Here is a 72,089-nt window from a genome sequence, read left to right as displayed (position 1 = left end):
CCCTCACCTGGGACGTAGAGAAGACCGTCCGGGAGGCCCTGACCCGTGACCCGGACCCCGGAAACGGACCAAAGGACAGACTATACATCCCACCAGAGGCTAGGGCTGCAGTCTTGGACTTCTGTCACGGTTCTAAACTCTCCTGTCACCCTGGGGTGCGAAGGACCGTGACAGTCGTCCGGCAACGCTTCTGGTGGGCATCCCTGGAGGCCGACGTCCGGGACTACGTCCAGGCCTGTACCACCTGCGCCAGGGGCAAGGCCGACCACAGAAAGACCTCAGGGCAGCTACAGCCACTGCCCGTGCCTCATCGCCCCTGGTCCCACATCGGCCTGGACTTTGTCACGGGTCTCCCGCCGTCCCAGGGACACACCGTCGTCTTCACGATAGTGGACCGTTTCTCCAAGGTGGCCCACTTCGTGGCCCTCCCGAAGCTCCCAACGGCCCAGGAGACAGCGGACCTCCTGGTCCACCACGTCGTCCGTCTGCATGGCATACCATCAGACATCGTCTCCGATCGCGGTCCCCAGTTCTGGAGGAGCTTCTGCCGGGAACTGGGGGCCACGGTCAGCCTCTCGTCTGGGTACCACCCCCAGACCAACGGGCAGGCAGAGCGAGCGAATCAGGAACTGGAGCAGACACTTCGCTGTGTGACAGCCGCGCACCCGACGGCCTGGAGTACCCACCTGGCCTGGATCGAGTACGCCCACAACAGCCAAGTGTCATCAGCCACCGGCCTCTCCCCGTTTGAGGTGTGCTTGGGGTATCAGCCCCCCTTGTTTCCGGTGGTTGAGGGAGAGGTCGGTGTGCCCTCGGTCCAGGCCCACCTACGGAAGTGCCGTCGGGTGTGGCGTGCCGCCCGCTCTGCTTTGTTGAAGGCCCGGACGAGGGCGAAGAAACATGCAGACCGGCGGTGGGCCCCGGCCCCCAAGTATCGTCCTGGGCAGGAGGTCTGGTTGTCCACCAAGGACATTCCTCTGCAGGTAGACTCGCCGAAACTTCAAGAACGGTACATCAGACCTTACAAGATCCTCAAGGTCATCAACCCCGCCGCAGTGAGGCTCCAGCTTCCGGCCTCACTGCGGATCCATCCAGTTTTTCATGTTTCCCGGATCAAGCCCCTTCACACCTCACCCCTCTGCACCCCGGGCCCGGCGCCGCCTCCTGCCCGGATCATCGACGGGGAACCGGCTTGGACTGTACGCCGGCTCCTTGATGTCCGTCGGATGGGCCGGGGTTTTCAATATCTGGTGGACTGGGAGGGGTACGGTCCCGAGGAGCGCTCCTGGGAGAAGAAGGGCTTCATCCTGGACCCGGCCCTCCTGGCCGACTTCTACCGTCGCCATCCGGACAAGCCCGGCCGTGCGCCAGGAGGCGCCCGTTGAGGGGGGGGGCCTGTTGTGTGGGCCGCTGAAGAGGAGGCGCCTTTAGACTGAGGTAACGTTCTCTGCATTTATATTCTGACTAACTAGCTAAAAGACTTGTTAAACCTTTTCAGGACAGCTGATTACTGTAAGCTAAATTGCTTGGATAAGTACTCACCTGCCTGCCATATTGTGACTAGAGGTGGAGGCGGCTTCTCCCCTCTCCGTTACTGGGTGCTGTCGCATCCACACCTGTGTTGTTGCTCTCTCCCGCCAGCAGTACCGGATCCGACGAGCGGAGGCAGTGGCCACCTGGGAATTCGGGACTTGGCGGTTCCAGTATTTCCAGGGTTCGGTGGCAGAGGAGATCTGGGTGGTTTCGGTTCGACTGAGACGGACGTCTCCTACCTTCGAGCCTGCCCACACGACACCAGCGGATTCGACCCCAAATTGTGATTGTTGTATTCATTGTGCTCGTTTCACAATAGTAAACCTTGTTATTCACCTTCCTCCATTGTCCGTTCATTGCGCCCCCTGTTGTGGGTCCGTGTTCCTACACTTTCACAACAGCCTAACTCTGTTTGTCTTAAATGGTACAAACCGGTTAAATCCAGTTCAACATGGACATACCAAAACAAAGGAAAGTGAGAGTAAGAATGAAAACTAAAAATATAATCCCAAGTAACTACCTTAACTCACTGAGTGCCAGCCATTTTCAAAGTTCAGAACATCCCAGTGCCAGGATTTTTTCAGCATTTGAGTGTTTTTTCAAGACCCATAGAAAATTGAGTTCTATGTCCATGTCAACAACAAACATACCAAAAGAAACTTCAGACTTTCCTTTATCATCAGAAAAAAAACTGTTTGTTTGTACCTCTTTCCATTCTTTAGTAATTGTCTGCAGAACATGGGTGGGTATCACTAAAAATGCTGATTTCTGACAAAAAACAGAAAATTTGCTTTTTGTGACAAGCAACATTTCAAGCAGAAAATGTTTTTTATTATAACTGTTTTTGCTTCAGTGACATCTCAAACATTATGAAAAGTGATCCTATTGTATAATGCACCAAAAATCATCCGATGAGTCAGGGTCAGGCTCGCTGAAATCCGAACCGTCAGGGGAGGGACTCCGTCTGTCTCTTCTCTCGGCGGCGCGTCTTTTCACTCTGGCTTGCGCGTAGTTGTCGGTGATTTGAGTGCTAGTGGGCGGCGCACTGCCCAAACCTCTGGACATACTCTGCTTCTGATCTGTGTGCACAAGTGTGAATTTTTTCACACCTGTCGATTGCGTCATTTGCTTGTAAGCAGCCTTTGTGTGAGGTGTGTGTCGTGCGCTCGGCGTTTTTTCATTCCAAGGAAAAAGACGGAACAACTGGACCAGTGTGACTGCATCGAATTTTGCCAGAAACTGGGCGACAGCCAGGTGGAAACCATTCGGATTAGGAGCGGTACAACCGGTTTGAAGACGTCCACACAACAGTGGAGAGCGAGCCGCGCTCCGGTCGGCCGTCAACATGCTGAAGTGACCAGATCATTTCCAAAGTGAACGCTGTGGTGATGTGGGACCATCGTGTGACTATCCGAGAAACTGCGGAAGAGGTGGACAACATCACTTTTTCGGCACATTCCACTGTGAAAGAAGATTTGGCCATGAAAAGGAGTGGCGGCGAAATTCTTTCCTGAAGCTTCTGACGGTGGAGCAAAAGCGCCTTTGTGTTGAAGCCTCATAGGACATGTTCTGACATGCCCAGCTCTTCCACAATTTCTCAGATAGTCACACGACTGAAAAGCCACCGAAAGCCGTCTAAATAATCCGAATGATTTCCACCTGGCTGTCGCCCAGTTTCTGGCAAAATTGTTCCATCTTTTTCCTTGGAATGAAAAAAACGCAGAGATCATGACACACCTCACACAAAGGCTGCTTACAAGCAAATGACGCAATCGACAGGCATGAAAAAATTCACGCATGCACGAAGGTTCATGGTTGGCTCATGCAAGCACATGTGATTCAAATCCATCAGGTTTTTGAAAAAAATAAAAAGGTCCGATACTTTTCTAACAGACCGTAGACTTAATTTCTTCTCTGAGACAAGGTTAGATGATCACATATCCACACTCACACTGCTACCACCAATGGGTTCCCTTGTGATTACAACTCTAAATTTTTTACACAAGCTAGATCAGCTGATTACCCCCCCCCCCCCCAATAAAAAAAAACATAATTGGCTCGATGACGCGTCTTTGGCGCTGAGCGTTACTATCAGAAAATACGTGTTTAAGAGCCAATGGCATCGAGTGAGTTAATAACAAAACAAGTTGTTGTCTATTAGGCTGCTCCTATTTTTTTTGTGTGTGTGTGTGTGTTCGAGATCACCACAGCGGATACAGCCACATCCGCACTGGTAGTTGGCACAAGTTTTACACTGGATGGCCTTCCTGATACAACACCAGTTTTACCTGGAGAAACACACAGCGCTGGTGTCTCCCATCCAAGTACTAACCAGGTCCTGCAAGGCTTAGCTTCTGAGATCTGACGGGATCAGGCTCACACAGAGCAGATCAGCTGCTAATGCCAAAACAATTACAGAAAACAAATAAATAAAACCATAATTGAACACACAAATATATCTAACAGGAGTTAGATGACTGATGAGAAAAGCTGCTGAGTAACAACACAAAGATTCTCACTACATAGGAATCAGCTCTAACAAAATTTAACATTCAACATGGAGGCAACTCAGGAGTCTTTGGAACAAAAAATAGAATGCTAAAAACATTTTTCATCCAGGGAACTCAGAAGTCTTTGGAGAAGAACATCTTATTAATCGCAGTTCACAAAAAAGACCCTTTTAACACAGGCTGCCCGGATGAATAATCAGAGTGCAAAATGATGTGTGTTCACAGTCTTCAAATCAAAGCATGAATATTCAAAGGAAGTGAATCCCAAAAGAGCATGATGAGTCATCAGGCTTGGGGCGGCTGAACATCCAGAGTCCAGGCCGCACTTTTTCTCTGTACACGAAACACACTTTTCAACACAGCGTTCCCAAAAATTAGCAAAATTGACAGATAAAGGTGTGATGGACAAACATACTGGATGTTATTTGATGCAGTTTGAGCACCAGAAAGTATCAGATGGACACAGATATAAAAGGGAACAGTGGATTTTTTCAGGAAAACTTCATCTTGTAATGTGCAACGCACGGCCTTTTATATTGCAAAAATAATCAAGATGGGTGGGTAAACAGGTAATAAGCAACATACTGGATGCTATTTGATGCAGTTTGAGCAACAGAAAATGTCAGATGGACACAGATACAAAAGGGAACAGTGGATTTTGGGAGGAAGCTCTGTCACTGCCTGATTATTTCCAGCATTTGCAGTGGTACGGCAACTCCACTTGGACAAACAACACTGGACTTGAGTTTGTCATTACTCAACCTAAGGCACTCTTGCAAATCTTTATCTGCTGTAATATATGTATAGTAAACATTTTAATTTCTTAAGGATGTTTTTCAATTCATTTTAACAATCTTTATTGTTCGTCTGTATGTCAAGTGCCACCCATGTCAATTATTACTGTTTGATGTGATTCACATTTCCTGGTTGTGTTCATTTTGGTTCACAAAGGATCCTCTCCCTGTATGTAAATTAAAAAAGATTGATATTTGGGAGACAATACAAAAGCTTAATTCTCACTGAAGACAAATGCAGAAATATTTTTATATAAAAATATAAAACCTATTAACTTTGCAAAAATGCTATATTACAAACATATTGAGCCATGACTCATTGCTGTACTACAAAGTGTATTTTAACATTTTTAATCACCTCATTTAAAAAGTGTATGGCCTTTCAAATTTCATAAAACTGACCAAATTTAGTTTCTGCTGAACTCCAAAGTTTCTTATGTTGGTTTACTTTCAAAATGACAGCTATTTTTAATGAAGAGATTATGTTTTTCTGGGGGAAATTCCATAACTAATATTTCATTTTCCTTTCAACGCTGTCTGCAGGAGGACATCCATATGCGTGTGCATGAAGTTTTGAAATTGATGGAAATTACCTTTGACCTCACGTGATGTGCACACACACACACCACATGCACACTAATCCACAAGATAATTGTAAATCACTTCAGAGGTGTTACCTGTCATGCTGTAAGAGGGCGTGGCTCAGTGTTGCCAGATGTATGATAATTATCGTATTTGTACGATAGTTTTGCCCTTTGTACGATGTACAATCAATAATTGGAAAAAATCCATTATGTACGATAATTTCAGTTGGTTGCCCAAACACGCATCTCTCTCTGACACCCAAGAATCATTTTGCAGGCGTTGCACTCAGGCGGCATCAAAGACACACCACACACAGGGCTGCTGCTGGCTTTGGGCGACCCGGGACAAAGTCATTTGAAAGCCCGCCCCCTCTTCATACAAAGTAATGAGTTCCCATCCAATCTCTGCCGTGACAGGAAGATTCCCCAACCAACAACATCTTTTTTTTTTTTCGAAACTTTATTTCAACAAATGCAATAACAAACAAACAAAACACAAGAGCAAAGAGATATACAAGAAAAATATAAATAAAAAAAGTTCAAGTTCCTTATGGAGGTGTCAACATTTTTTCTGTGTTCAACAAAATCTGCACAAGTGGCCATGGCATCGGATGACGACAGTGACCTCGAGGTTGAATTTGACTCTTTCTAGTCTGGTAATTAACACGTTTGTGTCCCTTCACAGAAAAAAAAAATCTTTCTAGTCTGGTAGTGCATTTGCTTGTGCATTTGCGTTCTTTTTGTGCCATAGTTTCCCCATTACTATAATTACTGTTTAAAAATGTGACATAAAATTCTTTGTAAATTAAAAAAACACTAAAATAGCTACGTTGTATGCGTTTTGTTTGTGTATGATAATTTCTCCCAAAATACGATAATTTTGAGGTTTTGGTACAATAGTTTCATATTTCATATCTGGCAACACTGGGCTCAGAGAGTGTGGGGACACAAATGCTGACTCACACACAGACATGTAGGATCATTCAAAAAGGCTTCATCTGATAAACTGGCAGAGGTTCGGTACACGGGGTACCAAACCAAAGCTGGCATTACTGTACCATGTGGCAATTTTCACTTTCCAAATCAGAGGGAGTTTTTTCCTATGAATTTGAAAGAATGGCAATTTTGGAGTGCTCATGGAATGAATCAGTGTGCTTTACACAAATATATTCAGCAATAAAGTCATGCTTCAACAAAAGTGGTCTACATTATTGGTGTTTAATTTAATTTAATTTAATTTTATATGTTTACAGGTTGTCCCTACATAACTTGTCGCAGTTTGACCTCAAAGTTTTAAATCTTTTTTCACTCTATGGATGAACATGTTAGATATATTTCTGTGTCTAATTATGGTTTTCTTTATTTGTTTTCTGTATTTCTTTTGGCATTAAGGTAGTTATTATATGTAGGGTTATATTTTGGTTTCATTCTTATTCTCACTTTCCTTTGTTCTTCTTTGGTATGTGCATGTAGAACTGGATTTAACCACTTTGTACCACTTAGGATAAAGAGAGTTAGGTTACAATTATAAATCATATGTCTCCCGTTATTGCGTGGGCCTGGGGCAGGGGGATGGACCTCCCTTGAATGCCCACGGGGGTCAATAATTTCAATTTCAATTTATTTTCATTTATATAGCGCCAAATCACAACAGAGTTGCCTCAAAGCGCTTCACACAGGTAAGGTCTAACCTTACCAACCCCCAGAGCAACAGTAATAAGGATAAGAGAAGGATTTTGCGAAATAAGGTCCGCCTTTGTTACGCATAAGTAATCCTGTATAAAAACTGTTTGTATCCATTGTCCGGGGTTCTGTAAGAGCGGATCTTGTCTGTAAGAGAAGTTCTTGCAGGGCCCCGGCCTGATTATTTTTGCTGTGACTTTGATTAAATTTACAAGTGCGGAAAAGTTTGAGTTTGTGCTTTGTAAGGGGCAGTATTACAGAAAGAACTGGGGGAAAAATAACAAACACAACAGTGAAATTGTGACAAAAACAGAACATAATCATGCCCGGAAAGCACTGTATCCCTGGATGTTGCAACCAGTCCAGACTCAGTGGGTTTATCATGTGATATGGCCATTGTAAGATGGCAAAACAAAAACACAAAATTTTACAGAACCTGCAGTGACTGTAATGTTGCAGCGACATAACATAATCAGTATATACTTCCATTGCCAGATTTTACTCCTCCAGCACAGGTGGATTATGCATTTGTGACCATGATGGATGTGCACACAGCGGGTGAAAGGGACTTCACCAGCTGTCTACGCTGCACTGTTTTAATGCTGGGTACCAGGGGTGAGTTTCATGTGCATTTATGTTATCATGGGCTGAGGAAACATTTCCACATCATACCTGTTACAGACTTAGGAGATAAATGTATGTGTACTACAGCTACTACTATATGTGTATTACAGCGAGTACCACATGTTATTAGATATCATTTCCTTCGCCCTCCCTGGCCGGGGTCCAGTGGAGGTGGACATACGTGGCACAACATGCCGGCAGGCTTTGCTGTAACCAGTTGATCTCAGAGCTCAATCAGCTGTGCTCAGATCGTTTTAGATGCTGTTTATGCCGCCTTCAGAATATGTAAATTGCGGTCGGTGTCCCACCTCAACAGTGCCTGGAGTGTTTTGAAGATGTGCAACACACTCAGGACAGCCAGCCGACTGGGACCAAGTGTGCGGACTTTTGCAGACTGCTGTCAGAATGTTTTGGAACTGAAACCTGACAAATTTTGGATCTGGGTCTATTCGTCATTCTGACGCGATTCAGCGTCATTCTGGCTATGTGTAATGGGGGTATTAGTTTAGTTATTTGAAGAAACACAATCTAGAAGAATATGTTTAGTATAATAAGACTGGAAGGACATTTGCTCTCTGAAGGACTTTTTTAGACTAATCTCTTAATTTTGCTCTCTGAGTGACACCCAGATGATGCATTTCACTTAAATATACACATGCCCCATGTGTTTCTCAATTGCCCTCAAAAGTATTGGAGCACTTGGTATTTCACACATTTTGTTTATTGTTGGGAAAGTGTAGTGACACGGACCCACAACAGGGGGCGTAAATGAACGGACAATAGATGAGCCAAAAATACAACACTTTACTGTTGTGAAATGTGCACAACGAGAATACAGACAAACATAGAATTTGGATCACAATCAAAATATACAAGATGATGTGTGGGTAGGCTTGAGGATAGGAGACGTCTGTCCCGAGTAGAACCAGATCCCACACGATTTCCACTGCCACCGAACCCGAAGGATACTGGAGCCGCCAAGTCCTGAGTCCCCAGGTGGTCACCGTCTCCGACTGTCGGATCTGGTACTGCTGGCAGGAAGCAGAAGAACAGATGTAATGAGTGTGTGAAAACACACCCAGTAAACAGTCAGCAAGTTCTTCTTTCCAGGTGGGAACAACACCTCCACCTTTAACACAGAAACAACAAACGTGCAGCGTCTGACTACTTATCTGGTTTGGTGTGAAGAAAGAAGAACGTCGTCTCCTTCACGATCCACAACCCCAGCCTCCAGCTGTGGATAGGTATCAGGTACGCCTGCAAAGTATTCAGAATAATTGTTTGGCACCAAAAAGAGGTAGACGATATCTCGGCGACGAGGTGGAGATGTTGTCCGGCTTTTGTGTGTGTGGGTGATGACCTGGTGATTGGTGACAGCTGTCATAGTTGATGAGTGACAGCTGTCACCCCGGCTGTTCCTGTGAGGCGGCAGCGCCCTCTCGTGCCTGAAGCCCGCACTTCAGGCAGGGCGCCCTTTGGTAGTGGACCAGCAGTACCTCCTCTTCAGCGGCCCACACAACATTTATGCCATTTCAAAAAAAAAAAAATTCTAAAATTCTTTCTTAAACTCAAGCAAATACAGCTTGATATAAATTAATTGAAAATATAAAACACAGCTTCCTGATTAAGTGGTATAGGAGATGATTTTCTTATAAAGGAGACCTGAATCTTCAGTTACAATTTGCCAGAAAGTACATCTGAGATGCAAGCCTATATTTGATGCTTTGGCAGTGGTGGGCACAGATAACCAAAATGTTAGCTTTGATAACTGGTAATCAAAGACAAAAACATATTCAGTGACTTGGAAATGTTCATGTATCTATCCTCTGACTTATCTGAAGAAAACTGGCAATAAAAGTGTTTATTATTTACAGGTATTGTTGTATGGCTGGGGGGGCCTGGCTGCCTTTTGTTTCTGTCTTCTGTCCTGTCTTTTGTTTTTCCTTCCAGGTGGTACGCATTTAGGACTGAGTGGCTGTGTGGCTGAGTTTTCAGGACCTCACCCTGATTACCTGAGGCTGATCATGTGCAGCTCGTCAGGACTCACAGCTGTGGTGCATCTACACGGATTGGAGCATGGTGGCATTTAAGTCTGGAGTACACAGTGTGTATTTGCCAGAGACTCGACCTTGTGACCAGACGGGTGAGATCGTCGTCTCGAGAGCCATCTCATCATCAGTGGATGCAGAGACTGTACCAGGTTTGACACCATGGTCTGTGAAAGAGGAGGGGGTGAGGTCTCACGCTCGTCAGCACACTTCCTGAGGTACGTTAGGTTTTGTGACTAACATTTGTACAGTCAGTATATGTGGTGTCCCTCACACCTTATTGTATTGAGCTGTTATGTTAGTCGTTTAATCAGCTTCCACTGCAGTTTGAGTATGTGAACAGGGTGTTCCATGCCTGCAGGGTGGGAAGCTGATTAGTAATTAAGCCAGGAAGTGTTTGCTGTTTATGTACACCTTTGAGTGGTCTCTCTGTGTGTGGAGTGTGGACTCACATGATGGTTTCTTCTTTCACAGACTCGGTTTGTCGAGGCCACCTGGGGGGTGTCGGCGGGGTCCTTGGGTCCGAACTGTTTCTGGCTCCGGACCGTTTGTGCAGCTGGGAGCGCACCGTATCACCACCTCGCCAGTCTGCGCACTCATTTGTTTGTACTTAGCACATCACTGTTATGTTTATTAAATTTTGTTATCTTTTGTACCGTGCTCTGCTTATTTCATACTGGGTCCTTCAAACGCTGGTCGGTTCTCCGGGCTGCGTCCGAAACATAACAGGTATTATACCAAAGTGTAGCATTACTTAATGAAACCCATCATCTTGGCTTTTATATTTTTATTTAATTTCTATGAAGTTTTAGAGATTTGTTTTCAGTTTGAGTTTAAGGAAGATAATTTTAGAAATATTTATTTTTTATATTGTATGTAAAAAATGTGTATTTCTTGTGTTTGAAATGGCATACACAAATTAAAATGTGTGACATAGTGTCATGAGCTGGGTAGGCGTGGCACAGAAGGAGGTTGAACACAAATGCAGACTCAAAATACTGAGGTATACATTAAAGGCTTTATGTCAGAAATCAGGCTGGGGTTCAGTACACAAAAAAGGCAGTCTGAGAAGCAGCGGTACAGGCAGGGGTCAGGCAGAGGTGTAGTCAACAACGAGCACAGTTCCAAAATACCAGGGGACACAATACATGGGCTGAGGCAGCAGCAAGGTCAAAAAACAAAGCACGGTCAAAAATGGCAAGGCAAATACAGAACAAAAAAACAAAGGCTGGAACATGGACAAGAAATCACAATGAACTAGCAGGCACATGTGTCAGGGAAGGTTCTGGAAGTGGTGTGGTCAGATGAGACAGAGGTGAGACAGGAGTCAAGAGAGTGCAGGAAGACAGAGCAGACAGAATTACAATGAAGGTGAGAGAAGCTGATGCAAGATAGTGCAGGGCGACAAATGCAAAGTGAACAAGACCTGACAAGATGGTGAACCTAACCACAGTGATCAAAATAAAGCACCAACACAAAAGATGAACAAGACCCAATAAACAAGAAATAAAATAAAGAAAACCTGACATGAAGGAACAAAGAATTAAACCATGAAATAAATGTAAGAACTGAAAAGAGCTAAAGAAAATAAAGACTAAGACCAAACCAGAATGGAACTATGTGGAACAATAAACAGATAATTCAACATAAGACAAAAGAAAAGCAAACAGGAAATAAAACTAATGAATATACAAAAGTAGGAATGAAACTAAACACATGACTAAAGTAAGATAAACAGCAAATAACTGAAACAGAAAATAAAACCACTGACAAAAGTATTATGTAGCACCTATGAGGGGTAATTACAGGGTAATAACCAGCAAAAGTGCTAATCAATATCCTATGGACCAGAAACAATCAACTAAATTCGTCTACTGGAGTAAAAGGGATTACCGAACGTAGGAAGGGTGTTGAAAGACCACAGACCAAGGAATAAGTTTAAATTGCCAGCTTATTATTTACAAATTAGACAAAAGACAATGGACAACAATAAACATTAATTTCACAATACATTAACTCCTGTTTTAGGTAGCTAAGATCCAACACTTTTTAATTAAACCTTTGGTTTGATTTAATATTGGTTGTAAGTCTAGATTTAGTTCAAGTTTAGTTTCAGGTTGCAACCTTTTTGTTAGTTTTAGTTCACTTTAGTTCTATTTTCAGTTGAGTTTTAAGATTTATTTTGAGTTAACTCTGTTTAGTTTAAATTCAGTGAAGTTCACCTTTAAGTTCAAATATTCAAGTTACCCTTTTTAAAATCTACTCCTTGTTTAACACCATTCAAAGAAAAGTAATTGCATTGTAAAAATGATCTCTTTACAATATATTTGTTAATAGTCAAAATAAAAGTGATTCAGCAAAAGACTGAACAATCTGCATACCACAGTATCAAAATAAATATAAAGTCTTGTTTTTCTTCCCAAAATGAATATAAAGTCTTTTTTTTCTTCTTCCCAGTTTTCAATAGTCCTTTACTTTCTTTGAATTAGCAGTTCAGTGTCCACGGCAGCTTTGCAGAAGTTTGGGTAAATCCTACCAGTTCAGAAGGAATATATGTACAGTCCAGCAGAGGGCGATAACTCTCAGACGGATGCACAGATCAGACGGTCAAAGGGCGGCTCGCCATCTTGTTTCAACCTTGTGCTCAAAGATGACTTAAGTTGGCTATTTCTCCAACCCAACTCTGAATGGCCTACCATACACAACATACATAATCAGGTAGCTCTAAAATAAAGAAAAGTATACTCTTTGTCTCAACTTGTGCCCATCAAAATTGCTACGTCACATAGAGTAGACAAGCGGCAACAAGTCCACACATTGAGCTCGCACACACACTGGGTTTAGTTTAGCTTCAATGCTTCACATTTTACCACAAAATATACCACAAAAGAACATAAATTCAGTACATTAGCTTCATATTTCCCTAAAGTATAACCACATTGTACAGATCTCCATTAAAATAAAATACAATTCTTCTTTTCACTCACCAAGTCCCATTTCTCCAATGTACAGTTCGTCTCCCACACAGGACAGGTTGAAAAAACAAAAATCACTCTTCTCTGTACCGTTTTTCTTAACAAAAATATCTTTTAACATCTTTAGACTTCTATTTTCCTTCCCTCTTTCTCTCCTCTCCTGCAGCCCGCGTTTGCTATGTGCATATCTCCCTCGTCTAGCAGGGAAGACTCTAGAACAATCCGATTGGTTGCTACAAGTTACACGGGTCACGCAGCAACGTGCTTTTCAAAATAAAAGCCTAAAGACATTTTAAACCAAAATAACCATATTGACATAGTTATTATCTTTTTTATCCAATGTATTTATTGATGTTTTATTAACATGCTTTTACTTGAAATTTGACATTGCTAACCTGGGTTACAATTACACACAGGAGATACATAATCAGAACCAAAGTATGATGAGACTAGTTTAATAACTAAAATAAAATGGCCAGATAAAAACAATAGGGGACAAAACATGACTGGGCCAGCCTGGAACCGAAACCCGACAAACAGCAAGTCTTCCAATAATTTTGGAGGCACTGTATCCAAAAAAATCACTGTAATTGTCCCTGTTTTGGAGGAAAACAAAAAACAGCTAGAACATGTTGCATCACATTGCACCTCTGCTGTGGAGAAAACAGAAGAACCACACACCATAAAAAACATGGCATTTTATTGAATCCTTCTTATCGAGCGGACAATACAAGTATGAACCATCTGTTCCTCTGTAGATGACCCATGTCATAGATGTACAGTCATGACATGACATGAATGAAGCAGTGCGCTCTTATGTCCACATCTGCTGGCCCGCATGTCCTGTGGACAGCGCGACGCAGGACAGACACGTCATGTGGAACACAGCTCACATGGGTGATGTGACAATCAGTTCACCCCCTGCATGTTATGATCTGATGATCCATTTCACCTGGGACAGCGTGTCAATGTGCACGGTGTGCACTCACTCACTGTAGCCGGTCACAACAGTGATAAATGTTATTATGTATGTCCATGTGAGAACAGCAAGCAGACACACACACATCACAGTAGACAGTCGTAAGGCCACGTCTGTCAAAACATGGCATGTGTTCCCCAGCCTTAACATCCAGAAACAGAGATCTCAACAGCTGCTGCTGTTGGCGGCCATGCCCCCTGTCCGTCCAGCACACACACACACACCAACGTGTCACTTTCTGTTTCTTTGTTATGTGATTATTTTTTAGTTTTGTTATGTAATTGTGTATGTAGGTAGTGTAGTAATTATTAATATCCCTCTCCTGGCTGTGGTCTCTGGTTTTTAATGTGACATTGTGTGCACTGAGGCGTCATTTGTAGCTGTCAGTCATCTGGTCATCACCTGGGAGGCGGCTCGCCGTGCTGTGTGTGCTCAGACGAGGCTGTCCGGCCCACATGTGATCATGTCTGTACATATGTATATACGAGGTCTGTTAGAAAAGTATCCGACCTTATTATTTTTTTCAAAAACCATATGGATTTGAATCACGTGTGATTGCATCAGACAAGCTTGAACCCTCGTGCGCATGTGTGAGTTTTTCCACGCCTGTCGTTTGCGTCATTCGCCTGTGAGCAGGCTTTGAGTGAGGAGTGGTCCAGCCCCCTCGGTGGATTTTCATTGTCAGGAAATGGCGGAATGATTTGGGCTTTTTTTCCATCAGAATTTTTTCAGAAACTGTTAGAGACTGGCAGCTGGAAATCATTAGAAAAATTTATCTGGCTTTCGGTGAAAATGTTACGGGCTTGGTAGAGAATAAGGAGTGTTACTGTCGCTTTAAGGACGGCCCCCAGCGGCTGTGGGGCGCGCCGCGCTCCGAAGTCGCCATCGACAGGCTGAACGACCATTTCATTTCTAAACGGATGGCTGTCTGGATCCGTGATCATCGTGTGCCATTTCTCTGGTTATCACAAGAGCTGGACATCAACCATTTTCCGGCAGATTTGACTTTTAACAAGAGATTTTGTCATGGAAATCCGAGCGGAGGCTTCGCGCATCACGATGGATTCCTACTGGAGCGAGACAAAACCACCTCCGTTTTGGTCTCACAGGACGGCTTTGAGATGGCGTTTAGACAGCTGTCGGTGGTTTTTCCATCGAGTGATTATCCGAGAAATTGTGGATGTGCCTGGACATGCCAGAACATGTCCCGTGAGGCTTCATCACAGCGTTGCTGTGCGCCATGCGGCACCACCGCAACGCGCGAAGCCTTCGCTCCTCTTTCCATGACAAAAACTCCTGTAACAGTGGAATGTGCCATTCATTTCCAAACTAGACGCTGTGTTTTATCCGGGACGTCGTCTGACTAGCACAGGAATTGTGAAAAGACGTGGACATCAGCACTTTTTCGGCACATTGAGATATATGTGCGTAGGAATTCCGCGCGTCGTGGCGGTGCCGCATGGTGCACAGCAACGCCGTGATGAAGCCTCACGGGACATGTTCTGGCATGTCCAGGCACATCCACAATTTCTCGGATAATCACTCGATGGACAAACCACCAACAGCTGTCTGAACGCCATCTCAAAGCCGTCCTGTGAGACCAAAATGGAGGTGGTTTTGTCTCGCTCCAGTAGTGAATCCATCGTGACGCGCGCAGCCTCCGCTCGGCTTTCCATGACAAAATCTCTTGTTAAAAGTGAAATCTGCTGGAAAATGGTTGATGTCCAGCTCTTGTGATAACCAGAGAAATGGCACACGATGGTCACGGATCCAGACAGCCATCCATTTAGAAATGAAAAGGTCATTCAGCCTGTCGATGGTGGCTTCGGAGCACGGCGCGCCCCACAGCCACTGGGGGCCGTCCTTAAAGCGACAGTAACACTCCTTATTCTCTACCAAGCCCGTAACATTTTCACCGAAAGCCAGATAAATTTTTCTAATGGTTTCCAGCTGCCAGTCTCTAACAGTTTCTGAAAAAAATCTGATGGAAAAAAAGCCCAAATCATTCCGCCATTTCCTGACAATGAAAATCCGCCGAGGGGGTGGACCACTCCTCACTCAAAGCCTGCTCACAGGTGAATGACGCAACCGACAGGCGTGGAAAAACTCAAGCATGCGCACGAGGGTTCAAGCTTGTCTGACGCAATCACACGTGATTCAAATCCATATGGTTTTTGAAAAAAATAATAAGGTCAGATACTTTTCTAATAGACCTCGTACATATCAGCATGTTATGCAAGTGTGCCCCCCCGCACGCCACATGTGTTGGGGGGAGCGGGAGAGGGGCCGCGACACACATGCAAGCCACGTGTGTTGCTTTTTGCAATGCCACACTTGTGGGGGCATTTACACAAATTTCACATCCAGCTCTAAAGTGATCGTCTGCTCACTGTTTTCATGCTAACAGCGTGAACAGCACCACATTTTCTAAGTGTTGGATGTTCAAGTGTGTCACCTGGAATATGGCCGACACCTGCCGCGAGAGGGCTCGAATACGCTCTCCCAGGGCACACCGTCTTTTGGCCGCTGATGTGTGCAAATAGTTGTAGCGACAGGTGTATGAGGAGTTGGAGGCAGCTTCCATTTTTCACAAATGGCATGCAATTCCTCCTTCGTGTGCTAGTCGGCTTCAATCTTATGTGTGAAGGGGCCCTTAAGATGCACTCTTTACTGTCAAGAAGCTGAAAAGTTTAAACATTAATTTAGATCTACAGGGGTCTATGTGTCCTGACATTTTTCAGGAAGGCACTTCAGGAAGTGGGGACTGAATAATATTGTGTAATTGTAAGTGATGCTAGGAGTAACAAGACTGGCTTATTTTTTCCACAAGGTCAGTTGAGAATGAAAAGACAGGGGGACAAGATGACTTCTTTGTAAAGAGAAGCAAATCAGGCGCAGATCAGGCAAAGACAGAACTCAGCTCTTGCATCAACATCCTGGGAATAGTCAGGCACAAACCAGCCTGATAGGAGGAATGCCAGCGTATGTGGTGGGGCTTAATGTGTCTGGATTGTGGGGGAACCTAATAGAACTTTGTCCTGTGGAATAGGGGTGTTACTGTATGTAGTGGCATCTTACTTTGCTGAACACGTTCAGAGTTGTGTGAAGATGCACGAGAGTGGAGTGACATCATTTGTTTGTGAAGTTCTCGGGAGGATCGGATGATGTTAGTCCATGAAGCGAGGACAAACTGCTCATTTAAAGCTGCTCATCCAGGTCCAAAGCATCACAGCAGCAGAGATCCACTCGACTGGAAGACAGGCACTGATCATCATCTTCATTATGTTCTTTTAGAATTATTTAACTGTACATCTGATTAAATCAACAACAGAGCAATGTGTCAGCTAAATGCATTCCATCTGATCAAAACCTCAACATTTTATCTTGCAATGTTAAAAAAGAAAAACAGCTTCTTTTTTGAGAACTTTCTTGACGTGGAAGGTTCTGCCAAAAATGAAAAATCTATCATCAATTAGAATTTTGAAGAAGTCACCATTTTTGCATTTAAAAAGATGGGAAAGTGACCTAAATGATTCAATGAAAATTTTAAAACAATAGGAAAAGAACTTTTTCTGTTTAGCCTCCTGGTTCAGACACAAGAAAAAAGTTTTTTCTTGTTTCTGGACCTCTGAGTGCTAATAAGATGAAGACATTGTTGGACTCACTAAAACTTGTCACGTTCATCAGACCTTTATCTGTTCTTGTTGTTTGTTTCTGTATTTGTGAGAGAAGTTTAAATTTCATTGTTTCCACCTTTATGACATCACTGACGTGGCTAAAGTCAGCTTTGTGGCTGTCAGCTGCGACTGAAGGTAATATTGATTATCCATTGATAAGTTGGTGGAGTTCTTAATTTTTCAAGTTGTGTAAACCTTCCACTTTATGATTTTTTTTTTATTACATAAAGCTCCACAAACGTCCACATTGAACTAGAATAAGTACCAAAAACAATTTCATGATTAAACCGAAAAGCCAGAAATGAATGAAAATAGTTTCCACACTCAAATGTTTAATTCAAATGATACAGAAAAGGTCACATTTATGTCATTAAGTCTAAAAAATGACACTGATGTCATCACAAAGTAACATCACAAAGCAAACGGTGTGTTTTTTCTTTTTAGATCGTCTCCATGGAGAACAAGACTTTCAATGCAGATATGCTGAATCTTGAAGGGTTAAAGGTCAGTCCAGATGCTTCAATTCCTGTCTTCACCTTCCTCCTCCTCACCTACATCTTCATCATGGTGTCCAACATCAGCCTGATCATCCTGATCTCCTTGGAGAAGAGCCTCCATCAGCCCATGTATCTGCTCTTCTGTAATATGATTGTTAACGATGTCTTTGAAGCAACAGCCATCATTCCACCTTTACTGAGTCAGGTTTTTGTTCCCATCACGGATCGTTATATTCACTACGTAAACTGTGTCATTCAGGCCTTTTTGGCTCATTTTCATTTAGGTGCCGCTCAAACTGTGCTCATGATCATGGCCTTCGATCGATATGTGGCCATTTGTAAGCCCCTCAGCTACTCCACCATCATGACCAACAGGATGGTGGTGAAGCTGTCTGTGTCGGCCTGGATTGTGCCTGTTGTTATGGTATCCATCCTGCTGGGCCTCTCCATCCGTCTGTCACGCTGCAGGCAGGTTATCTTTAACCCATTCTGTGATAATGCCTCTTTGTTCAAACTGTCATGTGAAAGTGTCCTCATCAATCAAATCTACGGCATCGGCTACACCGTGGTCATACTGGGCTCATCTCTGGGCAGCATCACACTCACCTACGTGAAAATTGCAGCAGTGTGTTTGAGCCGGAAGAAAAAAGTTTTGAACAGCCGGGCACTACAGACTTGTGCATCTCACCTGACTCTATATTTCGTTATGCTGGTGTTGGGCATGGTCATGGTCGCCCTGCACCGTTTCCCCGACTTATCAGAACAACAGAAGATAGCATCTATTGTGTTGCACGTGATCCCTCCTGCTCTTGATCCTGTGATTTATGGGGTGCAAATCCAAATGGTCAGACAAAAATTATTCTCATATTTAAGAGTCCTGAGAAGAAAACATGTAAAATAACAATACTGACTTCAATGTGTCAGCTAAACTTACTTTCAATTAGTTCAACATAAAAAGGTTGATGAAGGTAGAGCCTTTTTGTTTGCATCTGTTTTGTTTGTTAGTGTTTTTTCCTTGATTGGATGCCTGTGTTTTTGCATTAATAATTTCATCAGTTCCTTAGTTATGATCCTGAGGTTCTGCTGGACTTTTAAAACAAAACATAATCAATTCCTGAGTGTTAATTTAGGCCTCCATTCTCAGTGTTTAATCCTCCCAAGCTTCTTCTGTTTGTGCACTAGAGATTCTCCATTTAATATAATGAGTCTTTTCTAGATGTTTCTGAAGGAGGAACACGACTGGTGGACATCCACTTTTCTCCAGAAGCCTTGGCTTAATTCTTTAAATTTTTTCTTACTCCAAAATGCAATAAGGCACTGTTTTTTTTTTTTTTTTTTAGGTACACTTGTAAATAGAGTGAAAGGGTCCACAGTTAACTGAGAATAATGTAAATTAGTTGTTTGGAAGCACGCAGCACAGTGGCTTAATGGTTAGCACTGTTGCCCAATGGCAACCAGGTCATGAGATCAATTCCTACTTGTGGCCTTTCTGTGTAGAGTTTGAGTGTGCATGCCAAATAAGCTCTACTGATTTCTCAAGAGTTTCCACTCTATGCATCTTTCTCTTATTCAGCATTTGGCAAAACATGCACAGTGCCCACTCTATTCCAACCTGGTCTCACGGCAAGTCGTGATTCAGCAGCACGAAATATACATTCATCTATTGGTTTGTGATATTGTGACAAAAAAGTGCCTCATTTTTGTTACGGCAGCACGACTTCATTCTCATTCATTCCGTGATGGCTGCATGAAATAAAAAGTGAGGGGGGGGAGTAGGATTAGGTTATGGTTAAGGTTAGGGTTGTGGGTAGGAATAGGGTTAGTAATAGTGAGTTTAAAAAACCCTGTCACGAAAATTTGGCTCATTTCATCATGGGAGGACGAAAAAAACGTGAGACTGGGCTGTCTATTCCTGGTTGAGAACTGTGTCTTAGGGTTGGTACGTAACTGCTCATTGATGCCTCTGTCGATGCCTCGTGATTCTTTTCTACTCTATGTATCTGGTTTGCAGAGCTGAACATGGAGTAACAGTTCTTATGCTATTGGATTTATGAATCTTCAAAGTCTTCTTTGGAAAGAGTTTCAAGTTGTTTTAATACATCAGCATACTTCATATCACCAATTTCTTTCCACTGTTCACCAACAGTTCTAAGTCTACTTTTTCCATCTGCTAAAGCAGTTCACGGATCATCAGACGTGCAACCACAGAGAAAGCAGCCATGCTCATCACAGTCTTTGTAAGGTCTTTTCCGTCTAATTATGGCAACAGGATCCATGATTCATTTAGAACCAGGTTGGTGTGCTACAACTTGTTACCTGAAATGACAATAATGACCATGGAAAAAGTCTTTTGATGACACGTATCTAATATACTTAAATATGTTTTTTCTCAGTGACGGAATATTTGTAGGATGACAAAAGGAGCAATAATAAGGCACATATTAGCAGAGGTGGGACGAAGTCACTATCAAGTCATTCTCTAGTCATCGATCTGCAAGTCCCAAATCAAGTTTCAAGTCAGCTTGCAAACAACTGGTGGTAATTATGACTCCATCCCTCCTCTGCATATTTGGCATGATAAAAATACAAGTGATCACTTCACAAAAATGGCATGACCAATGGGCTGAAAGTTATAACAGAAGCAGATCGTGCTTGCCGAATATCACCTTTTATTGTGTATTATTGTATGTACTGACACAAGAAAATAAACCAAGAAATAATATATTTTATTACTTTAATTATAGAATTCAATTACTAAAACAATATTTCAATCAGTGAAACCCTGCAAGAGATGGAAAAATACAATTTGAAAAGCATAGAAATTCAGGCAAATTTGAACATGACCCGAAATGACCTTGAATCCTAAAATTCACAATGTCATCCACCCACATGTTTTTTATTGCCCTATATCAGACCTGTTTGTGGTGGATGCCTCATATTAACATGCCAATGGTGTCCAAAGTGTAATATTCAAGATTGGCTTGTCCACTAAAATTATTACTGTGGTTCACATTTCCTGGTATGGTTCATTTTGTTTCAGTAAGGATGAGTAGCATGTCCTCTCCCTGTATGTAAATTCAAAAAGATTTTGATAATATATTAAGTACATATACAGTAGTGTTCAGAATAATAGTAGTGCTATGTGACTAAAAAGATTAATCCAGGTTTTGAGTATATTTCTTATTGTTACATGGGAAACAAGATACCAGTAGATTCAGTAGATTCTCACAAATCCAACAAGACCAAGCATTCATGATATACACACTCTTAAGGCTATGAAATTGGGCTATTAGTAAAAAAAAGTAGAAAAGGGGGTGTTCACAATAATAGTAGTGTGGCATTCAGTCAGTGAGTTTGTCAGTTTTGTGGAACAAACAGGTGTGAATCAGGTGTCCCCTATTTAAGGATGAAGCCAGCACCTGTTGAACATGCTTTTCTCTTTGAAAGCCTGAGGAAAATGAGACGTTCAAGACATTGTTCAGAAGAACAGCGTAGTTTGATTAAAAAGTTGATTGGAGGGGGGAAAACTTATACGCGGGTACAAAACATTATAGGCTGTTTAGTTCCAGATTCCTCTCCCTCAGATGCTCTACTGACAGACTGAAGAATTCTTTTGTCCCTCGGGCCATCAGGCTGTATAATGTAGCCACATCAGCCAGGGGCAGCAGACAGGGGCTATAAATGCCTAAACATAGTGTCAGGTGCCTTGACTCCTGTCACTTGTTGCCCTTTGTTGTACTGTTTATTTATTAACTTGTCTTGGTGCTGTTTTTATTCATTAAGTTATTTTTTTAACTTGTGTAACTTTTATATGTATGAATGAGAGCGACAGACGACACACAATTTCCCTCGGGATTAATAAAGTATTTATCTATCTATCTAACTCCTAAACGACCAATAGGAGAGCAGCGCTGGAATTCCCTCTACTAAATGACAAATAGGAGCACAGTGCTCATGCCACATCAACGTTAGGCTGACGTCAGCATCTTAGACTTCAACCAGTCACAGGCTAGGAAAGAGAGGCCAGTATCTGGCCCAATTCAGGGTCGGTTGTTGGGCTAAGGTGTGGAGGGAGGAGAGAAAACAAAAACAGATGATCAAAGTGTAAAGCGAACGCAGACAGAAAGTGACAAAGACCAAAGTTGGCATTACTGTGCCATGTGGCAATTTTCACTTTCCAAATCAGAGGGAGTTTTTTCCTATGAATTTGGAAGAGAGTGCTAATTCTGGAGTGCTCATGGAATGTATCAGTGTGCTTTACACAATTAAATATATTCAGCAAATAAAGTCATGCTTCAACAAAGTGGTCTACATTATTCGTGTTTAATTTAATTTAATTTTGTTGTAAATGTTTATAGGTTGTCCCGGTCATATGAGTCATGGTGCCATCTTGGGGCCAAAATACTGTTCGCTGTTAATCTGTCAGGATTTTTTTTTTTTTTTTTGTATTGTTTCCATGTAATAAACAATGTATATAACAGATTTTGTATAACAGATTTTTTTGCTCAAGTTGGATAAAATGTCCCGTCTGATCGCAATGTATTTCCATTAAAAACCCCACGCATGTGGGACCAGGGTCATTTCCGTGATTCAAAAACCGTTTATTTTTTCAAACCTTGCTCAGACTCTAACCCGCAGCCTGACGTGCACCTGTTAAATCAGACACAGCAAAAGGCTGTGATTTGACACTTTTCTGCTTTCAGTGATTTGTCTCCCATCATTTTTTAATAGTTTTAGCAGTGTGCACGCTGATTACATTTTCATAATGGATCAGATACGTTTGGCAGAAAAAAAATTTCAGAGGAAATTTTGACCCGGTCATTAAATGAGGCGTATGTTCTGATTCAGGATCCCCCGTAGATGTTTGAAAAAACTTAACTAATTTGTACATTGAAAGACTTGATTAAACTGCAACTAAATATATCATCATAAATTGTAAATTTGAGAGCTTAATTAATTTTAAACCCACTGAACAGTCAGGGTATAAACCGGATGTTTCTGTATTGTTTTCTATGTAATAAACACCATAAATATCGGATTTTGTACAACGGTTTTTCGCTCACATTTGATAAACTGTCCCGTCTGATCGCCATGTATTTTCATTAAAACCCTGAACAATCTGAATGTGCAAAGTAACAGAGGTACAAATTAAAGTTCAGCACTGACACTCACTAATTTGAGGAAAAGTGAGTCCGGAGTCCCTTTCATATGGCTAGCATACTGTCATAGTATGTTACTATGCATTTTACCCTACATCTCTCGGCTGGCTTGGAACGCCTTGGGGTTCCCCCAGAGGAGCTGTGTGTGGATTGGGAGGTCTGGGCAGCTTTGCTTGAGCTGCTGCCCCCGCGACCCGACTCCGGATAAAGAGGAAGAAAATGGATGGATGGATGGATGGAAACGGAGCGTGCCACGGCCTCAACTTTATCTAAAATCTGGGTTTGTTAGTGAAGCTTAGGGCTAGTGGCGATCACCTTAGTATTTCTTCTGTTTTTCTTGTTGCTTAATGCTGACAAATTATACTCTATTTGTTGTCTTTCTGATGCCTGATTCTGTTATTTCTCTCTGTTTGAGGTGCGGCTCTATCCAGAGATGGGAGTGGTGTCTTCTTCTGCAGGCTTCCCATCCTGTGTACCAGCAAAATTTCCTGTAGATTTGTTTTGTGAATTGTTTTTGTAAATTGTCTTGGTAGCATGGCCTAAGCAGGGGGTTGCCCCTTTGAGTCTGGTCTGCTTGAGGTTTCTTCCTCAAATCATCAGAGGGAGTTTTTCCTTACCACTCTCCCCTGTGTTCTTGCTCTGGGGGTTGACAAGGTTAGACATTACTTGTGTAAAGTGCCTTGAGGCAACTTTTTTTGTGATTTGGCGGTATATACTGCTTTTTTTGCATTTACGCAATATCTCTAAAATCAGAAAGGTCTTGTCTCAGAGTGATGCTGAAAAACTAATTCATGCATTTATTTCCTCTAGGCTGGACTATTGTAATTCATTATTATCAGGTTGTCCTAAAAGTTCCCTAAAAAGCCTTCAGTTAATTCAAAATGCTGCAGCTAGAGTACTGACGGGGACTAGAAGGAGAGAGCATATCTCACCCATATTGGCCTCTCTTCATTGGCTTCCTGTTAATTCTAGAATAGAATTTAAAATTCTTCTTCTTACTTATAAGGTTTTGAATAATCAGGTCCCATCTTATCTTAGGGACCTCGTAGTACCATATCACCCCAATAGAGCGCTTCGCTCTCAGACTGCAGGCTTACTTGTAGTTCCTAGGGTTTGTAAGAGTAGAATGGGAGGCAGAGCCTTCAGCTTTCAGGCTCCTCTCCTGTGGAACCAGCTCCCAATTCAGATCAGGGAGACAGACACCCTCTCTACTTTTAAGATTAGGCTTAAAACTTTCCTTTTTGCTAAAGCTTATAGTTAGGGCTGGATCAGGTGACCCTGAACCATCCCTTAGTTATGCTGCTATAGACGTAGACTGCTGGGGGGTTCCCATGATGCACTGTTTCTTTCTCTTTTTGCTCTGTATGCACCACTCTGCATTTAATCATTAGTGATCGATCTCTGCTCCCCTCCACAGCATGTCTTTTTCCTGGTTCTCTCCCTCAGCCCCAACCAGTCCCAGCAGAAGACTGCCCCTCCCTGAGCCTGATTCTGCTGGAGGTTTCTTCCTGTTAAAAGGGAGTTTTTCCTTCCCACTGTAGCCAAGTGCTTGCTCACAGGGGGTCGTTTTGACCGTTGGGGTTTTACATAATTATTGTATGGCCTTGCCTTACAATATAAAGTGCCTTGGGGCAACTGTTTGTTGTGATTTGGCGCTATATAAAAAAATTGATTGATTGATTGATATAAATTAAATGAATTGAAATTGAATTGAAATAGCAGTCATTTCTGTAATTATTGATTTTTTTTTTTTTCATACTGTGCTCAGACTCAGACCCACAGCCTGACGTGCACCTGTTAAATCAGAGAGAAAAGGTTGTGATTTGACACTTTTCTGCTTTCACTCTTTCGTCTGCCATCATATTTGAATAGTTTTTGCGATGTGCATGCTGATTACAAATGGATCATACAGTAGTGTTCAGAATAATAGTAGTACTATGTGACTAAAAAGATTAATCCAGGTTTTGAGTATATTTCTTATTGTTACATGGGAAACAAGATACCAGTAGATTCAGTAGATTCTCACAAATCCAACAAGACCAAACATTCATGATATGCACACTCTTAAGGCTATGAGTGTGGGCTATTAGTAAAAAAAAAAAGTAGAAAAGGGGGTGTTCACAATGATAGTAGTGTAGCATTCAGTCAGCGAGTTCGTCAGTTTTGTGGAACAAACAGGTGTGAATCAGGTGTCCCCTATGTAAGGATGAAGCCAGCACCTGTTGAACATGCTTTTCTCTTTGAAAGCCTGAGGAAAATGGGATGTTCAAGACATTGTTCAGAAGAACAGCGTAGTTTGATTAAAAAGTTGATTGGAGAGGGGAAAATTTATATGCAGGTGCAAAAAAATTATAGGCTGTTCATCTACAATGATCTCCAATGCTTTAAAATGGACAAAGAAAAACAGAGACGCGTGGAAGAAAAAAGGAAAACAACCATCAATATGGACAGAAGAATAACCAGAATGGCAAAGGCTCACCCAAACAGTTGCCCCAAGGTGCTTTATATTGTAGGGCAAGGCCATACAATAATTACGTAAAAACTCCAACGGTCAAAACGACCCCCTGTGAGCAAGCACTTGGCGACAGTGGGAAGGAAAAACTCCCATTTAACAGGAAGAAACCTCCAGCAGAACCAGGCTCAGGGAGGGGCAGTCTTCTGCTGGGACTGGTTGGGGCTGAGGGAGAGAACCAGGAAAGAGACATGCTGTGGAGGGGAGCAGAGATCAATCACTAATGATTAAATGCAGAGTGGTGCATACAGAGCAAAAAGAGAAAGAAACACTCAGTGCATCATGGGAACCCCCCAGCAGTCTAAGTCTATAGCAGCATAACTAAGGGATGGTTCAGGGTCACCTGATCCAGCCCAAACTATAAGCTTTAGCAAAAAGGAAAGTTTTAAGCCTAATCTTAAAAGTAGAGAGGGTGTCTATCTCCCTGATCCAAATTGGGAGCTGGTTCCACAGGAGAGAAGCCTGAAAGCTGAAGGCTCTGCCTCCCATTCTACTCTTACAAACCCTAGGAACTACAAGTAAGCCTGCAGCCTGAGAGCAAAGCGCTCTATTGGGGTGATATGGTACTATGAGGTCCCTAAAATAAGATGGGACCTGATTATTCAAAACTTTATAAGTAAGAAGAAGAATTTTAAATTCTATTCTAGAATTAACAGGAAGCCAATGTACACTACTGTACATGTCCACAACTTTACAACACAAAGTTGGAAAAACAGGAAATTGTACAGCTTACCTTTGATTTGGAGGTGATGATTGTAGAAAGAAAAACTTGAGGGTCAAATGAATCCATAATAAAGCATAATCCAGCGACAGATAACTTTAAAATTTGTCACGCACATCAGTGTCGTGACACGGAGTTGCAGAGCTGCAGAAGCATAAATCAGACTTTAAATTAATTAAATAAATCATTATAAATTGTAAATTTATGTAAATTTGATAGCTTAACTATTTTTTATGTCCGCCAAGGATGTATTAAAATGACTTATGTTCATTTGTCTGTCTGTCTGTTAGCAAGTTTACATCAAAACTGCTGCACAGATTTTGACAAAAATTTGACAAAAACTACTTTGCGGATTCTCACCAAATTTTCACCACGGATACATATTAGACCGTTGAAGACACCATTGAATTTTAGAGGTGATTCGGATCTGGATTCTGGATCAAGATTTCTCTTTATATGGCCTTTGAAGGATTATGTCAACGGATTCTCACCAAATTTGCACCACAGATAGATATTAGGGCACGGAAGACTCCATTTAATTTTGGAGGTGATCCATATTTGGATTGGCGGATGTCATAAATCTCTGATTGCTCTTGTTATATTTATTTTGATAGTACCTGTACATGGATGTGTTGCTGTATGTGGTTAAATGATTTTAAAAAGCACAGTTCAGCACAGTTGGCCCCAAAATGGCGCCATGTTCTCAGTTGACGCTACTCTCTCAAGTAAGGGACTCTAAGTGGCACTGGACCTCCCTGAAATCTGATTGGACACCCCAGGTGCCACCCAGATGATTGACATTAAGGATGCACCGATACCACTTTTTCCCAGACTGAGTACGAGTACTTACATTTGGGTACTTAATGATACCAGTTTTATGATGACTTTGAAAATGTTTTATATTCATCAGTTGTTCCTTACTTTTTGACTACAACTGCTACTTGCTTTTATTTACAAACATTTCACTTAAATCATGTAACTTCACTTTTTGACTGCAACAAATTGTGCTTCATCATTAACTGTGTGTTTCTTCATAAACATGACACTGGCAGACATCTGACTGAAATGTAACCTGTGGACTTCAGCACTACGAAATATACAAGACCAGGAACAGAACTGAAACTGTCCATCACTGACTTTACTTACGTCTGTGAGCATCAGTGTTGCCACAGTTACTTTGAAAATGTAACTTACTTTACTCATTACTTACTTTACTGATTACTCAATTTTAAATGTAATTCAATTAGATTACTAGTTACTTTATTAGTTACTTTCACCAGTTGCTGACAACACCCCTCCCCGCCACCTTAACATGAAAATGATAACCAGTTTTGCCAACACTCACTTCACCCTTTCTTGATTTCAATAAACATAAATACTTGTTTTATAAAAAATAAAATAGACATCTTTCTTGACCACATATTTAAATGTTGACAGCACTGTAAAGGGAAAATTAAGTTTATAATCTACATTGTTTATAAATGTAACTATTAAGTTCTTTCTAACATTTAAATTCTTTCTCAACATTTTAATTGTTAAAGTTATTATTATTATTATTATTATTATTATTATTATTATAGTATTATTAGTAGTAGTAGTAAGAGTATGAAAAATTGTCTTCAAAAGTGGATGTTTAATCTCGGAGTGTGGAGGGGAAAGCATGCGCCCCCCCCCCCCCCCCTTCCATCTCGATTCGCCCCTGGATGGCCGTCTGAGCAGGACGAATTCACAACGTGTATTATGGAAGAAGCACGACCACATTGAGAGGTAGAGATTTTTTTTTTTTTTTACGTTTTTCAGCATATTTGTACATCATGTCATCCTCAGAAAGAGACTTTAGGTGCATTTGGGTGAAAAAAAACAAACAAGCATTGTTAATGTGTGCAGATCAGCTGTTTTTAGTGAAGACACGCAGAGCAGCACAAAGTTTTAAAGAACAAAAAACATAAAAATGTTGACACTTGGAGTTGAGCTGCAGAAAACAGGTGAAAAGCTCGCAGCATCAAACGCTTCGTGAGTGAAATGGGCAGTTCCGTTGAACCACGACCTCCGCCTCACACGGGCTGCTGTGATCGACACACAATACAAACACAATGCATTGAGAAGTTGACATCACGCTGCTGTAAAGGAGTATCAGGTGTCTTGTATTGGAGCAGTTTATGATTACTAGTACAAGTACATGCATACGGGATTGGGCCGACACACAATCCTGGTATCGGTGCATCCCTAATTGACATGTCACAGCACCACACATCTGGTTAAGAAGAGCAAGCTGCATTTTGAAATCAGTGACACATATTGACTGCTAGGTCCCTGCTGTACACCGCGGTCAGATCATTTCAGATGCTGTTTATGCCACCTTCAAAATATGTAAATTGCGGTCAGATGGCCCTCAGACCGCCGTCGGATAGGTGTCCCTGGAGTGTTTTGAAGATGTGCAACACACTCAGGACACCCAGCTGCCTGGGACCAACTGTGTGGACTTTCGCAGACTGCTGTCAGAATGTTTGGAACTGAAACCCTAAACTTTTTGGATCTGGGTCGATTCGTCATTCTGACACCATTCATTGTCATTCTGTGATGATGTGTGATGGGGTATTAGTTTAGTTATTTGAAGAAACACAATCTAGAAGAATGTGTTTAGTATAATAAGACTGGAAGGACATTTGCTCTCTGAAGGACTTTTTTAGAATAATCTCTTAATTTTGCTGTCTGAGTGACACCAGGATGATGCATTTCACTTAAATATACACATGCCCTTGTGTTTCTCAATTGCCCTCAAAAGTACTGGAGCACTTGGTATTTCACACATTTTAATTTGTTTATGCCATCCAGGGTTTTCATGTATCCCATAATCCCTTGCGCACCAGAGAGTCGCTGCAGTCAAAACAAAATAGAGAATCCACATGATGACAATTGTAAATTAATATTATAGTGCAGCAGATAACTGAACCAATCGTCTAAATGGTGATACAAGCACCAAGGTTGGCACAAATACTCCTTAGACATTGCTCTTTGAACAAACCGACTGGCCACTTGAATTTTCAGTAGGTGGCCAGGTAGGGGTCAATTGAAGAATTACACAGGGGTCAAAATTAAAAATGCTGAAATCATTTTGAAAACTACACCACGTTATTTGTGGGATCGTAAAGATTCCAAAAAGGTATAGATTGGGCTATCTATGATTGAATGATTAGGAGTTATGGGGTAAAAACAGCAAAAATGGTGACAAAGGTCAGTTTCAGTTTGTACAGGGGTCAACGTTAAAGTTGCTCCAATTTTGGTAAAAAATGATGCAAATTCTTAGTTGAGGTAACAGGGTTTTAAAAAGGAATAGTTTGCACCATGTATCATGCTTAGTTATCATGTTACATGTCATAGAATCCAATGGATGTTGACCTTGTTTGACCTTTACTTTGGAGACCAAACATTCAGCACAATCAAAACTATTCCATTTATTAATCCTATTAGCTCAACCAATAATTTGTATCACTTTTTACCAAAATTAGAGCAACTTTAACTTTTGACCCCTGTACAAACTGACACTGACCTTTGTCACCATTTTTGCTGTTTTTACCCCATAACTTCTGATCATTCAGGCATAGATAGTCAAAACTATACCTTTTTGGAATCTTTACAATCAGACAAATAATGTGGTGTAGTTTTCAAAATGATTTCAGCATTTTTAATTTCGACCCCTGTGTATTCTTCAGTTGACCCCTACTTGGCCCCCTATTGAAAATTCAAGTGACCAGTCGGTTTGTTCAAAAGAGTAATGTCTAAGGAGTATTTGTGCCAACTTTGGTGCTTGTATCACCATTTGCACGATTTTGCTCTAAATATTCTCTTAGCCGCTGGACTATTATACTACAAAAATGTATTTTTTATGCTTTTCGTCACGTTAATAAGAGACTGCTGCATGATACCCTGAAAACTTGCTAAAACAATTATAACAAATAATCCGTGTCTGCTACGTTTAATCTGCGTGGAATTTAATAAACGCAAACTGAATTTCAGACATATTATATATATTAATCTGGAACAAAGAGGACAAACAGTGTTGTAAAGAACAATAATCAAGACGTTAAAGAGCAAACTTCACTTTCCCCCAGAAGGACATGATCAGGATGCGAGCAGAGCTCACAGCAGCTCCCATTGATAATAACAGAGAGACAGCCTGTGATTCTTGCATGTTTACATAAAACAAACACAATAACAACGTCTATAAACCCAGAGAATATATTCACGAGAGTTTTAGGCACAATATAAAATAGTTTTATGTTAATGCTGTTGTCCGTGTGCAGCGGTTAAAGTGCAGCGTCATCAGAGCATCTCAAAGCAGTTCTCAATGTTACTCAGATCTCGCAGCGCGGTGACCTCTCCAAGGTTTTGCGGGATTCGAAACCTGAAAAGGGCGGATTTCAACAGTGGTGGGCAGAGTTCCGCTAATCCGCTAATTATGGAAGCTAATGTTTTCATTATCGAATTAGCTTTTCAGATAGTTTTGAAAACCATCAGCGGACTAAATATCTTCTGATAAAATTTGGTCTGATAACTTTTAGGCCACTAACATTTATGAAGTCTGACATCAAAGATTTGAGTGTAGTAGATGTGCAGTTCTATCCTCTGCAGACAAATGAGGAGAGACAGCAGGTGCATTTTGTGGCAGCGGCATCTTGTCTCAGCACTTCCGGTGGCTTCTGGGGAAAACCTGGTCTTGTTAGGAGAGACGGCATCCATCCCACTTTGGATGGAGCAGCTCTCATTTCTAGAAATCTGGCCAATTTTCTTAAATCCTCCAAACCGTGACTATCCAGGGTTGGGACCAGGAAGCAGAGTTGTAGTCTTACACACCTCTCTGCAGCTTCTCTCCCCCTGCCATCCCCTCATTACCCCATCCCCGTAGAGACGGTGTCTGCTCCCAGACCACCAATAACCCAGCAAAAATCTATTTAGCATAAAAATTCAAAAAGAAAAAATAATATAGCACCTTCAACTGCACCACAGACTAAAACAGTTAAATGTGGTCTATTAAACATTAGGTCTCTCTCTTCTAAGTCCCTGTTGGTAAATGATATAATAATTGATCAACATATTGATTTATTCTGCCTTACAGAAACCTGGTTACAGCAGGATGAATATGTTAGTTTAAATGAGTCAACACCCCGAGTCACACTAACTGTCAGAATGCTCGTAGCACGGGCCGAGGCGGAGGATTAGCAACAATCTTCCATTCCAGCTTATTAATTAATCAAAAACCCAGACAGAGCTTTAATTCATTTGAAAGCTTGACTCTTAGTCTTGTCCATCCAATTGGAAGTCCCAAAAACCAGTTTTATTTGTTATTATCTATCGTCCACCTGGTCGTTACTGTGAGTTTCTCTGTGAATTTTCAGACCTTTTGTCTGACTTAGTGCTTAGCTCAGATAAGATAATTATAGTGGGCGATTTTAACATCCACACAGATGCTGAGAATGACAGCCTCAACACTGCATTTAATCTATTATTAGACTCTATTGGCTTTGCTCAAAATGTAAATGAGTCCACCCACCACTTTAATCATATCTTAGATCTTGTTCTGACTTATGGTATGGAAATAGAAGACTTAACAGTATTCCCTGTGTGGAGAAAAGATTATGTTGTTTTGCCCCTGTCTTAAAGTAACCCTAATGATGTACTTGTTATTATTACACTGATTGCACGAATTTGTTTTTGTAGCCACTAACGACTGGGAGTGAAGCATGCTGGGGTCATTCTGAACTGGGAGTGAAGAGCTGGGGTCATTATGTTTTTGCAAGAGGAAATAACTTTCAGATGCCTGTTGATTAGAGGAATTATGTGCGCCTGGGAGTTTGAGATGGCCACTCACCCTCCCTTCGCGCACACACTAGAAAAGAGGGGGCAGAGCCATGCTCCGATAGAGTCTGCTGCGGGTTGCGTACGAACGCCCAGCCGGTTGACAAGCGCACTCTGCCGAAGGTGTTGGCTCTCCACCTTAAAGGCGTCACGGTAAGAGAGAAAGAGATATTTTATGCGCTGCAACCACTTGTGTTGATGTAACTGCTTTTGTGGGGAATAAACATACGCCTGTTTGTTCTAGCAAAATGCAGTCTGTGTGATCATTTCTGTGTGCCGATCTGACCGAACCTTGTTTCAAAACATTTTTGGCGTTGTCGGCAGGATAAAGTGCGTTCAGACTACACACAGAAATGTTTTGTTTTAGAAGGGGGAAGGAGATGTGGAGGAGGCATCTCAACAGGAAGAAGTGGTCCCGGGGTGGGATGGGATTACTTTTAAAGAAATAGGCCAGCTTCTACGGAGACGCGGGGGACGCCCTGGGCCGTGGACTGGAGCAATTCCCACCGCGACACCACCGGTTTTATGTGAGATGTTAAAGCGGGTGGAGGTTAAAACGAAAGCTCCATTGGGAGGTATTTTAGAGATGATGTGGATTTGTGCGGAAGCTTGGAAGGAGCGAGTCTTAACTTTAGACACAGTCCGTTCGTCAGAATGTGCTAAGTCACAAAAAGTGACGAAGTTAGAACAACAGGTAAACAGTTGGAGGGACAGTTAAAGGAGTTGTATGGGGGGAGGAACAACAATGCTCATTTGATATGGCAAAGGAAGCCATACAGCAGGCTGTGTCCTTAGGAAAAAATGCAATCAGGACCAGTAGAACTTCAAGTGTCTGCTCTAAATGATTATGCTAATTGGAGCTTATGGCAAAAACAAAAACAGATACGAAAACCTTTAGGGTTCTGGTCGAGGAAACTCCCAGATGCGAGAATGCGTTATACGCCTTTTGAAAAACAGCTTTTAGCATGTTATTGGGCGTTAATTGAAACTGAATCGCAAACGGCAGGACATGAAGTAATGATGAGGACACATATACCAATTTTGGCATGGGTGATGAGTAATCCCACCACTCACCGAATAGGGACAGCTCAGGAGGCTAGTGTAATAAATGGAAATGGTATCTATCAGAGCGGGTAAAGCCAGGTGAGAAGGGGGGTTTCGCTGTTGCATGAACAAGTAGCTGATGCTCCTGAGAAAGATGAGGTACCTTTTGAAGTTCAACCATTAGAGGAATCTCTGTGAAAGCGGGAAAAGATGGGATGATTTGTCAGATGATGAGAGAAGTCGAGCATGGTTTACGGATGGTTCTTGTCAATATCAAGCAGGAAAAAGGCGATGGAAGCAGGAGCTTTCAACCCACAATTATGGTCAATCTTTAGAAGAATTAGGAGAAGGAAAAAGTAGTCAGTGGGCGGAGTTGAAGGCTGTGCATATGGTGATCATGCAGGTAGGAGAAAAAGGAGTTAAGCCGAGTGCCCCTCCCATTGAGGAGGAAGAGGAGGAGGATTCCGATGACGACATGGTGCACATAGCTGCTACGCGTAAGGTCAAGAAAGATAGAAAGAAAGGAAAGAATAAGGGAAGGCGTTCCGGAGTCTTGATTGTTATGATGAGGATTAGGAAAATGGTCAAGCTCTTGTGGCCCACCGAGATTTAACACAATGGTCCACAAGTGATATTAGGCCCTATGTTCGATTGGAAATGTATTGGATTAAATCAGTTCAAGTTACTTCGGCTTTAGTGGACACAGGAGCGGAGGCCTCATTAATTCATGGCAATCCAGAAAAAATGAAGGGACCAGTAGTTCCGCTAACTGGGTTAGGAGGACAAATGGTTTAGGAAAAAGTATAAAGATACCACTTAAATTGGAAACCTATATGGTGGTAGTAACTATTTATCATATTCCCTATTACCCGCAAGCGGCGGGACTAGTAGAACGAATGAATGGGCTCCTTAAAGAGACCCTATTGAAGCTGTCAAAAGATCGCACTATGCGACAATGGAGACAGGATTTGACTACTTGCCATGGACCAGTTGAACAATCAGCCATAGGGTCGGGATCCACACCCTTGATAAGAATGATTTCAGGGGAAGAGATAGAGGCATACTACAGAAAGCATCAAAATGTGGAAAATTGATCCACAGCGGAATTACCTGTCAGAGCAACTATCAATTCAAGTGGTAAAAACAGGGCTAGGCCTACAGTGTCCGAAGGGCACATATGGCACGTCCTGCCACGCAGTGGTCTATCACTCAAAGGGCTGACTATTCAAGCCGGGGTGATAGATGGCAGATTACCAAGGCGAGATTGGAGTGGTTTGTAGATTGTTGGAGAACAACCCCTGATATTAAACAAAGGGGACAAAATTGCTCAATTAATAATTAAACCCTGTGAAATGGGGTTGGTACAGGAGATACCAAAACCCCGTAGTAATAACTACACGAGGAACGCAAGGCTTTGGTTCCTCAGATCAAGCAGGTGCCAAAGTTTGGGTTAAACAACCTAACGGACCGCCTAAAGCGGCAGAAATTATAGCTCAAGGGAATGATGCAAACTGTTAGTATACTCTATCAGGGTGAAGAAAATGGGTAAATGTGCCTGTATCAAAGTGTTATGTAAGAGAAGACTAATCGTCGTCATTCTACCCGTAGTTACCCTTGTGTTGTCTAGGCCTTGATGCCCTGGTGGGAGTTGCTGATCGGTGTGATCAAGAACCACAGGAGGTGGGCGCTGCCATGGCAACCAGTGGAAGTCCCGGAATTGGAGGTGTCGGTTGCTGGGTCATACTCCTCCTTGTAGGTGGTGCCATGGTCTCCAGTGTTGGGGGATGACAGAAGGAAACGAACTTGAAGAGATATCATTGTTCCAAACAGGATGGAAGAACTCTGCCAACAACAGAACGCAAGATGATTACACCTGCTCAGCAAACCAATCATGTAAAGTGGCTAATCTCACTAGTGATTGCAAACTATGGCGATGTGTGAACTGTTTTGCCAGACACATATCCAGTATTACTATGGGATGTAATGTCACTCTTCGTGCTAGGGTGACATGTGTGTTTTTAATATGACAAGTTATTCATGTAGTAATGTCAATGGAACCACCTGGACTATTAAACCGTGGAGTAAAGTAATGATCAATCAATCAATCAATTTTTTTATATAGCGCCAAATCACAACAAACAGTTGCCCCAAGGCGCTTTATATGTAAGGCAAGGCCATACAATAATTATGTAAAACCCCATCGGTCAAAACGACCCCCTGTGAGCAAGCACTTGGCTACAGTGGGAAGGAAAAACTCCCTTTTAACAGGAAAAACCTCCAGCAGAACCAGGCTCAGGAGGGGCAGTCTTCTGCTGGGACTGGTTGGGGCTGAGGGAGAGAACCAAGAAAAAGACATGCTGTGGAGGGGAGCAGAGATCGATCACTAATGATTAAATGCAGAGTGGTGCATACAGAGCAAAAGAGAAAGAAACAGTGCATCATGGGAACCCCCCCAGCAGTCTACGTCTAGCAGCATAACTAAGGGATGGTTCAGGGTTCATACTATCAGTAATAGTACTGAAATTAAAGGGAGGAGATCATTCCTGTATATGCTGTGGGTACTACCAACAGAGGCTAAGGCAACACAAACCCAGGTTGCACCTTTAATTGATACCTGCACCTATTTGACACAAGCAACAGTGAAGACAAAGGTATATTGGCAAGTTACCTTTCCAAATATTCCAACTTGCAAAAGGCGCCGAAGAGCGTGGTATGACACTTTATTAGGAGGAACAGGAACTGTCCTAGGAGTATCAAATACAGTTGATAATGAAGTGACCAGAACCATGTTGTCAAACACAGGTCAGTATTCTTCTCAGGTATTACATCAGATAGGAGAGTGGTTACCAACAGCACTGGTGGGACAAGTACAAACGCTGATTTATGGCAGAAGAATTTTCAATGGCAATTGAAGTTATGGAATGAAACATACAATTCATTGAAAAATCTATCCCATATAGGAAATTGGACAGTATGTGCAGTACAAACTATTCATGCAGAAGCTCAAAGAGAAAGATTTCAGCGTATAGTTACAACAGGCAACTATTATGATTGGAGGATGATTTGGAATATAAACAATACCTTATGGTTAAAACATAAATTCTTTGTAAATTAAAAAAACACTAAAATAGCTACGTTGTATGCGTTTTTGTTTGTGTATGATATTCTCCCAAATACGAATTTTGAGGGTTTGGTACAATAGTTTCATATAATATCTGGCAACACTGGGCTCAGAGAGTGTGGGACACAAATGCTGACTCAACACAGACATGTAGGATCATTCAAAAAGGCTTCATCTGATAAACTGGCAGAGGGTTCGGTACACGGGGTACCAAACCAAAGCTGGCATTACTGTACCAGTGGCAATTTCACTTTCCAAATCAGAGGGAGTTTTTTCCTATGAATTTGAAAGAATGGCAATTTGGAGTGCTCATGGAAGAATCAGTGTGCTTTACACAAATATATTCAGCAATAAAGTCAGCTCAACAAAGTGGTACATATTGGTGTTATTAATTTAATTTAATTTTATATGTTTACAGGTTGTCCCTACAAAATTGTCGCAGTTTGACTCAAAGTTTAATCTTTTTTCACTCTATGGAGAACATGTTAGATATATTTCTGTGTCTAATTATGGTTTTCTTTATTGTTTCTGTTTTTTTGGCATTAAGGTAGTTATTATATGTAGGGTTATATTTTGGTTTCATTTATTCTCACTTTCTTTGTTCTTCTTTGGTATGTGCATGTAGAACTGGATTAACCACTTTGTACACTTAGGATAAAGAGAGTTAGGTTACAATTATAAATCATATGTCTCGTTATTGCGTGGGCCGGGGCAGGGGGATGGACCTCCCTTGAATGCCCGGGGGTCAATAATTTCAATTTCAATTTATTTTCATTATATAGCGCCAAATCACAACAGAGTTGCCTCAAAGCGCTTCACACAGGTAAGGTCTAACCTTACCAACCCCAGAGCAACAGTAATAAGGATAAGAGAAGGATTTTGCGAATAAGGTCCGCTTTGTTACGCATAAGTAATCCTGTATAAAAACTGTTTGTACCATTGTCCGGGGTTCTGTAAGAGCGGATCTGTCTGTAAGAGAATTCTTGCAGGGCCCGGCCTGATATTTTGCTGTGACTTTGATTAAATTTACAAGTGCGGAAAAGTTTGAGTTTGTGCTTTGAAGGGGCAGTATTACAGAAGAACTGGGGGAAAAATAACAAACACAACAGTGAAATTGTGACAAAAACAGAACATAATCATGCCCGGAAAGCACTGTATCCCTGGATGTTGCAACCAGTCCAGACAGTGGGTTTTAATGTGATATGGCATTGTAAGATGGCAAAACAAAAACACAAAATTTACAGAACCTGCAGTGACTGTAATGTTGCAGCGACATAAACATAATCAGTATATACTTCCATTGCCAGATTTACTCCTCCAGCACAGGTGGATTATGCATTTTGTGACCATGATGGATGTGCACACAGCGGGTGAAAGGGACTTCACCAGCTGTCTACGCTGCACTGTTTTAATGCTGGGTACCAGGGGTGAGTTTCATGTGATTTAGTTATCATGGGCTGAGGAAACATTTCCACTCATACCTGTTACAGACTTAGGAGATAAATGTATGTGTACTACAGCTATACTATGTGTATTACAGAGTACCACATGTTATTAGATACATTTCCTTCGCCCTCCCTGGCCGGGGTCCAGTGGAGGTGGACATACGTGGCACAACATGCCGGCAGGCTTTGCTGTAACCAGTGATCTCAGAGCTCAATCAGCTGTGCTCAGATCGTTTTAGATGCTGTTTATGCCGCCTTCAGAATATGTAAATTGCGGTCGGTGTCACCTCAACAGTGCTGGAGTGTTTTGAAGATGTGCAACACACTCAGGACAGCCAGCGAGGGGACCAAGTGTGCGGACTTTTGCAGAATGCTGTCAGAATGTTTTGGAACTGAAACCTGACAAATTTTGGATCTGGGTCTATTCGTCATTCTGACGCGATTCAGCGTCATTCTGGCTATGTGTAATGGGGGTATTAGTTTAGTTATTTGAAGAAACACAATCTAGAAGAATATGTTTAGTATAATAAGACTGGAAGGACATTTGCTTCTGAAGGACTTTTTTAGACTCTCTTAATTTTGCTCTCTGAGTGACACCCAGATGATGCATTTCACTTAAATATACACATGCCCATGTGTTTCTCAATTGCCTCAAAAGATTGGAGCACTTGGTATTTCACACATTTTGTTTATTGTTGGGAAAGTGTAGTGACACGGACCCACAACAGGGGGCGTAAATGAACGGACAATAGATGAGCCAAAAATACAACACTTTACTTGTGAAATGTGCACAACGAGAATACAGACAAACATAGAATTTGGATCACAATCAAAATATACAAGATGATGTGTGGGTAGGCTTGAGGATAGGAGACGTCTGTCCCGAGTAGAACCAGATCCCACACGATTTCCACTGCCACCGAACCCGAAGGATACTGGAGCCGCCAAGTCCTGAGTCCCCAGGTGGTCACCGTCTCCGACTGGGATCTGGTATGCTGGCAGGAAGCAGAAGAACAGATGTAATGAGTGTGTGAAAACACACCCAGTAAACAGTCAGCAAGTTCTTCTTTCCAGGTGGGAACAACACCTCCACCTTTAACACAGAAACAACAAACGTGCAGCGTCTGACTACTTATCTGGTTTGGTGTGAAGAAAGAAGAACGTCGTCTCCTTCACGATCCACAACCCCAGCCTCCAGCTGTGGATAGGTATCAGGTACGCCTGCAAAGTTCAGAATAATTGTTTGGCACCAAAAAGAGGTAGACGATATCTCGGCGACGAGGTGGAGATGTTGTCCGGCTTTTGTGTGTGTGGGTGATGACCTGGTGATTGGTGACAGCTGTCATAGTTGATGAGTGACAGCTGTCACCCGGCTGTTCCTGTGAGGCGGCAGCGCCCTTCGTGCCTGAAGCCCGCACTTCAGGCAGGGCGCCCTTTGGTAGGGACCAGCAGTACCTCCTCTTCAGCGGCCACACAACATTTATGCCATTTCAAAAAAAAAAAAATTCTAAAATTCTTTCTTAAACTCAAGCAAATACAGCTTGATATAAATTAATTGAAATATAAAACACAGTCCTGATTAAGTGGTATAGGAGATGATTTTCTTATAAAGGAGACCTGAATCTTCAGTTACAATTGCCAGAAAGTACATCTGAGATGCAAGCCTATATTTGATGCTTTGGCAGTGGTGGGCAAGATAACCAAAATGTTAGCTTTGATAACTGGTAATCAAAGACAAAACATATTCAGTGACTTGGAAATGTTCATGTATCTATCCTCTGACTTATCTGAAGAAAACTGGCAATAAAAGTGTTATTATTTACAGGTATTGTTGTATGGCTGGGGGGGCCTGGCTGCCTTTTTTCTGTCTTCTGTCCTGTCTTTGTTTTTCCTTCCAGGTGGTACGCATTTAGGATGAGTGGCTGTGTGGCTGAGTTTTAAGGACTCACCCTGATTACCTGAGGCTGATCATGTGCAGCTCGTCAGGACTCACAGCTGTGGTGCATCTACACGGATTGGAGCATGGTGGCATTTAAGTCTGGAGTACACAGTGTGTTGCCAGAGACTCGACCTTGTGACCAGAGGGTGAGATCGTCGTCTCGAGAGCCATCTCATCATCAGTGGATGCAGAGACTGTACCAGGTTTGACACCATGGTCTGTGAAAGAGGAGGGGGTGAGGTCTCACGCTCGTCAGCACACTTCTGAGGTACGTTAGGTTTTGTGACTAACATTTGTACAGTCAGTATATGTGGTGTCCCTCACACTTATTGTATTGAGCGTTATGTTAGTCGTTTAATCAGCTTCCACTGCAGTTTGAGTATGTGAACAGGGTGTTCCATGCCTGCAGGGTGGGAAGCTGATTAGTAAAAGCCAGGAAGTGTTTGCTGTTTATGTACACCTTTGAGTGGTCTCTCTGTGTGTGGAGTGTGGACTCACATGATGGTTTCTTCTTTCACAGACTCGGTTTGTCGCGGCCACCTGGGGGGTGTCGGCGGGGTCCTGGGTCCGAACTGTTTCTGGCTCCGGACGTTTTGTGCAGTGGGAGCGCACGTATCACCACCTCGCCAGTCTGCGCACTCATTGTTTGTACTTAGCACATCACTGTTATGTTTATTAAATTTTGTTATCTTTTGTACGTGCTCTGCTTATTCATACTGGGTCCTTCAAACGCTGGTCGGTTTCCGGGCGCGTCCGAAACATAACAGGTATTATACCAAAGTGTAGCATTACTTAATGAAACCCCATCTTGGCTTTATTTATTTTATTTAATTTCTATGAAGTTTTAGAGATTTGTTTTCAGTTTGAGTTTAAGGAAGATAATTTTAGAAATATTTATTTTTTATATTGTATGTAAAAAATGTGTATTTCTTGTGTTTGAAATGGCATACACAAATTAAAATGTGTGACATAGTGTCATGAGCTGGGTAGGCGTGGCACGAAGGAGGTTGAACACAAATGCAGACTCAAAATACTGAGGTATACATTAAAGGCTTTATGTCAGAAATCAGGCTGGGGTTCAGTACACAAAAAGGCAGTTGAGAAGCAGCGGTACAGGCAGGGGTCAGGCAGAGGTGTAGTCAACAACGAGCACAGTTCCAAAATACCAGGGGACAAATACAGGGCTGAGGCAGCAGCAAGGTCAAAAAACAAAGCACGGTCAAAAATGGCAAGGCAAATACAGAACAAAAAAACAAAGGCTGGAACATGGACAAGAATCACATGAACTAGCAGGCACATGTGTCAGGGAAGGTTCTGGAAGTGGTGTGGTCAGATGAGACAGAGGTGAGACAGGAGTCAAGAGAGTGCAGGAAGACAGAGCAGACAGATTACAATGAAGGTGAGAGAAGCTGATGCAAGATAGTGCAGGGCGACAAATGCAAAGTGAACAAGACCTGACAAGATGGTGAACCTAACCACAGTGATCAAAATAAAGCACCAACACAAAAGATGAACAAGACCCAATAAACAAGAAATAAAATAAAGAAAACTGACATGAAGGAACAAAGAATTAAACCATGAATAAATGTAAGAACTGAAAAGAGCTAAAGAAAATAAAGACTAAGACCAAACCAGAATGGAACTATGTGGAACAATAAACAGATAATTCAACATAAGACAAAAGAAAAGCAAACAGGAAATAAAACTAATGAATATACAAAAGTAGGAATGAAACTAAACACATGACTAAAGTAAGATAAACAGCAATAACTGAAACAGAAAATAAAACCACTGACAAAAGTATTATGTAGCACCTATGAGGGGTAATTACAGGGTAATAACCAGCAAAAGTGCTAATCAATATCCTATGGACCAGAAACAATCAACTAAATTCGTTCTACTGGAGTAAAAGGGATTACCGAACGTAGGAAGGGTGTTGAAAGACCACAGACCAAGGAATAAGTTTAAATGCCAGCTTATTACAAATTAGACAAAAGACAATGGACAACAATAAACATTAATTTCACAATACATTAACTCCTGTTTTAGGTAGCTAAGATCCAACACTTTTTAATTAAACCTTTGGTTGATTTAATATTGGTTGTAAGTCTAGATTTAGTTCAAGTTAGTTCAGGTTGCAACCTTTTTGTTAGTTAGTTCACTTTAGTTCTATTTTCAGTTGAGTTTTAAGATTTATTTGAGTTAACTCTGTTTAGTTTAAATTCAGTGAAGTTCACCTTTAAGTTCAAATATTCAAGTTACCCTTTTAAAATCTACTCCTTGAACACCATTCAAAGAAAAGTAATTGCATTGTAAAATGATCTTTACAATATTTGTTAATAGTCAAAATAAAAGTGATTCAGCAAAAGATGAACAATCTGCATACCACAGTATCAAAATAAATATAAAGTCTGTTTTTCTTCCCAAAATGAGATATAAAGTCTTTTTTTCTCTTCCCAGTTTTCAATAGTCCTTTACTTTCTTTGAATTAGCAGTTCAGTGTCCACGGCAGCTTTGCAGAAGTTTGGGTAAATCCTACCAGTTCAGAAGGAATATATGTACAGTCCAGCAGAGGGCGATAACTCTCAGACGGATGCACAGATCAGACGGTCAAAGGGCGGCTCGCCATTTGTTTCAACCTTGTGCTCAAAGATGACTTAAGTTGGCTATTTCTCCAACCCAACTCTGAATGGCCTACCATACACAACATACATAATCAGGTAGCTCTAAAATAAAGAAAAGTATACTCTTTGTCTCAACTTGTGCCCATCAAATTGCTACGTCACATAGAGTAGACAAGCGGCAACAAGTCCACACATTGAGCTCGCACACACACTGGGTTTAGTTAGCTTCAATGCTTCACATTTTACCACAAAATATACCACAAAAGAACATAAATTCAGTACATTAGCTTCATATTTCCCTAAAGTATAACCACATTGTACAGATCTCCATTAAAATAAAATACAATTCTTCTTTCACTCACCAAGTCCCATTTCTCCAATGTACAGTTCGTCTCCACACAGGACAGGTTGAAAAAACAAAAATCACTCTCTCGTACCGTTTTTCTTAACAAAAATATCTTTTAACATCTTTAGACTTCTATTTCCTTCCCTCTTCTTCCTCTCCTGCAGCCCGCGTTTGCTATGTGCATATCTCCTCGTCTAGCAGGGAAGACTCTAGAACAATCCGATTGGTTGCTACAAGTTACACGGGTCACGCAGCAACGTGCTTTTCAAATAAAAGCCTAAAGACATTTTAAACCAAAATAACCATATTGACATAGTTATTATTTTTATCCAATGTATTTATGATGTTTATTAACATGCTTTACTTGAAATTTGACATTGCTAACCTGGGTTACAATTACACAGGAGATACATAATCAGAACCAAAGTATGATGAGACTAGTTTAAACTAAAATAAAATGGCCAGATAAAAACAATAGGGGACAAAACATGACTGGGCCAGCCTGGAACCGAAACCCGACAAACAGCAAGTCTTCCAATAATTTGGAGGCACTGTATCCAAAAAAATCACTGTAATTGTCCCTGTTTTGGAGGAAAACAAAAAACAGCTAGAACATGTTGCATCACATTGCACCTCTGCTGTGGAGAGAAAACAGAAGAACCACACACCATAAAAAACATGGCATTTTATTGAATCCTTCTTATGAGCGGACAATACAAGTATGAACCATCTGTTCCTCTGTAGATGACCCATGTCATAGATGTACAGTCATGACATGACATGAATGAAGCAGTGCGCTCTTATGTCCACATGCTGGCCCGCATGTCCTGTGGACAGCGCGACGCAGGACAGACACGTCATGTGGAACACAGCTCACATGGGTGATGTGACAATCAGTTCACCCCTGCATGTTATGATCTGATGATCCATTTCACCTGGGACAGCGTGTCAATGTGCACGGTGTGCACTCACTCACTGTAGCCGGTCACAACAGTGATAAATGTTATTATGTATGTCCATGTGAGAACAGCAAGCAGACAACACACATCACAGTAGACAGTCGTAAGGCCACGTCTGTCAAAACATGGCATGTGTTCCCCAGCCTTAACATCCAGAAACAGAGATCTCAACAGCTGCTGCTGTTGGCGGCCATGCCCCCTGTCCGTCCAGCACACACACACACACCAACGTGTCACTTTCTGTTTTTGTTATGTGATTATTTTTTAGTTTGTTATGTAATTGTGTATGTAGGTAGTGTAGTAATTATTAATACCCTCTCCTGGCTGTGGTCTCTGGTTTTTAATGTGACATTGTGTGCACTGAGGCGTCATTTGTAGCTGTCAGTCATCTGGTCATCACCTGGGAGGCGGCTCGCCGTGCTGTGTGTGCTCAGCGAGGCTGTCGGCCCACATGTGATCATGTCTGTACATATGTATATACGAGGTCTGTTAGAAAAGTATCCGACCTTATTTTTTTTTTCAAAAACCATATGGATTTGAACACGTGTGTTGCATCAGACAAGCTGAACCCTCGTGCGCATGTGTGAGTTTTTCCACGCCTGTCGTTTGCGTCATTCGCCTGTGAGCAGGCTTTGAGTGAGGAGTGGTCCAGCCCCCTCGGTGGATTTCATTGTCAGGAAATGGCGGAATGATTTGGGCTTTTTTTCCATCAGAATTTTTTCAGAAACTGTTAGAGACTGGCAGCTGGAAATCATTAGAAAAATTTATCTGGCTTTCGGTGAAAATGTTACGGGCTTGGTAGAGAATAAGGAGTGTTACTGTCGCTTTAAGGACGGCCCCCAGCGGCTGTGGGGCGCGCGCTCCGAAGTCGCCATCGACAGGCTGAACGACCATTCATTTCTAAACGGATGGCTGTCTGGATCCGTGATCATCGTGTGCCATTTCTCTGGTTATCACAAGAGCTGGACATCAACCATTTTCCGGCAGATTTGACTTTTAACAAGAGATTTTGTCATGGAAATCGAGCGGAGGCTTCGCGCATCACGATGGATTCCTACTGGAGCGAGACAAAACCACCTCCGTTTTGGTCTCACAGGACGGCTTTGAGATGGCGTTTAGACAGCTGTCGGTGGTTTTTCCATCGAGTGATTATCCGAGAAATTGTGGATGTGCTGGACATGCCAGAACATGTCCCGTGAGGCTTCATCACAGCGTTGCTGTGCGCCATGCGGCACCACCGCAACGCGCGAAGCCTTCGCTCCTCTTTCCATGACAAAAACTCCTGTAACAGTGGAATGTGCCATTCATTTCCAAACTAGACGCTGTGTTTTATCCGGGACGTCGTCTGACTAGCACAGGAATTGTGAAAGACGTGGACATCAGCACTTTTTCGGCACATTGAGATATATGTGCGTAGGAATTCCGCGCGTCGTGGCGGTGCCGCATGGTGCACAGCAACGCCGTGATGAAGCCTCACGGGACATGTTCTGGCATGTCCAGGCACATCCACAATTTCTCGGATAATCACTCGATGGACAAACCACCAACAGCTGTCTGAACGCCATCTCAAAAGCCGTCCTGTGAGACCAAATGGAGGTGGTTTTGTCTCGCTCCAGTAGTGAATCCATCGTGACGCGCGCAGCCTGCCGCTCGGCTTTCCATGACAAAATCTCTTGTTAAAAGTGAAATCTGCTGGAAAATGGTTGATGTCCAGCTCTTGTGATAAACCAGAGAATGGCACACGATGGTCCAGGATCCAGACAGCCATCCATTTAGAAATGAAAAAGGTCATTCAGCCTGTCGATGGTGGCTTCGGAGCACGGCGCGCCCCACAGCCACTGGGGGCCGTCCTTAAAGCGACAGTAACACTCCTTATTCTCTACCAAGCCCGTAACATTTTCACCGAAAGCCAGATAATTTTTCTAATGGTTTCCAGCTGCCCAGTCTCGAACAGTGTTCTGAAAAAAATCTGATGGAAAAAAAGCCCAAATCATTCCCGCATTTCCTGACAATGACAATCCGCCGAGGGGGTGTGGACCACATCCTCACCTCCAAAGGCCCTGCTCACAGGTGAATGACGCAAACACGACAGGCGTGGAAAAACTCAAGCATTGCGCACGAGGGTTCAAGCTTGTCTGACGCAATCACACGTGATTCAAATCCATATGGTTTTTTGAAAAAATATAAGGTCAGCATACTTTTCTAATAGACCTCGTACATATCAGCATGTTATGCAAGTGTGCCCCCACCGCACGCACATGTGTTGGGGGGATGCGGGAGAGGGGCCGCGACCACCACATGCAAGGCCACGGTGTTGCTTTTGCAATGCCACACTTGTGGGGGCATTTACACAAATGTTCACATCAGCTCTAAAGGGGATCGTCTGCTCACTGTTTATGCTAACAGCGTGAACAGCACCACCTTTTCTAAGTGTTGGATGTTCAAGTGTGTCACCTGGAATATGGCCGACACCTGCCGCAGAGAGGGCTCGAATACGCTCTCCCAGGGCACACCGTCTTTTGGCCGCTGATGTGTGCAAATAGTTGTAGCGACAGGTGTATGAGGAGTTGGAGCAGCTTCCATTTTCACAAATGGCATGCAATTCCTCCTTCGTGTGCTAGTCGGCTTCAATCTTATGTGTGAAGGGGCCCTTAAGATGCCACTCTTTACTGTCAAGAGCTGAAAAGTTTTAAACATAATTTAGATCTACAGGGGTCTATGTGTCCTGACATTTTTCAGGAAGGCACTTCAGGAAGTGGGACTGAATAATATTGTGTAATTGTAAGTGAGCTAGGAGTAACAAGACGGCTTTTTTTTCCACAAGGTCAGTTGAGAATGAAAAGACAGGGGGGACAAGATGACTTTCTTTGTAAAGAGAAGCAATCGGCGCAGATCAGGCAAGACAGAACTCAGCTCTTGCATCAAACATCCTGGGAATAGTCAGGCACAAACCAGCCTGATAGGAGGAATGCCAGCGTATGTGGTGGGCTTAATGTGTTCTGGATTGTGGTGGGAACCTAATAGAACTTTGTCCTGTGGATAGGGGTGTTACTGTATGTAGTGGCATCTTACTTTGCTGAACACGTTCAGAGTTGTGTGAAGATGCACGAGAGTGGAGTGACATCATTTGTTTGTGAAGTTCTCGGGAGGATCGGATGATGTTAGTCCATGAAGCGAGGACAAACTGCTCATTTAAGCTGCTCATCCAGGTCCAAAGCATCACAGCAGCAGAGATCCACTCGACTGGAAGACAGGCACTGATCATCATCTTCATTATGTTCTTTTAGAATTATTTAACTGTACATCTGATTAAATCAACAACAGAGCAATGTGTCAGCTAAATGCATTCCATCTGATCAAAACCTCAACATTTTATCTTGCAATGTTCAAAAAGAAAAACAGCTTCTTTTTGAGAACTTTCTTGACGTGGAAGTTCTGCCAAAAATGAAAAATCTATCATCAATTAGAATTTTGAAGAAGTCACCATTTTTGCATTTAAAAAGATGGGAAAGTGACCTAAATGATTCAATGAAAATTTTAAAACAATAGGAAAAGAACTTTTTCTGTTTAGCCTCCTGGTTCAGACACAAGAAAAAAGTTTTTTCTTGTTTCTGGACCTCTGAGTGCTAATAAGATGAAGACATTGTTGGACTCACTAAAACTTGTCACGTTCATCAGACCTTTATCTGTTCTTGTTGTTGTTTCTGTATTTGTGAGAGAAGTTTAAATTTCATTGTTTCCACCTTTATGACATCACTGACGTGGCTAAAGTCAGCTTTGTGGCTGTCAGCTGCGACGTGAAGGTAATATTGATTATCCATTGATAAGTTGGTGGAGTTCTTAATTTTTCAAGTTGTGTAAACCTTCCACTTTATGATTTTTTTTTTATTACATAAAGCTCCACAAACGTCCACATTGAACTAGAATAAGTACCAAAAAACAATTTCATGATAAACGAAAGCAGAAATGAATGAAATAGTTTCCACACTCAAATGTTTAATTCAAATGATACAGAAAAGGTCACATTTATGTCATTAAGTCTAAAAATGACACTGATGTCATCACAAAGTAACATCACAAAGCAAACGGTGTGTTTTTTCTTTTAGATCGTCTCCATGGGAACAAGACTTTCAATGCAGATATGCTGAATCTTGAAGGGTTAAAGGTCAGTCCAGATGCTTCAATTCCTGTCTTCACCTTCCTCCTCCTCACCTACATCTTCATCATGGTGTCCAACATCAGCCTGATCATCCTGATCTCCTTGGAGAAGAGCCTCCATCAGCCCATGTATCTGCTCTTCTGTAATATGATTGTTACGATGTCTTTGAAGCAACAGCCATCCATTCCACCTTTACTGAGTCAGGTTTTTGTTCCCATCACGGATCGTTATATTCACTACGTAAACTGTGTCATTCAGGCCTTTTTTGGCTCATTTTCATTAGGTGCCGCTCAAACTGTGCTCATGATCATGGCCTTCGATCGATATGTGGCCATTTGTAAGCCCCTCAGCTACTCCACCATCATGACCAACAGGATGGTGGTGAAGCTGTCTGTGTCGGCCTGGATTGTGCCTGTTGTTATGGTATCCATCCTGCTGGGCCTCTCCATCCGTCTGTCACGCTGCAGGCAGGTTATCTTTAACCCATTCTGTGATAATGCCTCTTTGTTCAAACTGTCATGTGAAAGTGTCCTCATCAATCAACTCTACGGCATCGGCTACACCGTGTTCATACTGGGCTCATCTCTGGGCAGCATCACACTCACCTACGTGAAAATTGCAGCAGTGTGTTTGAGCCGGAAGAAAAAGTTTTGAACAGCCGGGCACTACAGACTTGTGCATCTCACCTGACTCTATATTCGTTATGCTGGTGTTGGGCATGGTCATGGTCGCCCTGCACCGTTTCCCCTGACTTATCAGAACAAACAGAAGATAGCATCTATTGTGTTGCACGTGCTCCCTCCTGCTCTTGATCCTGTGATTTATGGGGTGCAAATCCAAATGGTCAGACAAAATTATTCTCATATTTAAGAGTCCTGAGAAGAAACATGTAAAAATAACAATACTGACTTCAATGTGTCAGCTAAACTTACTTTCAATTAGTTCAACATAAAAAGGTTGATGAAGGTAGAGCCTTTTGTTTGCATCTGTTTTGTTTGTTAGTGTTTTTTTCCTTGATTGGATGCCTGTGTTTTTGCATTAATAATTCATCAGTTCCTTAGTTATGATCCTGAGGTTCTGCTGGACTTTTAAAACAAAACATAATCAATTCCTGAGTGTTAATTTAGGCCTCCATTCTCAGTGTTTTAATCCTCCCAAGCTTCTTCGTTTGTGCACTAGAGATTCTCCATTTAATATAATGAGTCTTTTCTAGATGTTTCTGAAGGAGGAACACGACTGGTGGACATCCACTTTTCTCCAGAAGCCTTGGCTTAATTCTTTAAATTTTTTATTACTCCAAAATGCAATAAGGCACTGTTTTTTTTTTTTTTTTTTAGGTACACTTGTAAATAGAGTGAAAGGGTCCACAGTTAACTGAGAATAATGTAAATTAGTTGTTTGGAAGCACGCAGCACAGTGGCTTAATGGTTAGCACTGTTGCCCAATGGCAACCAGGTCATGAGATCAATTCCTACTTGTGGCCTTTCTGTGTAGAGTTTGAGTGTGCATGCCAAATAAGCTCTACTGATTTTCTCAAGAGTTTCCACTCTATGCATCTTTCTCTTATTCAGCATTTGGCAAAACATGCACAGTGCCCACTCTATTCCAACCTGGTCTCACGGCAAGTCGTGATTCAGCAGCACGAAATATACATTCATCTATTGGTTTGTGATATTGTGACAAAAAAGTGCCTCATTTTTGTTACGGCAGCACGACTTCATTCTCATTCATTCCGTGATGGCTGCATGAAATAAAAAGTGAGGGGGGGGAGTAGGATTAGGTTATGGTTAAGGTTAGGGTGTGGGTAGGAATAGGGTTAGTAATAGTGAGTTTAAAAAACCCTGTCACGAAAATTTGGCTCATTTCATCATGGGAGGACGAAAAAAACGTGAGACTGGGCTGTCTATTCCTGGTTGAGAACTGTGTCTTAGGGTTGGTACGTAACTGCTCATTGATGCCTCTGTCGATGCCTCGTGATTCTTTTCTACTCTATGTATCTGGTTTGCAGATGCTGAACATGGAGTAACAGGTCTTATGCTATTGGATTTATGAATCTTCAAAGTCTTCTTTGGAAAGAGTTTCAAGTTGTTTTAATACATCAGCATACTTCATATCACCAATTTCTTTCCACTGTTCACCAACAGTTCTAAGTCTACTTTTTCCATCTGCTAAAGCAGTTCACGGATCATCAGACGTGCAACCACAGAGAAAGCAGCCATGCTCATCACAGTCTTTGTAAGGTCTTTTCCGTCTAATTATGGCAACAGGATCCATGATTCATTTAGAACCAGGTTGGTGTGCTACAACTTGTTACCTGAAATGACAATAATGACCATGGAAAAAGTCTTTTGATGACACGTATCTAATATACTTAAATATGTTTTTTCTCAGTGACGGAATATTGTAGGATGACAAAAGGAGCAATAATAAGGCACATATTAGCAGAGGTGGGACGAAGTCACTATCAAGTCATTCTCTAGTCATCGATCTGCAAGTCCCAAATCAAGTTTCAAGTCAGCTTGCAAACAACTGGTGGTAATTATGACTCCATCCCTCCTCTGCATATTTGGCATGATAAAAATACAAGTGATCACTTCACAAAAATGGCATGACCAATGGGCTGAAAGTTATAACAGAAGCAGATCGTGCTTGCCGAATATCACCTTTTATTGTGTATTATTGTATGTACTGACACAAGAAAATAAACCAAGAAATAATATATTTTATTACTTTAATTATAGAATTCAATTACTAAAACAATATTTCAATCAGTGAAACCCTGCAAGAGATGGAAAAATACAATTTGAAAAGCATAGAAATTCAGGCAAATTTGAACATGACCCGCAAATGACCTTGAATCCTAAAATTCACAATGTCATCCACCCACATGTTTTTTATTGCCCTATATCAGACCTGTTTGTGGTGGATGCCTCATATTAACATGCCAATGGTGTCCAAAGTGTAATATTCAAGATTGGCTTGTCCACTAAAATTATTACTGTGGTTCACATTCCTGGTATGGTTCATTTGTTTCAGTAAGGATGAGTAGCATGTCCTCTCCCTGTATGTAAATTCAAAAAGATTTTGATAATATATTAAGTACATATACAGTAGTGTTCAGAATAATAGTAGTGCTATGTGACTAAAAAGATTAATCCAGGTTTTGAGTATATTTCTTATTGTTACATGGGAAACAAGATACCAGTAGATTCAGTAGATTCTCACAAATCCAACAAGACCAAGCATTCATGATATACACACTCTTAAGGCTATGAAATTGGGCTATTAGTAAAAAAAAGTAGAAAAGGGGTGTTCACAATAATAGTAGTGTGGCATTCAGTCAGTGAGTTTGTCAGTTTTGTGGAACAAACAGGTGTGAATCAGGTGTCCCCTATTTAAGGATGAAGCCAGCACCTGTTGAACATGCTTTTCTCTTTGAAAGCCTGAGGAAAATGAGACGTTCAAGACATTGTTCAGAAGAACAGCGTAGTTTGATTAAAAAGTTGATTGGAGGGGGGAAAACTTATACGCGGGTACAAAACATTATAGGCTGTTTAGTTCCAGATTCCTCTCCCTCAGATGCTCTACTGACAGACTGAAGAATTCTTTTGTCCCTCGGGCCATCAGGCTGTATAATGTAGCCACATCAGCCAGGGCAGCAGACAGGGGCTATAAATGCCTAAACATAGTGTCAGGTGCCTTGACTCCTGTCACTTGTTGCCCTTTGTTGTACTGTTTATTTATTAACTTGTCTTGGTGCTGTTTTTATTCATTAAGTTATTTTTTTAACTTGTGTAACTTTTATATGTATGAATGAGAGCGACAGACGACACACAATTTCCCTCGGGATTAATAAAGTATTTATCTATCTATCTAACTCCTAAACGACCAATAGGAGAGCAGCGCTGGAATTCCCTCTACTAAATGACAAATAGGAGCACAGTGCTCATGCCACATCAACGTTAGGCTGACGTCAGCATCTTAGACTTCAACCAGTCACAGGCTAGGAAAGAGAGGCCAGTATCTGGCCCAATTCAGGGTCGGTTGTTGGGCTAAGGTGTGGGAGGGAGGAGAGAAAACAAAAACAGATGATCAAAGTGTAAAGCGAACGCAGACAGAAAGTGACAAAGACCAAAGTTGGCATTACTGTGCCATGTGGCAATTTTCACTTTCCAAATCAGAGGGAGTTTTTTCCTATGAATTTGGAAGAGAGTGCTAATTCTGGAGTGCTCATGGAATGTATCAGTGTGCTTTACACAATTAAATATATTCAGCAAATAAAGTCATGCTTCAACAAAAGTGGTCTACATTATTCGTGTTTAATTTAATTTAATTTTGTTGTAAATGTTTATAGGTTGTCCCGGTCATATGAGTCATGGTGCCATCTTGGGGCCAAAATACTGTTCGCTGTTAATCTGTCAGGATTTTTTTTTTTTTTTTGTATTGTTTCCATGTAATAAACAATGTATATAACAGATTTTGTATAACAGATTTTTTTGCTCAAGTTGGATAAAATGTCCCGTCTGATCGCAATGTATTTCCATTAAAAACCCCACGCATGTGGGACCAGGGTCATTTCCGTGATTCAAAAACCGTTTATTTTTTCAAACCTTGCTCAGACTCTAACCCGCAGCCTGACGTGCACCTGTTAAATCAGACACAGCAAAAGGCTGTGATTTGACACTTTTCTGCTTTCAGTGATTTGTCTCCCATCATTTTTTAATAGTTTTAGCAGTGTGCACGCTGATTACATTTTCATAATGGATCAGATACGTTTGGCAGAAAAAAAATTTCAGAGGAAATTTTGACCCGGTCATTAAATGAGGCGTATGTTCTGATTCAGGATCCCCCGTAGATGTTTGAAAAAACTTAACTAATTTGTACATTGAAAGACTTGATTAAACTGCAACTAAATATATCATCATAAATTGTAAATTTGAGAGCTTAATTAATTTTAAACCCACTGAACAGTCAGGGTATAAACCGGATGTTTCTGTATTGTTTTCTATGTAATAAACACCATAAATATCGGATTTTGTACAACGGTTTTTCCGCTCACATTTGATAAACTGTCCCGTCTGATCGCCATGTATTTTCATTAAAACCCTGAACAATCTGAATGTGCAAAGTAACAGAGGTACAAATTAAAGTTCAGCACTGACACTCACTAATTTGAGGAAAAGTGAGTCCGGAGTCCCTTTCATATGGCTAGCATACTGTCATAGTATGTTACTATGCATTTTACCCTACATCTCTCGGCTGGCTTGGAACGCCTTGGGGTTCCCCCAGAGGAGCTGTGTGTGGATTGGGAGGTCTGGGCAGCTTTGCTTGAGCTGCTGCCCCCGCGACCCGACTCCGGATAAAGAGGAAGAAAATGGATGGATGGATGGATGGAAACGGAGCGTGCCACGGCCTCAACTTTATCTAAAATCTGGGTTTGTTAGTGAAGCTTAGGGCTAGTGGCGATCACCTTAGTATTTCTTCTGTTTTTCTTGTTGCTTAATGCTGACAAATTATACTCTATTTGTTGTCTTTCTGATGCCTGATTCTGTTATTTCTCTCTGTTTGAGGTGCGGCTCTATCCAGAGATGGGAGTGGTGTCTTCTTCTGCAGGCTTCCCATCCTGTGTACCAGCAAAATTTCCTGTAGATTTGTTTTGTGAATTGTTTTTGTAAATTGTCTTGGTAGCATGGCCTAAGCAGGGGGTTGCCCCTTTGAGTCTGGTCTGCTTGAGGTTTCTTCCTCAAATCATCAGAGGGAGTTTTCCTTACCACTCTCCCCTGTGTTCTTGCTCTGGGGGTTGACAAGGTTAGACATTACTTGTGTAAAGTGCCTTGAGGCAACTTTTTTTGTGATTTGGCGGTATATACTGCTTTTTTTTGCATTTACGCAATATCTCTAAAATCAGAAAGGTCTTGTCTCAGAGTGATGCTGAAAAACTAATTCATGCATTTATTTCCTCTAGGCTGGACTATTGTAATTCATTATTATCAGGTTGTCCTAAAAGTTCCCTAAAAAGCCTTCAGTTAATTCAAAATGCTGCAGCTAGAGTACTGACGGGGACTAGAAGGAGAGAGCATATCTCACCCATATTGGCCTCTCTTCATTGGCTTCCTGTTAATTCTAGAATAGAATTTAAAATTCTTCTTCTTACTTATAAGGTTTTGAATAATCAGGTCCCATCTTATCTTAGGGACCTCGTAGTACCATATCACCCCAATAGAGCGCTTCGCTCTCAGACTGCAGGCTACTTGTAGTTCCTAGGGTTTGTAAGAGTAGAATGGGAGGCAGAGCCTTCAGCTTTCAGGCTCCTCTCCTGTGGAACCAGCTCCCAATTTCAGATCAGGGAGACAGACACCCTCTCTACTTTTAAGATTAGGCTTAAAACTTTCCTTTTTGCTAAAGCTTATAGTTAGGGCTGGATCAGGTGACCCTGAACCATCCCTTAGTTATGCTGCTATAGACGTAGACTGCTGGGGGTTCCCATGATGCACTGTTTCTTTCTCTTTTTGCTCTGTATGCACCACTCTGCATTTAATCATTAGTGATCGATCTCTGCTCCCCTCCACAGCATGTCTTTTTCCTGGTTCTCTCCCTCAGCCCCAACCAGTCCCAGCAGAAGACTGCCCCTCCCTGAGCCTGATTCTGCTGGAGGTTTCTTCCTGTTAAAAGGGAGTTTTTCCTTCCCACTGTAGCCAGTGCTTGCTCACAGGGGTCGTTTTGACCGTTGGGGTTTTACATAATTATTGTATGGCCTTGCCTTACAATATAAAGTGCCTTGGGGCAACTGTTTGTTGTGATTTGGCGCTATATAAAAAAATTGATTGATTGATTGATATAAATTAAATGAATTGAAATTGAATTGAAATAGCAGTCATTTCTGTAATTATTGATTTTTTTTTTTTTCATACTGTGCTCAGACTCAGACCCACAGCCTGACGTGCACCTGTTAAATCAGAGAGAAAAGGTTGTGATTTGACACTTTTCTGCTTTCACTCTTTCGTCTGCCATCATATTTGAATAGTTTTTGCGATGTGCATGCTGATTACAAATGGATCATACAGTAGTGTTCAGAATAATAGTAGTACTATGTGACTAAAAAGATTAATCCAGGTTTTGAGTATATTTCTTATTGTTACATGGGAAACAAGATACCAGTAGATTCAGTAGATTCTCACAAATCCAACAAGACCAAACATTCATGATATGCACACTCTTAAGGCTATGAGTGTGGGCTATTAGTAAAAAAAAAAAGTAGAAAAGGGGGTGTTCACAATGATAGTAGTGTAGCATTCAGTCAGCGAGTTCGTCAGTTTTGTGGAACAAACAGGTGTGAATCAGGTGTCCCCTATGTAAGGATGAAGCCAGCACCTGTTGAACATGCTTTTCTCTTTGAAAGCCTGAGGAAAATGGGATGTTCAAGACATTGTTCAGAAGAACAGCGTAGTTTGATTAAAAAGTTGATTGGAGAGGGGAAAATTTATATGCAGGTGCAAAAAAATTATAGGCTGTTCATCTACAATGATCTCCAATGCTTTAAAATGGACAAAGAAAAACAGAGACGCGTGGAAGAAAAAAGGAAAACAACCATCAATATGGACAGAAGAATAACCAGAATGGCAAAGGCTCACCCAAACAGTTGCCCAAGGTGCTTTATATTGTAGGGCAAGGCCATACAATAATTACGTAAAAACTCCAACGGTCAAAACGACCCCCTGTGAGCAAGCACTTGGCGACAGTGGGAAGGAAAAACTCCCATTTAACAGGAAGAAACCTCCAGCAGAACCAGGCTCAGGAGGGGCAGTCTTCTGCTGGGACTGGTTGGGGCTGAGGGAGAGAACCAGGAAAGAGACATGCTGTGGAGGGGAGCAGAGATCAATCACTAATGATTAAATGCAGAGTGGTGCATACAGAGCAAAAAGAGAAAGAAACACTCAGTGCATCATGGGAACCCCCCAGCAGTCTAAGTCTATAGCAGCATAACTAAGGGATGGTTCAGGGTCACCTGATCCAGCCCAAACTATAAGCTTTAGCAAAAAGGAAAGTTTTAAGCCTAATCTTAAAAGTAGAGAGGGTGTCTATCTCCCTGATCCAAATTGGGAGCTGGTTCCACAGGAGAGAAGCCTGAAAGCTGAAGGCTCTGCCTCCCATTCTACTCTTACAAACCCTAGGAACTACAAGTAAGCCTGCAGCCTGAGAGCAAAGCGCTCTATTGGGGTGATATGGTACTACGAGGTCCCTAAAATAAGATGGGACCTGATTATTCAAAACTTTATAAGTAAGAAGAAGAATTTTAAATTCTATTCTAGAATTAACAGGAAGCCAATGTACACTACTGTACATGTCCACAACTTTACAACACAAAGTTGGAAAAACAGGAAATTGTACAGCTTACCTTTGATTTGGAGGTGATGATTGTAGAAAGAAAAACTTGAGGGTCAAATGAATCCATAATAAAGCATATCCAGCGACAGATAACTTTAAAATTTGTCACGCACATCAGTGTCGTGACACGGAGTTGCAGAGCTGCAGAAGCATAAATCAGACTTAAATTAATTAATAATCATTATAAATTGTAAATTATGTAAATTTGATAGCTTAACTATTTTTTATGTCCGCCAAGGATGTATTAAAAATGACTTATGTTCATTGTCTGTCTGTCTGTTAGCAAGTTTACATCAAAACTGCTGCACAGATTTTGACAAAAATTTGACAAAAACTACTTTGCGGATTCTCACCAAATTTTCACCACGGATACATATTAGACCGTTGAAGACACCATTGAATTTTAGAGGTGATTCGGATCTGGATTCTGGATCAAGATTTCTCTTTATATGGCCTTTGAAGGATTATGTCAACGGATTCTCACCAAATTTGCACCACAGATAGATATTAGGGCACGGAAGACTCCATTTAATTTTGGAGGTGATCCATATTTGGATTGGCGGATGTCATAAATCTCTGATTGCTCTTGTTATATTTATTTTGATAGTACCTGTACATGGATGTGTTGCTGTATGTGGTTAAATGATTTTAAAAAGCACAGTTCAGCACAGTTGGCCCCAAAATGGCGCCATGTTCTCAGTTGACGCTACTCTCTCAAGTAAGGGACTCTAAGTGGCACTGGACCTCCCTGAAATCTGATTGGACACCCCAGGTGCCACCCAGATGATTGACATTAAGGATGCACCGATACCACTTTTTCCCAGACTGAGTACGAGTACTTACATTTGGGTACTTAATGATACCAGTTTTATGATGACTTTGAAAATGTTTTATATTCATCAGTTGTTCCTTACTTTTTGACTACAACTGCTACTTGCTTTTATTTACAAACATTTCACTTAAATCATGTAACTTCACTTTTTGACTGCAACAAATTGTGCTTCATCATTAACTGTGTGTTTCTTCATAAACATGACACTGGCAGACATCTGACTGAAATGTAACCTGTGGACTTCAGCACTACGAAATATACAAGACCAGGAACAGAACTGAAACTGTCCATCACTGACTTTACTTACGTCTGTGAGCATCAGTGTTGCCACAGTTACTTTGAAAATGTAACTTACTTTACTCATTACTTACTTTACTGATTACTCAATTTTAAATGTAATTCAATTAGATTACTAGTTACTTTATTAGTTACTTTCACCAGTTGCTGACAACACCCCTCCCCGCCACCTTAACATGAAAATGATAACCAGTTTTGCCAACACTCACTTCACCCTTTCTTGATTTCAATAAACATAAATACTTGTTTTATAAAAAATAAAATAGACATCTTTCTTGACCACATATTTAAATGTTGACAGCACTGTAAAGGGAAAATTAAGTTTATAATCTACATTGTTTATAAATGTAACTATTAAGTTCTTTCTAACATTTAAATTCTTTCTCAACATTTTAATTGTTAAAGTTATTATTATTATTATTATTATTATTATTATTATAGTATTATTAGTAGTAGTAGTAAGAGTATGAAAAATTGTCTTCAAAAGTGGATGTTTAATCTCGGAGTGTGGAGGGGAAGCATGCGCCCCCCCCCCCCCCCCCTTCCATCTCGATTCGCCCCTGGATGGCCGTCTGAGCAGGACGAATTCACAACGTGTATTTATGGAAGAAGCACGACCACATTGAGAGGTAGAGATTTTTTTTTTTTTTACGTTTTTCAGCATATTTGTACATCATGTCATCCTCAGAAAGAGACTTTAGGTGCATTTGGGTGAAAAAAACAAACAAGCATTGTTAATGTGTGCAGATCAGCTGTTTTTAGTGAAGACACGCAGAGCAGCACAAAGTTTTAAAGAACAAAAAACATAAAAATGTTGACACTTGGAGTTGAGCTGCAGAAAACAGGTGAAAAGCTCGCAGCATCAAACGCTTCGTGAGTGAAATGGGCAGTTCCGTTGAACCACGACCTCCGCCTCACACGGGCTGCTGTGATCGACACACAATACAAACACAATGCATTGAGAAGTTGACATCACGCTGCTGTAAAGGAGTATCAGGTGTCTTGTATTGGAGCAGTTTTATGATTACTAGTACAAGTACATGCATACGGGATTGGGCCGACACACAATCCTGGTATCGGTGCATCCCTAATTGACATGTCACAGCACCACACATCTGGTTAAGAAGAGCAAGCTGCATTTTGAAATCAGTGACACATATTGACTGCTAGGTCCCTGCTGTACACCGCGGTCAGATCATTTCAGATGCTGTTTATGCCACCTTCAAAATATGTAAATTGCGGTCAGATGGCCCTCAGACCGCCGTCGGATAGGTGTCCCTGGAGTGTTTTGAAGATGTGCAACACACTCAGGACACCCAGCTGCCTGGGACCAACTGTGTGGACTTTCGCAGACTGCTGTCAGAATGTTTTGGAACTGAAACCCTAAACTTTTTGGATCTGGGTCGATTCGTCATTCTGACACCATTCATTGTCATTCTGTGATGATGTGTGATGGGGTATTAGTTTAGTTATTTGAAGAAACACAATCTAGAAGAATGTGTTTAGTATAATAAGACTGGAAGGACATTTGCTCTCTGAAGGACTTTTTTAGAATAATCTCTTAATTTTGCTGTCTGAGTGACACCAGGATGATGCATTTCACTTAAATATACACATGCCCTTGTGTTTCTCAATTGCCCTCAAAAGTACTGGAGCACTTGGTATTTCACACATTTTAATTTGTTTATGCCATCCAGGGTTTTCATGTATCCCATAATCCCTTGCGCACCAGAGAGTCGCTGCAGTCAAAACAAAATAGAGAATCCACATGATGACAATTGTAAATTAATATTATAGTGCAGCAGATAACTGAACCAATCGTCTAAATGGTGATACAAGCACCAAGGTTGGCACAAATACTCCTTAGACATTGCTCTTTTGAACAAACCGACTGGCCACTTGAATTTTCAGTAGGTGGCCAGGTAGGGGTCAATTGAAGAATTACACAGGGGTCAAAATTAAAAATGCTGAAATCATTTTGAAAACTACACCACGTTATTTGTGGGATCGTAAAGATTCCAAAAAGGTATAGATTGGGCTATCTATGATTGAATGATTAGGAGTTATGGGGTAAAAACAGCAAAAATGGTGACAAAGGTCAGTTTCAGTTTGTACAGGGGTCAACGTTAAAGTTGCTCCAATTTTGGTAAAAAATGATGCAAATTCTTAGTTGAGGTAACAGGGTTTTAAAAAGGAATAGTTTGCACCATGTATCATGCTTAGTTATCATGTTACATGTCATAGAATCCAATGGATGTTGACCTTGTTTGACCTTTACTTTGGAGACCAAACATTCAGCACAATCAAAACTATTCCATTTATTAATCCTATTAGCTCAACCAATAATTTGTATCACTTTTTACCAAAATTAGAGCAACTTTAACTTTTGACCCCTGTACAAACTGACACTGACCTTTGTCACCATTTTTGCTGTTTTTACCCCATAACTTCTGATCATTCAGGCATAGATAGTCAAAACTATACCTTTTTGGAATCTTTACAATCAGACAAATAATGTGGTGTAGTTTTCAAAATGATTTCAGCATTTTTAATTTCGACCCCTGTGTAATTCTTCAGTTGACCCCTACTTGGCCCCCTATTGAAAATTCAAGTGACCAGTCGGTTTGTTCAAAAGAGTAATGTCTAAGGAGTATTTGTGCCAACTTTGGTGCTTGTATCACCATTTGCACGATTTTGCTCTAAATATTCTCTTAGCCGCTGGACTATTATACTACAAAAATGTATTTTTTATGCTTTTCGTCACGTTAATAAGAGACTGCTGCATGATACCCTGAAAACTTGCTAAAACAATTATAACAAATAATCCGTGTCTGCTACGTTTAATCTGCGTGGAATTTAATAAACGCAAACTGAATTTCAGACATATTATATATATTAATCTGGAACAAAGAGGACAAACAGTGTTGTAAAGAACAATAATCAAGACGTTAAAGAGCAAACTTCACTTTCCCCCAGAAGGACATGATCAGGATGCGAGCAGAGCTCACAGCAGCTCCCATTGATAATAACAGAGAGACAGCCTGTGATTCTTGCATGTTTACATAAAACAAACACAATAACAACGTCTATAAACCCAGAGAATATATTCACGAGAGTTTTAGGCACAATATAAAAATAGTTTTATGTTAATGCTGTTGTCCGTGTGCAGCGGTTAAAGTGCAGCGTCATCAGAGCATCTCAAAGCAGTTCTCAATGTTACTCAGATCTCGCAGCGCGGTGACCTCTCCAAGGTTTTGCGGGATTCGAAACCTGAAAAGGGCGGATTTCAACAGTGGTGGGCAGAGTTCCGCTAATCCGCTAATTATGGAAGCTAATGTTTTCATTATCGAATTAGCTTTTCAGATAGTTTTGAAAACCATCAGCGGACTAAATATCTTCTGATAAAATTTGGTCTGATAACTTTTAGGCCACTAACATTTATGAAGTCTGACATCAAAGATTTGAGTGTAGTAGATGTGCAGTTCTATCCTCTGCAGACAAATGAGGAGAGACAGCAGGTGCATTTTGTGGCAGCGGCATCTTGTCTCAGCACTTCCGGTGGCTTCTGGGGAAAACCTGGTCTTGTTAGGAGAGACGGCATCCATCCCACTTTGGATGGAGCAGCTCTCATTTCTAGAAATCTGGCCAATTTTCTTAAATCCTCCAAACCGTGACTATCCAGGGTTGGGACCAGGAAGCAGAGTTGTAGTCTTACACACCTCTCTGCAGCTTCTCTCCCCCTGCCATCCCCTCATTACCCCATCCCCGTAGAGACGGTGTCTGCTCCCAGACCACCAATAACCAGCAAAAATCTATTTAAGCATAAAAATTCAAAAAGAAAAAATAATATAGCACCTTCAACTGCACCACAGACTAAAACAGTTAAATGTGGTCTATTAAACATTAGGTCTCTCTCTTCTAAGTCCCTGTTGGTAAATGATATAATAATTGATCAACATATTGATTTATTCTGCCTTACAGAAACCTGGTTACAGCAGGATGAATATGTTAGTTTAAATGAGTCAACACCCCCGAGTCACACTAACTGTCAGAATGCTCGTAGCACGGGCCGAGGCGGAGGATTAGCAACAATCTTCCATTCCAGCTTATTAATTAATCAAAAACCCAGACAGAGCTTTAATTCATTTGAAAGCTTGACTCTTAGTCTTGTCCATCCAAATTGGAAGTCCCAAAAACCAGTTTTATTTGTTATTATCTATCGTCCACCTGGTCGTTACTGTGAGTTTCTCTGTGAATTTTCAGACCTTTTGTCTGACTTAGTGCTTAGCTCAGATAAGATAATTATAGTGGGCGATTTTAACATCCACACAGATGCTGAGAATGACAGCCTCAACACTGCATTTAATCTATTATTAGACTCTATTGGCTTTGCTCAAAATGTAAATGAGTCCACCCACCACTTTAATCATATCTTAGATCTTGTTCTGACTTATGGTATGGAAATAGAAGACTTAACAGTATTCCCTGTGTGGAGAAAAGATTATGTTGTTTTGCCCCTGTCTTAAAGTAACCCTAATGATGTACTTGTTATTATTACACTGATTGCACGAATTTGTTTTTGTAGCCACTAACGACTGGGAGTGAAGCATGCTGGGGTCATTCTGAACTGGGAGTGAAGAGCTGGGGTCATTATGTTTTTGCAAGAGGAAATAACTTTCAGATGCCTGTTGATTAGAGGAATTATGTGCGCCTGGGAGTTTGAGATGGCCACTCACCCTCCCTTCGCGCACACACTAGAAAAGAGGGGGCAGAGCCATGCTCCGATAGAGTCTGCTGCGGGTTGCGTACGAACGCCCAGCCGGTTGACAAGCGCACTCTGCCGAAGGTGTTGGCTCTCCACCTTAAAGGCGTCACGGTAAGAGAGAAAGAGATATTTTATGCGCTGCAACCACTTGTGTTTGATGTAACTGCTTTTGTGGGGAATAAACATACGCCTGTTTGTTCTAGCAAAATGCAGTCTGTGTGATCATTTCTGTGTGCCGATCTGACCGAACCTTGTTTCAAAACATTTTTGGCGTTGTCGGCAGGATAAAGTGCGTTCAGACTACACACAGAAATGTTTTGTTTTAGAAGGGGGAAAGGAGATGTGGAGGAGGCATCTCAACAGGAAGAAGTGGTCCCGGGGTGGGATGGGATTACTTTTAAAGAAATAGGCCAGCTTCTACGGAGACGCGGGGGACGCCCTGGGCCGTGGACTGGAGCAATTCCCACCGCGACACCACCGGTTTTATGTGAGATGTTAAAGCGGGTGGAGGTTAAAACGAAAGCTCCATTGGGAGGTATTTTAGAGATGATGTGGATTTGTGCGGAAGCTTGGAAGGAGCGAGTCTTAACTTTAGACACAGTCCGTTCGTCAGAATGTGCTAAGTCACAAAAAGTGACGAAGTTAGAACAACAGGTAAAACAGTTGGAGGGACAGTTAAAGGAGTTTGTATGGGGGGAGGAACAACAATGCTCATTTGATATGGCAAAGGAAGCCATACAGCAGGCTGTGTCCTTAGGAAAAATGCAATCAGGACCAGTAGAACTTCAAGTGTCTGCTCTAAATGATTATGCTAATTGGAGCTTATGGCAAAAACAAAACAGGATACGAAAACCTTTAGGGTTCTGGTCGAGGAAACTCCCAGATGCGAGAATGCGTTATACGCCTTTTGAAAAACAGCTTTTAGCATGTTATTGGGCGTTAATTGAAACTGAATCGCAAACGGCAGGACATGAAGTAATGATGAGGACACATATACCAATTTTGGCATGGGTGATGAGTAATCCCACCACTCACCGAATAGGGACAGCTCAGGAGGCTAGTGTAATAAAATGGAAATGGTATCTATCAGAGCGGGTAAAGCCAGGTGAGAAGGGGGTTTCGCTGTTGCATGAACAAGTAGCTGATGCTCCTGAGAAAGATGAGGTACCTTTTGAAGTTCAACCATTAGAGGAATCTCCTGTGAAAGCGGGAAAAAGATGGGATGATTTGTCAGATGATGAGAGAAGTCGAGCATGGTTTACGGATGGTTCTTGTCAATATCAAGCAGGAAAAAGGCGATGGAAAGCAGGAGCTTTCAACCCACAATTAGGTCAATCTTTAGAAGAATTAGGAGAAGGAAAAAGTAGTCAGTGGGCGGAGTTGAAGGCTGTGCATATGGTGATCATGCAGGTAGGAGAAAAAGGAGTTAAGCCGAGTGCCCCTCCCATTGAGGAGGAAGAGGAGGAGGATTCCGATGACGACATGGTGCACATAGCTGCTACGCGTAAGGTCAAGAAAGATAGAAAGAAAGGAAAGAATAAGGGAAGGCGTTCCCGGAGTCTTGATTGTTATGATGAGGATTAGGAAAATGGTCAAGCTCTTGTGGCCCACCGAGATTTAACACAATGGTCCACAAGTGATATTAGGCCCTATGTTCGATTGGAAATGTATTGGATTAAATCAGTTCAAGTTACTTCGGCTTTAGTGGACACAGGAGCGGAGGCCTCATTAATTCATGGCAATCCAGAAAAAATGAAGGGACCAGTAGTTCCGCTAACTGGGTTAGGAGGACAAATGGTTTATGGAAAAAGTATAAAGATACCACTTAAAATTGGAAACCTATATGGTGGTAGTAACTATTTATCATATTCCCTATTACCCGCAAGCGGCGGGACTAGTAGAACGAATGAATGGGCTCCTTAAAGAGACCCTATTGAAGCTGTCAAAAGATCGCACTATGCGACAATGGAGACAGGATTTGACTACTGCCATGGACCAGTTGAACAATCAGCCAATAGGGTCGGGATCCACACCCTTGATAAGAATGATTTCAGGGGAAGAGATAGAGCATACTACAGAAAGCATCAAAATGTGGAAAATTGATCCACAAGCGGAATTACCTGTCAGAGCAACTATCAAATTCAAGTGGTAAAAACAGGGCTAGGCCTACAGTGTCCGAAGGGCACATATGGGCACGTCCTGCCACGCAGTGGTCTATCACTCAAAGGGCTGACTATTCAAGCCGGGGTGATAGATGCAGATTACCAAGGCGAGATTGGAGTGGTTTGTAGATTGTTTGGAGAACAACCCCTGATATTAAACAAAGGGGACAAAATTGCTCAATTAATAATTAAACCCTGTGAAATGGGGTTGGTACAGGAGATACCAAAACCCGTAGTAATAACTACACGAGGAACGCAAGGCTTTGGTTCCTCAGATCAAGCAGGTGCCAAAGTTTGGGTTAAACAACCTAACGGACCGCCTAAAGCGGCAGAAATTATAGCTCAAGGGAATGATGCAACTGTTAGTATACTCTATCAGGGTGAAGAAAAATGGGTAAATGTGCCTGTATCAAAGTGTTATGTAAGAGAAGACTAATCATCGTCATTCTACCCGTAGTTACCCTTGTGTTGTCTAGGCTTGATGCCCTGGTGGGAGTTGCTGATCGGGTGATCAAGAACCACAGGAGGTGGGCGCTGCCATGGCAACCAGTGGAAGTCCCGGAATTGGAGGTGTCGGTTGCTGGGTCATACTCCTCCTTGTAGGTGGTGCCATGGTCTCCAGTTGTTGGGGGATGACAGAAGGAAACGAACTTGAAGAGATATCATTGTTCCAAACAGGATGGAAGAACTCTGCCAACAACAGAACGCAAGATGATTACACCTGCTCAGCAAACCAATCATGTAAAGTGGCTAATCTCACTAGTGATTGCAAACTATGGCGATGTGTGAACTGTTTTGCCAGACACCATATACCAGTATTTACTATGGGATGTAATGTCACTCTTCGTGCTAGGGTGAACATGTGTGTTTTTAATATGACAAGTTATTCATGTAGTAATGTCAATGGAACCACCTGGACTATTAAACCGTGGAGTAAAGTAATGATCAATCAATCAATCAATTTTTTTATATAGCGCCAAATCACAACAAACAGTTGCCCCAAGGCGCTTTATATTGTAAGGCAAGGCCATACAATAATTATGTAAAACCCCATCGGTCAAAACGACCCCCTGTGAGCAAGCACTTGGCTACAGTGGGAAGGAAAAACTCCCTTTTAACAGGAAGAAACCTCCAGCAGAACCAGGCTCAGGGAGGGGCAGTCTTCTGCTGGGACTGGTTGGGGCTGAGGGAGAGAACCAAGAAAAAGACATGCTGTGGAGGGGAGCAGAGATCGATCACTAATGATTAAATGCAGAGTGGTGCATACAGAGCAAAAAGAGAAAGAAACAGTGCATCATGGGAACCCCCCCAGCAGTCTACGTCTATAGCAGCATAACTAAGGGATGGTTCAGGGTTCATACTATCAGTAATAGTACTGAAATTAAAGGGAGGAGATCATTCCTGTATATGCTGTGGGTACTACCAACAGAGGCTAAGGCAACACAAACCCAGGTTGCACCTTTAATTGATACCTGCACCTATTTGACACAAGCAACAGTGAAGACAAAGGTATATTGGCAAGTTACCTTTCCAAATATTCCAACTTGCAAAAGGCGCCGAAGAGCGTGGTATGACACTTTATTAGGAGGAACAGGAACTGTCCTAGGAGTATCAAATACAGTTGATAATGAAGTGACCAGAACCATGTTGTCAAACACAGGTCAGTATTCTTCTCAGGTATTACATCAGATAGGAGAGTGGTTACCAACAGCACTGGTGGGACAAGTACAAAACGCTGATTTATGGCAGAAGAATTTTCAATGGCAATTGAAGTTATGGAATGAAACATACAATTCATTGAAAAATCTATCCCATATAGGAAATTGGACAGTATGTGCAGTACAAACTATTCATGCAGAAGCTCAAAGAGAAAGATTTCAGCGTATAGTTACAACAGGCAACTATTATGATTGGAGGATGATTTGGAATATAAACAATACCTTATGGTTAAAACTGCATCCGGAATTTACACGATGTAATAAAACGGTATGTACTGGGCATTGGACCCAGTACAATGTAATACAACCAAAGGTTGTTTGTAAATATCAAGTATTACCTGTGATAACGACTAATGGTTATTGGTTCTTGCATATGGATGGAGAGTGGTTAGAACCAAAAACCAATATAACTTTTGATACTAAACTGTGTGATATAACGGATAAGGGTATGGCCTGTGTGCTGCAAACTGGATATGCTAATCCATGTCTAACCGACTCAGAGGTTGTACTTTGTGACTGGACTAGGGAAACACCAAGAGAAATGTTGTGGCAGATTGGCCCACATGCTCTGTGTGTTGCAACAATGAAAAATAATTCACAGGTACCTTTGGTTCCGTATACTGGCTGCCTGAACAATGTGCATTTATGGCATTGGGGTGATCGGACGTATCGTTTGACTAATTATTCTGTATCAAGTCGGCTGACTTCGGTACAATGGGATGTATTGCATTCCCCATGGAGTCTTTCCCTGGAGCGTTTCAAATGCGCATTGGAACAATCTACGGAAATTCAGCAATTAATAGAGTCACATACGTCCAACGTCTCCAGTCTCATGGTGTCTACATTGATAGCTAGCGAACGGGTAAAACATGTGGCAAAATTAGTACAGCAAGCGTCAGCACACCATTGGTGGGATATTTTTTCAGGGATGTCCATCACTGCCAGGAGTACCTTAGTGCCGCCCTTCATTTTATTAATTATAGCAATATGTGTTATGACTTTTTGTAATATTTTTACATGTGTTTATGTTATACGTTTACGGCGAGAGGTGGAATGGGTAATATTTCAGCGTATGAGATGAAGTTATCTTTGCTATGTCATGATCCCTTTGGAGTAAACCAATATAATGTCACATTAGACCCCACAACATCAAGTTTTGTATATGAGTATATTGTTTGGAACAGGTATAATCAAGACTATATTACTCAAAATTTTGTTTGTGAATCACTAGAAGAAATGTGGGAAATGCTATGGCAGGACATAATCGTTGGAATAGGCTGGAGCCCAGCATTACCTGAATCTGCTAGTGGTTACATAAATTGACTGGTGCAAAACACCAAGAGTGGAATGTGTGGAGAAAAGATTATGTTGTTTTGCCCCTGTCTTAAAGTAACCCTAATGATGTACTTGTTATTATTACACTGATTGCACGAATTTGTTTTTGTAGCCACTAACGACTGGGAGTGAAGCATGCTGGGGTCATTCTGAACTGGGAGTGAAGAGCTGGGGTCATTATGTTTTTGCAAGAGGAAATAACTTTCAGATGCCTGTTGATTAGAGGAATTATGTGCGCCTGGGAGTTTGAGATGGCCATTCACCCTCCCTTCGCGCACACACTAGAAAAGAGGGGGCAGAGCCATGCTCCGATAGAGTCTGCTGCGGGTTGCGTACGAACGCCCAGCCGGTTGACAAGCGCACTCTGCCGAAGGTGTTGGCTCTCCACCTTAAAGGCGTCACGGTAAGAGAGAAAGAGATATTTTATGCGCTGCAACCACTTGTGTTTGATGTAACTGCTTTTGTGGGGAATAAACATACGCCTGTTTGTTCTAGCAAAATGCAGTCTGTGTGATCATTTCTGTGTGCCGATCTGACCGAACCTTGTTTCAAAACACCCTGAAAACTCCCTTCTGTCTGATCATTTCTTAATAACATTTACATTTACTCTGATGGACTACCCAGCAGTGGGGAATAAGATTCATTACACTAGAAGTCTTTCAGAAAGCGCTGTAACTAGGTTTAAGGATATGATTCCTTCTTTATGTTCTCTAATGCCATATACCAACACAGTGCAGAGTAGCTACCTAAACTCTGTAAGTGAGATAGAGTATCTCGTCAATAGTTTTACATCCTCATTGAAGACAACTTTGGATGCTGTAGCTCCTCTGAAAAAGAGAGCTTTAAATCAGAAGTGCCTGACTCCGTGGTATAACTCACAAACTCGTAGCTTAAAGCAGATAACCCGTAAGTTGGAGAGGAAATGGCGTCTCACTAATTTAGAAGATCTTCACTTAGCCTGGAAAAAGAGTCTGTTGCTCTATAAAAAAGCCCTCTGTAAAGCTAGGACATCTTTCTACTCATCACTAATTGAAGAAAATAAGAACAACCCCAGGTTTCTTTTCAGCACTGTAGCCAGGCTGACAAAGAGTCAGAGCTCTGTTGAGCTGAGTATTCCATTAACTTTAACTAGTAATGACTTCATGACTTTCTTTGCTAACAAAATTTTAACTATTAGAGAAAAAATTACTCATAACCATCCCAAAGACGTATCGTTATCTTTGGCTGCTTTCAGTGATGCCGGTATTTGGTTAGACTCTTTCTCTCCGATTGTTCTGTCTGAGTTATTTTCATTAGTTACTTCATCCAAACCATCAACATGTTTATTAGAACCGATTCCTACCAGGCTGCTCAAGGAAGCCCTACCATTATTTAATGCTTCGATCTTAAATATGATCAATCTATCTTTGTTAGTTGGCTATGTACCACAGGCTTTTAAGGTGGCAGTAATTAAACCATTACTTAAAAAGCCATCACTTGACCCAGCTATCTTAGCTAATTATAGGCCAATCTCCAACCTTCCTTTTCTCTCAAAAATTCTTGAAAGGGTAGTTGTAAAACAGCTAACTGATCATCTGCAGAGGAATGGTCTATTTGAAGAGTTTCAGTCAGGTTTTAGAATTCATCATAGTACAGAAACAGCATTAGTGAAGGTTACAAATGATCTTCTTATGGCCTCGGACAGTGGACTCATCTCTGTGCTTGTTCTGTTAGACCTCAGTGCTGCTTTTGATACTGTTGACCATAAAATTTTATTACATAGAGCATGCCATAGGTATTAAAGGCACTGCGCTGCGGTGGTTTGAATCATATTTGTCTAATAGATTACAATTTGTTCATGTAAATGAATCTTCTTCACAGACTAAAGTTAATTATGGAGTTCCACAAGGTTCTGTGCTAGGACCAATTTTATTCACTTTATACATGCTTCCCTTAGGCAGTATTATTAGACGGTATTGCTTAAATTTTCATTGTTACGCAGATGATACCCAGCTTTATCTATCCATGAAGCCAGAGGACACAAACCAATTAGCTAAACTGCAGGATTGTCTTACAGACATAAAGACATGGATGACCTCTAATTTCCTGCTTTTAAACTCAGATAAAACTGAAGTTATTGTACTTGGCCCCACAAATCTTAGAAACATGGTGTCTAACCAGATCCTTACTCTGGATGGCATTACCCTGACCTCTAGTAATACTGTGAGAAATCTTGGAGTCATTTTTGATCAGGATATGTCATTCAAAGCGCATATTAAACATATATGAAGGACTGCTTTTTTGCATTTACGCAATATCTCTAAAATCAGAAAGGTCTTGTCTCAGAGTGATGCTGAAAAACTAATTCATGCATTTATTTCCTCTAGGCTGGACTATTGTAATTCATTATTATCAGGTTGTCCTAAAAGTTCCCTAAAAAGCCTTCAGTTAATTCAAAATGCTGCAGCTAGAGTACTGACGGGGACTAGAAGGAGAGAGCATATCTCACCCATATTGGCCTCTCTTCATTGGCTTCCTGTTAATTCTAGAATAGAATTTAAAATTCTTCTTCTTACTTATAAGGTTTTGAATAATCAGGTCCCATCTTATCTTAGGGACCTCGTAGTACCATATCACCTCAACAGAGCGCTTCGCTCTCAGACTGCAGGCTTACTTGTAGTTCCTAGGGTTTGTAAGAGTAGAATGGGAGGCAGAGCCTTCAGCTTTCAGGCTCCTCTCCTGTGGAACCAGCTCCCAATTCAGATCAGGGAGACAGACACCCTCTCTACTTTTAAGATTAGGCTTAAAACTTTCCTTTTTGCTAAAGCTTATAGTTAGGGCTGGATCAGGTGACCCTGAACCATCCCTTAGTTATGCTGCTATAGACATAGACTGCTGGGGGGTTCCCATGATGCACTGTTTCTTTCTCTTTTTGCTCTGTATGCACCACTCTGCATTTAATCATTAGTGATCAATCTCTGCTCCCCTCCACAGCGTGTCTTTTTCCTGGTTCTCTCCCTCAGCCCCAACCAGTCCCAGCAGAAGACTGCCCCTCCCTGAGCCTGGTTCTGCTGGAGGTTTCTTCCTGTTAAAAGGGAGTTTTTCCTTCCCACTGTAGCCAAGTGCTTGCTCACAGGGGGTCGTTTTGACCGTTGGGGTTTTACATAATTATTGTATGGCCTTGCCTTACAATATAAAGCGCCTTGGGGCAACTGTTTGTTGTGATTTGGCGCTATATAAAAAAATTGATTGATTGATTGATTGATTGATTGATTGATTTGGCGCTATATAAAAAAAATTTTGATTGATTGATTTGATTGATCGTTATGTGCTGGGGCACATTCTGGTGTTTTATTTACCTGCCGAGGCAGGTGCTGGTGTTTTCAGTTGATTTATTTATTTCAGACGTGTACAAGTAAAAGCATAAGCAGACCAGAGATGAATAAAATGACAAGAATAAGTAAAAATCAGATCCAACCAGTGAAACAAGACTGTAAAAAAGTCTGTGAAATTAACAGGGAAATCCTGTGAAATGCAGACGTAAAACCTGTAAAAAGAAAACAATAGAGTAGTATTTAAATGAGCAAAAATTGTAAAATGTGGAATGAAACTGAACTGTGAATTTAACAGTAGAAATATATTAAAAAATTCATATGCCATTGTAGAATTTATAAACAACTGTAGTTTAAACACAAACTGTAATAGCACCAAAAAATAAAATAAATAAAAAATAAAAGAGGTGATGTATCTGTTTAAGCTACATTTTGAGGATATTTAAACATAAGGTCAGTGGTGGGCACAGATAACCAAAAAATTCACGACATCGACTTCGATAATATAATCACATAACATGAAAAGTTATCTCTGATAAAGTTAAAACGATAAAACACCCAAAAATGTAAGATAACCGATAAATTCCAGTATTGTCTCTGGTATACTTGCAACTACTAACAAGCTGATATTGAGTTTTAACATCAAAGGCAACGACAGACCCAAACAATGAGTCAGCACTTCTGTCTTTGAGCATCCTGCCCCCTGTTGGAAGCTCCAGTTTACTACATGGCTTCCACCACAGAAGCAAGCTGAGAGGAGCCACAAAGCTCAACTCTCTACTCAACCACAACACTGCCGTGAGGCGGAGGTCTTGGGAAAAAAAGCAGTGCTGAGTTATGGTTCGGTGTATAAATAAAATGAATACTGATAGAATAACTCCATTAATGTCAGTTCTGTCATTTGTGCAGTTATTATCAGGCTCGGTGTTGACAACTGGCTGGACACAAATGCAGAACACAAACTCACCGAACTGTAGGCTTAACTCTTTTACTGGGTTGAGTAGCAGGGGTCGGTACACGGTAAGGCAGTCAGACAGGAGCAGAAGTACAACAAGCATTAGGCGAGAGACGTGGTCGAGGAAAACTAGCAGGTGGTCAAAAACACAATGGAGGCAACACGAAGCAAGGCAATGGTACAAGAAAAGGCTGGAAAGAAGGCTCTAGGCACATCGATCTGGCGAAGGACCAGAGCAAAGAGAGAGTCTTAAATCCACCCAAGTGATGAGCAGCAAATCAAGGACACGTGTGAGGGGAGGCGACTAGAACAGGGGTGTGGTCAGACAAAGGGAAAGGCCCACCACCAAAAGAAAGACAGAGAGAACTCAAGCAGAAAGACAGAGAGAACTCAAGCAGAAAGCAACAGGCAAAGAGCCGACAACCCCCCCCCCCCAAAAATAAGACAAAATAAATAAAACAATAAATACAATAAAACAGAGCACAAACCCAAAACCTGACAGATATATATCTTTTAATGTTGAATAATGCACTAATTCTG

At 41.5% G+C, this 72,089-nt stretch overlaps 1 protein-coding gene and 1 pseudogene across 1 annotated transcript; both read left to right on the top strand.

The window, feature by feature from the left end:
- The first annotated feature begins 17,857 nt into the window (after positions 1 to 17,857).
- LOC117517487 (olfactory receptor 56A5-like) lies at positions 17,858 to 18,805 on the top strand. The gene has a single exon (XM_034178518.1). The coding sequence runs from the start codon at positions 17,861 to 17,863 to the stop codon at positions 18,803 to 18,805; it is 945 nt and encodes a 314-aa protein (XP_034034409.1). The 5' UTR covers positions 17,858 to 17,860.
- Positions 18,806 to 47,771: 28,966 nt separating this feature from the next.
- Positions 47,772 to 48,659, top strand: LOC117517486 (annotated as a pseudogene).
- Positions 48,660 to 72,089: the final 23,430 nt, after the last annotated feature.

Source organism: Thalassophryne amazonica, chromosome 9 (genome assembly GCF_902500255.1).
Source record: "Thalassophryne amazonica chromosome 9, fThaAma1.1, whole genome shotgun sequence".
Taxonomy (NCBI): domain Eukaryota; kingdom Metazoa; phylum Chordata; class Actinopteri; order Batrachoidiformes; family Batrachoididae; genus Thalassophryne; species Thalassophryne amazonica.
This window is presented reverse-complemented; position numbering and strand designations above follow the sequence as displayed.

What these genes read in the sequence shown, in the direction of transcription:
- LOC117517487 (XM_034178518.1), top strand. Translation starts at nt 17,861, where the DNA reads ATGGAGAACAAGACTTTCAATGCAGATATGCTGAATCTTGAAGGGTTA.